Genomic DNA, 72,089 nt, shown 5'->3' with positions numbered 1-72,089 from the left:
TTTAGAGTATATGCAAAATGACATTTCTACCTTGTGTTCTGAATGTGGGATTCTTCATCAAACCAGCTGTTCCTACAGCCCCCAGCAAAACGGGGTGGCTGAACGAAAAAATAGGCATTTGTTGGAAGTCGCACGTTCTCTTATGATTCACATGCATGTGCCTAAGTATTTTTGGTGTGATGCAATTCTTACTGCTTGTTTTCTTATTAACCGAATGCCTTCTTCTATTCTGTCCAATAAAACTCTTTTTTCTATTTTATTTCCTACTAAATCCTTGTTTCCTCTCTTACCGCGTGTCTTTGGGAGTGTTTGTTTTATCCATATTTTGCACCAAAATATTGACAAACTATCTCCCCGTGCTATCAAGTGTGTTTTTCTTAGTTATTCCAGGACTCAGAAAGGTTATCAGTGTTATGACCCTATTTCTCGTAGGTACTTTGTTAGCGCTGATGTTACTTTCTTTGAGAGCACTCCTTATTACTCTCCTCCTTCCTCACCTAGTGAGGATATGTTTCCTAAACCCACTCCACCTATTCCATCTGTGGTTCCTCTTCCTGTTTAGGATCCTGAAGCCACACCTCCTTTACAGGTTTACAAACGGTGCAAGGCTACAGTTCCATCTGCTACAGTACAGGCTCCTGCTCTACCTTCCACCGATGTTGCACCTGCTGAAGTTTTGGCTGAAGTTCCTTCACCAGACTTACCCATTGCTAAAAGGAAAGGTACTCATTCTTGTACTACTCGTCCTGTCTATCCTATCGAGGACTATGTTGGAATTTCTCATCTTCCCTTGCCCTTTCATAATGTTGCTTTCTCCTTGTCCTCATCTTTTGTGCCCAAAACTCACAAGGAGGCACTTTCTCACCCTGGTTGGAAGGGTGCTATAGATGTGGAAATGGATGCTCTATTATCTCGCAGACATGGACATTAGTGGATTTGCCTCCCGGTAAGGATTTGGTTCGTTGTCGCTGGGTATAGACTATTAAATATAACCCAAATGGATCCGTTGAGCACCTCAAGGCTCATCTTGTTGCTAAAGGCTATACCTAGACCTATGGGGTTGACTACTTTGAGACCTTCTCTCCCGTGGTTCATCTCAATTCTGTTCGAGTTCGTATATCCATTGTTGTTAATCTGAATTGGCCCCTTTATCAAATGGATATCAAGAATGCATTCCTCCATGGTGATCTCCAGGAGGAAGTTTATATGGAGCAACCTCCGGGGTATGTTGCTCAGGGGGAGAATGTTGCACGTGTATGCAAGCTGGCAAAGGCTATCTATGGTTTGAAGCAGTCCCCAAGGGCAAGGTTTGACAAATTTAGCAGTGTTATGACACAATGTGGTTTTTCCCAATGTTATTCGGATCATTCAATTTTCATCCGTCGCCAAGGTTCCAAGCTGGTGGTACTTGTGGTGTATGTTGATGACATTATCATATCTGGTAATGATGAGTCTAGCATTGCAGATGTCAAATCCTATCTACACAAGCAATTTCATATGAAGGATCAGGGTCCAATTTTCTTGGCATTGAAGTCCTCCGGAGTAAGAAAGGTATCAGTCTATCACAGCGAAAGTATGTGTTAGACCTACTATCTGACATTGGCATGTTAGCTTCTAAACCAGCTGATACTCCCATAGATCCTCATCAGAAGTTTGGCAAAGATAATGGGGATAACTTTGATAACATACACCAATATAGAAGACTTGTTGGGAAGCTTGTTTATTTGACTATCACTCGCCTTGACATTTCCTTTGTTGTTGGAGTAGTTAGCCAGCTTATGCATGCTCCAAAGCAAATACATTCGGAGGCAGCCTGTCGCATCTTGAGGTATTTAAAGGGTGCTCCAGGGAAAGGCCTTATCTATTGGCCACGTAACAATGTTGATCTTGTTGGATTTTTCGATCCTGATTGGGCTGGTTCTGACAGTGACCGGCATTCTACTACTGGATATTGTACTTTTGTTGGAGGAAATCTAGTAACTTGGCTGAGTAAGAAGCAGGCTACTGTATCTAAGTCTAGTGCAGAAGCTGAATATAGAGCAATGGATCATACCACTGCCGAGTTAATGTGGCTTCGTAATCTCCTTCAGGAGATGGGTTTTTCAGTTCCTCCTATGAAGATGTTTTGTGACAATCAAGCTACTATCTATATAGCCAAGAATCCAGTGTTTCATAAGCGTACAAAGCACATTGAAGTGGATTGCCATTTTGTGAGAGATGCGGTTATGAAGAAGCTGATTACTACTCCATTTACTTCTTCTACAAATCAGTTGGGTGATATGTTTACAAAGCCCTTATTTGGGCCAACCTTTCGGAACAATCTCAACAAGCTGGGCTTGGGTAATTTGTATGCTCCAGCTTGAGGGGCAGTGTTAAATATATTAAATGTGTATGGGGGTCCATGACTTAATATATCGTGGGGGTACATAAGTCATGGATACAGCTATCTAGTCCATAGGCCAGCTGTAGTGAGCTGTAGTCTTCTTATTTTGTTCTTATTCTCTTTCCTTATTTCAGTTATTAGATGTAATTCTGTTTCCTTAAATTAGGAAACATATTTAGAAAGATTATTTAATATATTTCCTGCATGAGAGGAGCATCTCTCACAACCAAGACTGCTCCGTCTCTAGCAGGCTCTTCTCCCATCTTCCTTCTCCTTCATCCTCTTCTTCTTATCAGTCTTTTTCTTTTTATTTCTGTTACATATGTAATTTTTAGATTTGAGAAAAACCCCAGCATTAGAAAGTTGAAAATTGCATGTATCGTCAAAAATCCAATTTTTGTTCTTGAATTGGGGGGTTGACTTTTTTTCCTTTTAGAATTTGATTTTTTTTAACTATTTTTATTGGATTCAAATAGGGGGTATTTGCTTATTTATGAATAATATCTTAAGTAAAAGAAATAAAAATACAAAAACATGTATTGAAGGAGTTATGTACCAGTCAAACTTAATTTGGTGCGAGCAAATGCTGTCAAAATCGCTTTGAATGAAATTTTTTTTTGAGACATCAAAACAAATGAATATTGTTAAACCTGCCCCAGACTGACTGGGATTTTTGCCTGAAGGACAGGAGTCTATGACCAATCATCCAAAAACACTGTGGAGATATCACCCCAGTGGTTAAATTCAGTGGAGAACCCTCGAGGATGTCATCCAGTATACCTGTGAGAAGATGGGTTGTAGACCCATGCAACTGCTCTGTCCACAGCCTGATGTACAGCTCCACCTCCAGGTAATCTCTCTCCTACCCAAATATATGGGGGCCACACTTGTTCATATGTGTATTTGGTCTTAGAAGGGGTATTGATGGAGTGCCCAAGTGATAGGCCTAACCCCTGTGAAGGCCCAAGGAAAAAATAGCAAAATTATATTCTCTGCCCCCACTGGGAGATTGACCCAAACGCCCAGAGTGTCTGAAACTGACATTTTGGACTCCAAACACCTGGGAACCATGCATACGGCCTGTGAACACCCTCTAGAGGTAAATGGGAATTTTAGAAACTATTACCCACCTCTGGAATCAAGTAGACCCCACCTATGCAGCAGGAATGGCCCAGAATGCACCCAAAAATGCATTCTTGGGAGTAGGGACCCATGGCCAAACAAGCCTTAAATGGTCTAAAGCTATAAATAGGAGGGGACCAGCCCTCCCATTCATTTACTGCCTCTACTGAAATAGAAAGAAAGAAAGAAAGAGAAGGAGAAGGAAGAAGAAGAGAAAGAAAGAGAAGGAGAAGGGAGGAAGAAGAGACCAAGGCTGATTTGGACATTGTTCTTAGCCTCCATACAAGATCAGAGGTAAGATTATAGTCCCTGTACACTGTTGTTCACTATGTTAGATCCTAGTTCTCATGCTAGACTGGTGTGTCTCTGACCAGTAGTGCCCAGAGCACCACCTGAATGCCTAGGGAAGCTCTGGATCTTGCATGCATGTGCATTGCATGCAAGATCTAACCATCTAATGACCTGATCTGATGCTGCTATTGCAGTAGAGATCAAAGTCAGTCTCTAAGATGAGCTGCACTGCAAACTTATACCCAGATCATGCTATATAGGCATGGATCTCTGCATGCAGAGGGATTTCTTCACACCTTAGCATAAGTCTAGACTTGTTTTGAGTAAATACACGTACTGCATGCCTTGCATATAGCCTAAGCTCAGCCAGGACAGCCATTCTCTATACTATCAGAGCTTACCCCAGATTCCAAATGGGTAACCTGACCAGAATCCATTAGGACCATTCCATTTAGCCCTATTTTAAGTCCATGATCATCCTACTAGCTTCCTTGATCGAAATCATGGCCAAGCCTGCAGTAAAATCCAAGAAACTTAGCTGAAACTCATGTTAAAAGGTTCTGGGCGATGCATTGGGCGATTGACCCAAACGCCCAGTGAAACGTCTAGAGATGGTGTTTAGGCTCAGATGTAAATTCTACTTTTTGGACCTTCACCAATGGGCCCAGGACAACATGGGGAGGATGGAAATGATAAAGATACACTTCCCCATTGGTCCTTGTTGTCATCCATACCTCGGATGCTCAAGTGGGCCCCACAAGGCCAGGTAACTATGCACAGAACTAGTTTCTGTTAGATTGTAAACCCTTGCACTAGTTTATGAGGTTGATAGAGCCATGCATAGGCAGACCATGCAGTGGAAATACTGAGGCAGATGAATCTTACATCTCTGGATGATGCACCGGGAGATTGACCCGAAAGCCCAATGCAAGACCCAGAGAATTCTAAGTAATACCTGTATAAATACAAACTCAGTCTAATTAAGCCTAGACCAGCTGTAGGACACTAATGTAATCCTAAACTTTATTTGACACAATTTATGATCCGGTTAACTAGGTTTTGATCTCAAGCTCGAGGTGCAGTGTCAGATACTGGCCGGGACTGAGCTGACAGCTAAGCAAGTAGGACTAGAACAAGGTGAGTGAAATTACACTGTGTGTGTAAATGTAACATGACTAACGAGTTATGACAATTACAATAATGTTATTCACTCTGTTCACTTATTTCAATTGCTTTATATTCTGTTAAATACGGAATGCTTGACTGATGGATACTGAGAATGAACAATGAATGCCTGTACGTGAAATGTTAGATTAGATATCGTAGCCAACTTGGAAATGAGGCTTGTGGTAGCCCGTAGAATGGGATGCGGTTGATACTACCCAACTCATACTATGCCATATAGAATGCATTGGGCTAGAGTATCATTACCCATGCTACGCACGCTTGCCAACAGGGATTAAGGAGTTGGATGTCTGTAAGAGTACCCATATGAAAGAGAAAAAAAGGAAAAGAAAGAGAAAAAGAGAAAAAGGAAATTGAAATGTGTTGCACCAAAAAGGTGAATATGTGGCTATATGCCAGCAAAAGAAATATGTTATATTGAAATAAGGATGGGTGCCTCACAGGTTAATCCCAGAGGGCTGGTTGGGCTGACCTTGGTGACTGATGCAGGAGCTGATCGATCTTCTCCGACAATGCAATGGGTGTATCGCGAGAAGGGGTTAAAAGCCCTCACCAGGGATACATGTATTACGGATTGTAGTAGCACTTTTACATGCCTTATTTGTGATGTTAGGTGGCTAATAAATAAAATGAACTACATTTCACGTAGGACTCATATGGTTATGTTTGCATGTGTATGCATGGTTATGTTTCATTCACGGGCTTGGTGGAGCTCACACTCTTTTGTATATGCTTTTGTTAGATGATCCTGCAGGTGGATGTTTCACTGGCGGGAGGCTCATCTCGCGGAGATGGGCTATGGTTATTATGACTATGTTGGTGTGGACTCGGATGGAGGTCATACCTCTGGTGCGAGTCTTTTCTGTGATAGCTGATGAGGACCCGTTATGGGTGGGCAGTTGACTCTACTTCTGACCGTGGGATGCTTTTTGGTTGTATTAGGGATCCCTCTTTTGTATAGCTTTATTTTGGGGCTTGGGTTGCCTTGCCCTATTTATATTCTTTTGTAAATCTTGGTTGGAAAGAGTTGGGACTGCTGTTGATCTGAGAGAGAGAGAGAGAGAGAACTGAAACAATGATGGTTGTGTATATACTTTTTCTTTAGTTTTTGTAATGTTTAATGTAAATATTAGTTTCCGCAGTACTCTGCAATCTATATCTTTCATTATTGTGGATGTGTGTGCTTGTGAATGGATTAACAACTTCTAGATCCTTAGGGTTTGGCGGATTGCTACCGTGTAATTGGAGTCACCTACCTAATCCTCCCAGGGGGTGGTTTAGGGTGTGACAGAGCTTGGTATCAGAGCGAGAAGCTCTTCTTACATTCACAAACAGTGGAATAGGATTAACAACTTACAAAAAGCTAAACACATAATAATTAAATTCACATAAGATAAAATGTAAATAATAAACCATAAGGAGAGACAGGACATTAGTAAATAAGATTCAATAAAGTTTGAAAATATGGCAGAGGCCCTTACATTAATTTTCAAGTTTGGAAGTACTACTTCCGGTTAGAACCCACTAAAAAAAAAAAAAAAAAGATAGAGACTGAAAATAAAGAATTACACAAAACACGACAAAAAACAAAAGAGAAGAAATACATGAAATAAGGCTGAAATAAAAGACCAAGTCCTAAGTAAGACACCGAAGATGGAGAAAACTACTCCTGTGGAGGATCATCGCTCTGTGGAGGCCAAGCCTGTCGTGAGTCAACCTGGTAGTAGGAGTCCCAGAAATCAAGACGCTGCTTAACAGAACCTACTCTCCCCTCCAGGGAAGTGAAACCCTGGTCCATCCGTGAAGACATCTGGGCAAGCTGAGTGTGAAGACTTTGGAACTGAGCCATCATGTCTGCCCAACCATAAGACTCAGGCACCTGAGATGGCACCTATGAATTAGAAGCTCCTGTAGGCTCATAGGGAGGCAAATCTCCAAACTGTGTGCCCAAATCCACTGGGTCACCCTCCTGCTCACCCGCTCCAATTCACTCAACTACCTCGTGTCCCTCCTCCATCTCCTCCTCCTCGAACTCCGAATCTCTCTTTGGCTCCCCTAACATCTTCATCTTCTTGATGGAGGTTTTGCTAATAGGCTTTAACCTGTCTCCTCCCTCATACTCACCACCAAGAGAAACCCCGAAATGCAGGAATATCTGGGTCAGGAATCTCCCATATGGCAGGTTCCCATCAGTAGGGTTCTGGGCATGATAGAGCATAACCTGCATAAGAAGATAAGGAAGGTTGATCACTGGACCTCCCTTGCTTGCCCTCAGTAGACAATATGTGATATATGCTCGTAACATAGAAATGTTACTCTGGTTCCCACCCTTGGGGTAGATGTGGTAGGAGATGCACCTACTCAAGATCCTCATCGTTGGCTTGTAATCCCCCTCAGATTTTAGAGTCCTTTCAACCCCAGTCAGAGCCTTGAAGCCCATCCTCCTAGTCGCCAATGAAAACATGTCAAAGATGTCAACCCTATGCTAGTAATAACATTTGTCACATGTATCTGGTATCCCCAAAATTTTGGCCAAAGTGGTTGGAGTGAGATTCATGTCCACCCCTTTAACTCTACTCTCAAGACCAAATCCTTGTACCCCATAAGCTGGTACAAGATTACAATAAAAATATCGAACCAAGTTCGGGTAACACGGCAATGTAGGGGACAGCATCGGTGCGCAACTTAGGGCATTAAATTTCACAAAGAGCCCAACTTGGTGGAAATCATCTATGTCACGCCCCCATCTCGATGTAGATATTTTGCATTAAATAGGGGGTGATTGGGACAACACGTGTCATCCCAATACCTACCAGGATCACAGATACAGTGTCCTGAGCCATAGTCCACCCTGTCATCAATCGTGATAACAACAAGGAACGTACCCAAATGGAATAAATCGTTCCTATCACAGAGTTAGCGAAAGCGAAATTAAATTAAATCATGTGAAATTATAGAGCATCGATTCTCTAATGATAACACATAGTACAATATCAATGTTTATAACCATTCATTCTCTCCTTATAATTAAACATAAAGTTTAAACATGATTGTGGATGAATACAAAAATTAAATAATAAATAATTGCCACTACGGCACCATTCTTAGGTGTACATCTACATCCAAGTCACAGCCACCGGCTCCACTTGATTTACATCCAATGGTGCTCGTCAAGTGGTTACCTACATATCAACTAAAAAAGGGTTGCACAACGGGGTTAGCTACACCAGCTACTGAGGGAGCAAAGGGGAATGCACATACATACACACAAACAGTTTCAAGCAGAATAATGCATGCTAATGTTACATTCATTTTCCACCTCACACACAATTCTATCGGTCAAGTGTATGCAACTGTGATAACTCGGGAGACACTGAGGGTCACTTAACTTATCACCCCAGGGAAACCTTAATTATCACACGGGAGCCTACACCGGTAGAAACCATCAGGTCACCCAGTGGCAGACCCCGATAGCCATCACTACCCCTGACCTAGCCTCTCCCACCTCCACAAGCAACAGATGCTCAGACTATCCAACACATAAACCCCTGTTGGCAAGGGTGGTAGCATAAGGGAATAAGCATCCTAGCCACAGATATCTACATGCAAGTCCTATCATCCCGAGAGGTATTCCGGGTGCATCAACGTCCCATTCCATCTAGTACCCTGGTACCAGCATGGCCCAGCACATACAGAATAGGACGGCATATAATAGTTTTCATAATTAAATAAATTAGGGTTCCGGTACCGGCACACTCGGCACCGTAGATCGATACAATAGTGAGAATATTATCACATTCATAATAGTCACAATTGAGATAAATAATGCAATGCGCACAATGCTTATAATTATATAATAGGATGCTTAAGACTGCCAAATATGTATATATTCAAATCCAACAAAGTCACCCAAAATCCACTCATCGAAATCGGGTGTTACCCAGCGTGGTTGACATGAATCTCACCGATGCACTAGCTATCCATCAAGTTGGGTAGCCTAAACATACAAAAGCAATCATTAAAGCATGTATAGAAGGGTCCTATGCTAAGGCCCCAAGGTTAAAATCAAGTTTCAATCAAGACAGCACGAGCGAACTCATGGACGGAAGCAGCAGGGTGAATCCGTCCCTGTCTCCGTTCAAGCCAATAGGTCAAAACATAAGGAACGGATCCACGGACGAAACTGCTTACTTGGATCAGATCGTGTATCCGTTCGGTTTTTGAGACACACCTGAGAGCGAGCCGACCCACAGGCGGTTACGCCATCTTCATCCGCCCTTACATCCGTTCAATCCCTGAGACAGACCCGAGAGTGAACTGACCCACGGGTGGATGCAACAGATTGAATCCGTTCCTTCATCCGTTCAGGTCAAATCACAGAGGTTACACTGGGCGGACTGATGGACGGTACCACAACTGGTGGATTCGGTCGTGCGTTCGGCGGAAGTCTTTTCCAAGATTTCAAAGGGCTTCTTCTCTAGGTTGAAGCTTGGAGCTCACCCAATACTCAGGGTCATGGAAGGGGTGTCTAAGTCTCCCTAGGGTCACTAGAACCTAGGTTTACCTCATGGATTCAAGATCACACAAGGGTTTGGTCTCAATTTGGTCTAAGGGTAAGGTTTAATGGCTTAAAACCAAGGTCCAGCAACATTGGCTGCAAAGCAACTCATAGGAGCTTGAACCAGGGTCTAGGTCAGCTCTATTAGAGCTCCCACTAAGGGCCGAGCTCCACCTTGAGTCCCAATTGAAACCCTAGGCTAGCCCAAGCTCAAGGAATCTACCAAAAATGAAAATGGAGAGAGGGAGAGAGAGAGAGAGAGAGCTTACCTCTAGATGAGCTCCACCTCAGCCCTCCATTAATTCCTCCTTCCTCTTCCTTCCTCCCTTCCTTTCCATCTCTTCTTCTTCTTCTCTTCCTCCAGCCTTGTCTGGATAGCAAGAGGAGGAGATGTGGGGTGGCCAGCCATCTTGGCATGGCCTCCAACCTCTTCCCTTCCCCTCCTATTCCTCTCCTACTTCTACTTCTTCTTCTTCCTTCCTCCTTCTCCTCCATGGTTTGTTTGGGAGGGGGAGAGATAAGGGAATAAGGGGGTTTAGGTTTTTCTTTTAAGGGTTAGAAGGGTCTTAGGTCATGTTTGGTTAGGTACCCCCAAACAAGTTAGTCTTTTGGGTTTAATTAGGTCTTAGGGCATGTTTGGTCCATGTCATAACCCATTAGGTCCATTTAGTTAGTTAGGACATGTTTGGGTTAGGCCCAAGTCTTATAAGACCTATTAGCCCTTAGGCCTTGTTTGGTTTAAGTTAAATTAGTAAAACTCATTATTTACTTTCAAATTAAGTCTTGTGGGCCCACTTTCATAGCCCATTTAACCAATTAATGGTAAGGGTGGGGGGTCCATATGGTTCGTAGGATGTCCGGGACACGATGATGTGGGCCCCACAAAAAAATAATCTAAAAGGGCAGGTAATAGCACGGGCAAATCCTCGAGCGAATTCAGTTCAAGTGAGTCCGTTCGTGACTCTGGCGTTGCTGTTAGGGCTCAAACTTCAATGGAAGTTACGGGGCTTTGACCCATACTCTCAGGACTTCGAGGGGATGCTTATAATAAAATATTAGGTTCAAGGTCATTAATGTTGACCATTGCCACCATGGCATTACCCTTTGGTAAAGGTCTAAATTACCCCGTGGCATTAGGGTATATTTCGGGTGCGGGTGTAACATCCCCCAACCTTATTAAAAATTTCATCCCCAAAATTTGAGGCAACTAGGGGTCTTAAGGGGTGAGGGTTGTTAAATAACAACACCTATGGTCACCCACAACTTAGACTAAGTCAAGGGTTCAATCAAGGTGGGGCAATACCTACATGGTATGGCAAGTAGGATTTTACAATTCCTTTTCTATATAGGGTCACATTACCACAGGGGGTGTGGTTCACAATAACCCTAGGCTCCATTGGGTCAAGGGTCAGTGGTTAAAATATTCTAGGGGTAGCATAAGGCTTCACATACTAAACTAAGCCACAAGGATCAGAAGGTTCCCTAGGTATTCTAGATCAGGTGATACCACTCTGGCCTTCACTACTCTGGTCATTCTTGGGTTATAGGACTTAACCTATTCAGTCCCCAACATAGGGTTTACATTCTGAATGCTTTCACTTTGAGTCATCTTATTACCTAACCAAACTTTAGAATGATTTGGAATATTGATGGAATCTCCTATTATTCACTCCCAGTACTGAGGGAACGCATTTGGTGACCCATTACTCCATTCATGTCTGTTGTTGGAGAAGGTCTTGTTACATCCTTTAGTTTCAGCCTTAACAACCGTAGAAACCTACTACACAGTTATCCCACAGGGGAAAGTCCATAATGGTTCTCCTTTGAGAGCCAAACAACCTCTACTAGTCTAGGTTTAAGTCAATTTATTCAAGTAGGTTCCAATAATTAACCTACCCGGTCATTGTCAAATCATTGACCACTAGCCCGTGATCAACATGACCAAGGTTGGGGCTCAACTAACTAATCATAATAAGGTCGAGGTAAGGTCACATTTGTAGTGCTAGAGAAATTAGTCTAGCCACACATTAGGGTTTAAAGGATATATTTACCTAATTTTGTTTTCAATCCACACATATACATAGGTATAATTTAATAATTACATTCATATCCCTATGGACATATTTGTCATCAAGGTTAATCCACAAGAACAAGAAGTTCTTAGGTATGGTATACTAGGTCTCTTTGGAAGTCAAATCACGATTTAGGACTCCCTCTATGAGTCTAAACAAGGTTTGGATGAACCAAGTAAAGTTCAAATAGAGTTATCGCTAGTCCGTGAGGTGTTATGAATAACCTCCACACATACAAGTTCTCTATTGATCACTCAGACTAAGCTATTTAAAATCAGCCTATTAATTCTCTTTTCTTATTATCTACCCATGGGTTTAGATTCTATACACCCCATTGAGGGTTTCTACCTGCATAGGTTTAGGTTTCCCTATCCACAGGTTTTGGTTCATTAAATTCACAGGGTCTAAGGATTTTCATCCTCAAAAGCAACTCTCCTTTTCTCACATAAGAGGGGAGCCACAGCGTATACTAATGCCTGCCATTTCTCATTGGTTGGCCCAGTCGAGTGTAGGCTCTAACCTTTCAATTCTGAGGCACTAAACTAGATTTAGGTGATCCCCACAAATGGGTTACACAATAGGGGTGTCGGTCTAAGGTAAAGGCACACAATCATCACATATAGGTGTGGCTAAAGGTCTAAAAAATATGTGCTCAAAATCCTAAAAGAAATCGGGCGGACTCACGGGCGGTATCAGTACTCTGGATCCGTCTGTGGTTCCTTCGCAAAAATAAGCAAAGCGGACTAACGAACAGATATGAAATGTGAATCCATTCGTTTGTTCGTTCTCAGAAGTCTCAATTTTATAAAAATACCGAGGCCATCGGATCTTCGAACGGACTCATGAATGTGGATCCGTTCGTTGATCCGCGTAGTTTTAAGAACCAAATTTTATAATTTTGTGCGGAGCGGATTCACAAGCAGAGTCACGATAAGTGGATCCGTTCGTTCGTCAGTTCCCACAATTTTAATAAAACAGAGCAGCGAGTTTTAAAACTCACTTTTGGCTCCAAAGAGAGGGACATAACCGTATGGGAGAAAGGCTCTACAGGCATTTCCGTTCAAGCTTCCTTGCACTCCCTTGGGTGATTTTTGGTGATTCCAAGCCCTAAGATCAACTCTTACTTCCTCAAGGTATGGTGTTCTTCCCATTTCTCCTTTATCTTCTCTTCTTCTTCCCATTTATAGGGTTTTTACTTGTGTCTCTTCATCTTCCTTTTCCCTTTTTCTTGGATTTGGGATAAACATCTTAGGTTCATGATCATGTCTTGATTTTGGTTGCATTTTCATGGCCATGTACACCAAGACCATGCCAAAATCGATTGGAGGCTAGGTTTTTTTTTTTAGGGGCTGAATCATGCCCTAATCGATCAATGGCACTAAGTTAGGGGTCTTTCGTATGATTATTGCATCTTTTATTAATTTTCACAGTCTTTACAAGCATTTTTAAAGATTGTTTGTCATATTTGCCATGCCTAGTTGAAGTTCACAATTTGTTTCTAGGTTTTGGTTGGAACAAAATCCTCAAACCTTCAATACTTTGGAAAACTCTCCAAATTCAAGTTTAATTCATTATATGCATCAAAATTTCATAGACAATCATTTCCTTGATACATCCTCAAGTACATTTCTTATTCATATGATTGTTAATAAATCCTTGATATTCATTCCCCTTTTTCTTCAAATAAATAATTGTTGGCTCTTATTGGGGTAGTTCTCTCAATTTCTTATTTGTTTGGTATTGATTGGGATGCCAAGTAGCCAAAAGCACTGTTGCGTCATGAAATCGTCTGGTGGTCCCTTCGAGTGCCGTAACCTGCAAAAGGACCAGAGTGACAAAGGAGAACCGATGTGGTTCCGGCCTAGGACTCTTTGATGCCTAAGTAAGATCTCTCTAAGCAAACAGATGAATAGTTAGAATTCAAGATGATCTGAGGGGATGGAATACCTCTACTTTTATAGTGGAGTGTGGCGGTGTGGAGAGTCCCTGTCGATGATGAGTAATCCTATGTAGTTGACAGAGTCCCTGGGTAGCAGGGTTCTTCCTTGATTGGTCGTCCCCTACAGGTGGTCATGTTCTTGTAGGGCGGATGTACCTAGCGGATAGACGTTGATACACTGTCAGATAAGGTGCCTGGTGTTTGTGTCCGTCTGGGACTGTACAGCTGATAGGCAGTGTTCTCGAGTTCTGGAGATGGTGCATGTCTTGTTGATGGCGGCAGTGGGACCTTGATCTTAGATCAGGGTCTATGCCCGGGGTCTGATCTGTACCCCAGGTCGGTGTTCGCCTGTGCTTATCCGAGGTCACGCCTGTAGGCTGTCCGCACCCAAGGGTGGTCATGTGGATCGGCGCCCATGGAGGGTTGTCACTCAGATCGGCGCCCGTGGAGGGTGGTTACTCGGATCAGCGCCCGTGGAGGGTGGTCACTCGGATCGGCACCCGTGGAGGGTGGTCATTCGAATCGGCACCCAAGGAGGGTGGTCATGCGGTCCGCACCCTTGGTTGGTCCTGTCATGGTCCACCTCCTTAGGTTGGGACACATGGTGGCCTCCGATTGGCTAGTGTGAATCTGGGTTTATCATTTGCCCCCCACTCTCTTGGGTCAGAATGTCCAAGAGAGTAGATTTTGCATTTTTTCACTTAGAGGGGATTTATTACAAATTCCTTCTTGTTGGAGGGTGTACTTGTGAATCATTTGGTAAAGTGGAAGAGGTTGTGGGTTCAAACCTCTCCTCTCACACCTTTTTTATCTTTTTCCCCTTCTTTCTCTTTTTGTAGAAATAATTCTTTTTCCTCTCTCTTCCTTTTTCACTTTTTCATTTCTCACTTTTCCTCATCTCTCTCTTGCTTTTTTGCTTTTCACTTTTCCTTCTTGGAATCTTCTCCCTTCCTTGCAGTTGGCATTTGGTTTTTGGTGCCCCCTAAGTGTTTGCCTTTGGGTGGCAAAGAATAGTGTGGTCCATCATTGGCTTTGGCCTTTGGTTGGGTTGCCTTGTCCTCTAATTGCTTTGCTAGCTAGCTTAGTACTCCCTTGGTCACGTCCTTTGTGGTGCTCACTCGTGCTCGTGCTTTGATCTTCGGTTCTTTACTTGAGCCTCGATTTGGCGCCCAAGCCTGTGGTCATGGCCACACCCTGGGTCCACGCCTCTGGGCCTCGATCTACTTTGATCTGCGCCTGTGCCCTTGTCCGCGCCCCTGGGCCTTGATCCACTTCGGTCCACGCCCCTCGATCCGTGCCCGTCGATCCACACCTGTCGATCCATGACCATCGATCCACACCTGTTCGATCTACGCCTGTTCGATCCACGCCTGTTCAATCTGCGCCTTTCACCTGTTCGATCCGCGCCCATCTCGATTCGTGCCTGTTTGATCTGCGCCTTTCAATCTATGCTTGTTTGATCCCCGCCCATCTCAATCTGTGCCTGTTTGATCCACGCCCATACTCTTCGGTTCGCGCCTGGTATGTTTTTTTCTTTTTTTTCTTTTTTTTTTTTTAAATACTCTTCCTTACGGATTTACTTGTTGATGGTTGCAGGTTGACTGCCTCCTTGTATCGACTGCTTGACCTTGGGAGGACACTGTTTTGAGTAAGTAGTCTGCTTTATCAGTACTCATGTCATCGTCCAGTGATTCTGTCATCTTCCCTTGCAAACACTCTCCCCTCACTGCCCTCCCCTACTACTAGTGATAAGGGGGATGAGGCTTCTGGTGACTCTAGTCCTAGTGGAGGTCCTAGTACTTTCGGGGCAACGACATCTGTCGCTGATCCTACTAGTAGGTTATCTTAGATACCCAGTGTCATTATCACCTCGAATTTGGCGTCACTTCGCCAGGAGTTTCACATACCTTTCAAGGTCGTACTTCGCGTCCCTGGGCCCGATGATCATGCATTCTCTCACCAATCAGACGAGATCTATCTCTACCACATTTTCTTCCCCTATGGTCTTCGCTTTCCTGTTTCCCATTTTGTTGAGTTGGTGCTAGACCACTGGCACCATACCCCCGGGCAGGTATTGCCCAACTCCTGGAGGGTCATCTTGGGTTTTTATGTATTCTTTGCCCAGATGGGGCGTGCCGCCACCATTCCCCTATTCTCATACTTCCATGTGTTGAAGAAGGGGGATGGTGGATGTTACCATTTCGCTCGCCGCATCCCTATGGGGCCTCTCGCCGACTTCGACCTCCTTGAGGGGATCACTAGGTCGGGGAAATATTGGAGGGATCACTTTATCTTTGCTACGGTCCCCCAGTGTTCACTGCGGACTACTTGGGAGGTTATCGATATCAAAAGGGTGAACCACTGTCTCGAGTTGAGTGACTTTGAGCGCGAATCCCTTAATCGGTGTTAGGGACGTGATCGGTTCGATGTCCATAAGTTGGACTCCGAGGCCTTCCTTTATCTTTGGAAGCTGAGTCCTGGTAAGATCTTTGGTTCTCTGTGTTTGATATTTGTAGTTGTATTTTTCTTCTAGTGTATTCGCTACTAATTTATCTTGTGGTCTCGATTTGGTGTCGTGGTGCAGTGGACCTTCGACCGGACATTGGTGTCTTCCGTACCAACTTGCGAAGGAGGGCTGCTCAGAGGGATGCGTCTCAGGTCGACCTTCCTGTGGGTGTTCCTTCTACTGGGGTTGTGGATGCTGGCGCTTCTTCCGTTTCTGCCCCTTCTTCTTCTATGGCCATCGGCGCCAAGCGGAAGGGGGGTCCTGATCCTCCCTGTATTATGAGGAGTGGTCCACGGGTAAGGCTTCTGTGACTGAGTCCTTTTGCCGCTGCACCGAGGCCTTCCACTTCCCCCTCAGTTGGAGGTAAGGGAGTGGCTTCTTATTCTGTCAGTGTGACCGCTGATCTGCTGACTCCATCTCCTCTGGTTCTTCCCTGGGATCTTTAGGAGGGCGCGGTCCTAACCTGTCATGGTGTATCTCAGGAGTAGCTGGACTTGGGGAGGCTTCCAGCTGAGCGTTCGACCTTGCAGGGGATGAGTCATTTAGTTCTAGTGCAATCCCTTTATTAGGACATGGCTTGGATAGGTCGTACCTTTCCATCCATTACTTTCAATGCTATTGTATGTCGGAGGGCTTTTAATGATCATGTCATTTGCAGATCCATCATCGCACTACGGAGGCAATGCTCCATCTCGAGCGTTTAGCCTTCCAGGAGATTCAGTACACTCGTAGGCTGCGTAGCCTAGAGAGGGAGCTCCAGAAGCACAGGGTCGCCCGAGAGGAGGCTGTTGTTCGCGAGAGGAGGATGGCTGAGGAGCTCAGGGTCATGTCTTCCCGGAGTGCGGCTATGGAGGCTAAGAGTTCAGCCAGGATCCATGCCTTGGAGGAGGAGCTTTGTGGCATGAGGTAGAGTCGCGAGGCTAAGTTGATCGAGGCTGGTGAGCGAGCCATGGCCAAGTTTTGGAAGTCCTCGGCGCTCATGGATCTGTTCTACTAGCACAACCAGGGGATATATGACGCAGGGATCCAGGACTTGGCTGCCTATATTCTTAAAGAGACTCCTGGTTATGACTTCTCTCGATTTGCAGGTGTTGCGACGTTGACCCCAGTTACAGTTGTGGCCACCGATGTTCTTACAAGGGAGAGCATTGTGGTACCTGAGGAGGGTGTTACTCTACCTGATGAGGGCGTTGCTCCTGTAGATGAGGGTGTGGCAAGCCCGCCTGAGGCTGAGATGGCTTCCCCTCTAGAGGAGGATATGACTCCCCCAGCGGAGGCTTCTTGACTTTCCATACATTACATGTCGAACTTGTGGATTCTGAACTTTGAGTTGTAATTATTATGGCTTCCTTGTCTTGCTATTTGTAGTTAACTTCTTATCTTCTTCTCGTACTGTTCCTTATTGTTGATGTGTATGCTCTATTGACCTTGGTAGTCATTTGATCTCGGTGACCTAGTGCTTTAATGGTTCTCAGACCTTGTTGGTCTGCAGTCGTTGGTGGTCTACAGACCTTAGTGGTCTACGGACCTTGGTGGCATTGCGCCTTGGTGGTCTACGAACCTTGATGGCATTGCGCCTTGGTGGTCTACAGACCTTGGTGGCATTACGCCTTGGTGGTCTACGGACCTTGGTGGCATTGTGCCTTGGCGGTCTACGGACCTTGGTGGCATTGCGCCTTGGTGGTCTACGGACCTTGGTGGCATTATGCCTTGGTAGTCGATGGACCTTGGTGGCATTGTGCCTTAGTGGTCTACGGACCATGGTGACATTGCACCTTGGTGGTCTATGGACCATGGTGGTATTGTGCCTTGGTGGTCATTCGACCTTGGTGGTATTGTGCCTTGGTGGTCATTCGACCTTGGTGCTTGAAAGTGCTGAAGTAGACGGCAAAAGTAGACGGATGTAGTCCAGAACAAACTATTTACTTTAAACTCCCAAAAAAATTCAAATCATTCTTGAAACCGGAATACTGTGATGTAATACTGGCTGAAAGTCGACTACTGCTACTCTACTGGTAGTATTTCTTCAGATGCTCTAAGTTCTAAGCGCAGTCTACCTTCTTGCCCCCTGGAGTTTTCAAGTGGTAAGTCCCTGGGTGTATCTGCTTGGAAATTATGTGGGGTCCTTCCTAGTTGGTCGTCAGTTTGCCCTCCTTCCTTGGTTGTGATGCTCTAGCCCTCCTTAACTCCTTCTAGCAGTGTTCTGGTTGTCACCCCCACCTGACCAGTGGCCTATGGGTAGGCTACCGATACAGGCCGATAGTCAATGTTGTTGAGTTGGCAAAAGCCTTGAACTTTGGATGTCAATTTGGTGGCAGGTAGATGGGGTACTGGGGCGAACAATTGACATTGCTTGCAAGTCTTGGCATACTATATGGCTTCTTCTTGCATCCATGGCCAATAGAACCCCTGGCGGAGGACTTTGTAAGCTAGCACTCGCCCTCCCATGTGGCTTCCGCATATCCCCTCATGGACCTCTGCTAGGGCATACTTGGCTACTTTGGGTCCTAGGCACCGAAGTAAATCAAGAGGCTACGCCAGACTGTGGTCGGTGCAGAGCATCATTGCTCTGATACCACTCTGTCACGCCCCCATCCCGATGTAGATATTTTGCATTAAATAGGAGGTGACTGGGACAACATGTGTCATCCCAATACCTACCAGGATCATAGATACAGTGTCCCGAGCCACAGTCCACCCTATCATCAATCGTGATAACAGCAAGGAATGTACCCAAATGGAATAAATCGTTCCTATCACAGAGTTAGCGGAAGCGAAATTAAATTAAATCATGTGAAATTATAGAGCATCGGTTCTCTAATGATAACACATAGTACAATATCAATGTTTGTAACCATTCAATCTCTCCTTATAATTAAACATAAAGTTTATACAAGATTATGGATGAATACAGAAATTAAATAATAAATAATTGCCACTATGGCACCATTCTTGGGTGTACATCTATATCCAAGTCACAACCACTGGCACCACCTGATTTGCATAGAACGGTGCTCGTCAAGAGGTTACCTGCATATCAACTAAAAAGGGATTGTACAACGGGGTTAGCTACACCAGCTAGTAAGGGAGCAAAGGGGAGTGCACATACATACACACAAACAGTTTCAAGCAAAATGATGCATGCTAATGTTAGATTCATTTTCCACTTAACACATAATTCTATCGGTCAAGTGTATGCTACTGTGATAACTCGGGAGACACTTAGGGTCACTTAACTTATCGCCCCAAGGAAACCTCAATTATCACACGGGAGCCTACGCCAGTAGAAACCATCTGGTCACCCAGTGGCAGACCCCGAGAGCCATCACTATCCCTGACCTGGCCTCTTCCACCTCCACAGGCAACAGGTGCTCAGACTATACAACACAAAAACCCCTATTGGCAAGGGTCGTAGCATAAGGGAATAAGCATCCTAGCCACAGATATACTATATGCAAGTCATATCATCCCGAGAGGTATTTCGAGTGCATCAACGTCCCATTCCATCTAGTACCCGGGAACCAGCACGGCACGGCACATACAGATCAGGATGGCATATAATAGTTTTCATAATTAAATAAATTGGGGTTCTGGTACCGGCACACCCGGCACTGTAGCCCAATACAATGGTGAGCATATTATCACGTTCATAACATTCACAATTGAGATAAATAATACAATGCGCATAATGCTAATAATTATATAATAGCATGCTTAAGACTGCCAAATATGTATATATTCAAACCCAACAAAGCCACCCAAAACCCACTCACCAAAATCAGGTGTCACCCGGCATGGTTGACATGAATCTCACTGGTGCACCAACTATCCATCGAGTTGGGTAGCCTAAACATACAAAAGCAATCATTAAAGCATGTATAGAAGGGTCCTATGCTAGGCCCCCAAGGTTAAAATCAAGTTTCAACCAAGACAGCACGAGCGGACTCACGGACCAAAGTAGCTGGGTGAATCCGTCCCTGACTCCATTCAGGCCAATAGGTCAAAATACAAGGAGTGGATCCACAGACGGAACTACTTACTTAGATCCGGTCGTGCATCCGTTTGATTTCTGAGACACACCTGAGAGTGAGCGAACCCACGGGCGGTTGCACCATCTTCATCTGCCCCTGCACCAGTTCGATCCCTGAGACATACTCGAGAGTGAACTAACCCACGGGCGAATGTAATAGATTGAATCCGTTCCTTCATCCGTTCAAGTCAAATCACAGGGATTACACTGGGTGTACTGACAGACGGTACCACGACTGGTGGATCCGATCATGCGTCCGGCGGAAATCTTTTCTGAGATTTCAAAGGGCTTCTTCTCCAACTTGAAGCTTGGAGCTCACCCAACACTCAGGGTCATGGAAGGGGTGTCTAAGTCTCCCTAGGGTCACTAGAACCTAGGTTTACCTCATGGATTCAAAATCACACAAGGGTTTGGTCTCAATTTGGTCCAAGGGTAAGGTTTTATGGCTTAGAACCAAGGTCCAACAACATTGGTTGCAAAGCAGCTCATAGGAGCTTGAACCAGGGTCTAGGTCAGCTCCATTAGAGCTCCTACTAAGGGCCAAGCTCCACCTTGAGTCCCAATTGGAACCCTAGGCTAGCCAAAGCTCAAGGAATCTACCGAAAATGAAAATGGAGAGAGGGAGAGAGAGAGAGAGAGAGAGAGAGAGAGAGAGAGAGCTTACCTCTAGATGAGCTCCACTTCAACCCTCTATTAATCCCTCCTTCCTCTTCCTTCCTCCCTTCCTTTCCATCTCTTCTTCTTATTCTCTTCCTCCAGCCTTGTCCGGATAGCAAGAGGAGTAGATGTGGGGCAGCCAGCCATCTTGACATGGCCTCCATCCTCTTCCCTTCCCCTCCTATTCCTCTCCTACTTCTACTTCTTCTTCTTCCTTCCTCCTTCTCCTCCTTTCCTTGTCTCTTCTCCTCCACGGTTTGCTTGGGAGGGGGAGAGATAAGGGAATAAAGGGGTTTAGGTTTATCTTTTAAGGGTTAGAAGGGTCTTAGGTCATGTTTGGTTAGGTACCCCCAAACACTAGTTAGTCTTTTGGGTTTAATTAGGTCTTAGGGCATGTTTGGTCCATGTCACAACCCATTAGGTCTATTTAGTTAGTTAGGTCATGTTTGGGTTAGGCCCAAGTCTTATAAGACCTATTAGTCCTTAGGCCTTGTTTGGTTTAAGTTAAATTAGTAAAACTCATTATTTACTTTCAAATTAAGTCTTATGGGCCCACTTTCATGGCCCATTTAACCAATTAATGGTAAGGGTGGGGGCCCATATGGTCTGAGGGTCTAATTAGGATGTCTGGGACACGGGGATGTGGGTCCACAAGAAAATAATCTAAAAGGGCAGGTAACAGCACAGGCGGATCCTCGAGCGGATTCAGTTAGAGTGAGTCCATTCGTGATTCTAGCACTGCTGTCAGGGCCCAATTTCAAGGAAAGTTGCGGGGCTTTGACCCATACTCTCAGGACTTCGTGGGGACGCTTATAATAAAATATTAGGTTCAAGGTCATTAATATTGTCCATTGCCACCATGGCATTACCCTTTGGTAAAGGTCTAAATTACCCCGACGCATTAGGGTATATTTCGGGTGCAGGTGTAACAATCTACTTGCACCATCCTACCATTCACTATATTCTTAGAAGAGAAACTCTCCCAATCACGGGAATGCTCATATTGTGAAAACTAGTATCGATCAAACTCGGGCTCTTCGGAAGAAGAATCATCTCCAGGAGATGGAGGTGGCATAGCTAATGGTGATGGCACGATGGGTATGACCACAGGCGCTTGCGGGTCACTGCCTTCCTTGCCGTGTTGTGTTTGCCACTGGAAGACATGGCTGCAACATTGCAAGAGGAAGAAGAACAAGGAGTTAGGGCATATAAACCAAAACCAAATAAAAAGGAAGAGGAAACGAGGACAGAAATGCAAAGGAAAAGGAAATGCAATAAAACTTACCTAGGGCTCGCTTATGTGCGTAGGGAAACTCGATTGGATGCTTGGAAATGATGGTGGAGTAGCCTATGAACACTCTTGAGCATAGCCTTAGGGGTTTAGAGCTCTCAAAATGGAAAGAGAAAGTGAGCAAATGAGCTTTCTGACTGAATATAAACTGTGTCCCGATTCTCTGGGTGATGTACTGGGCGATTGAGCCAAACGCCCAGTGAAACGCCCAGAGAATGGAAAAACAACAGAATTTGATATTTTCTTGAATGGGCTTATGATTTCTTACATTAAAAAGGTATATTGGGTCCCTTGAAGCACTTAGTTTGTTAATGTGGATTAACTCCAAAAAAAAACATATGTATAATATATTTTAAAAAAAATTGTATACATATAATGTAATAACAAATAAATAGATAGACAATGACAAGTAATGTATGGGATAAATAAGCAAGTGCAATGCATGAATGGAAATTTTTTTTTTTTGTTTTTCCTTTTCTTCGGCAACCTATTATGGGTGTAAATATGCATACATAAATAATATACATATAGCCCTGGATGTATGAACTTTTGTGTGGGTGATATATGTGGAAACCCAAACATAGGTACATAAGAATGTATGGTAGTAAGCAGTTGTGATATTACAAGAATTTATGCACTACCAATGACACCTCCCCCACTTATAGGTCCTACCATACCTATAGTCTAACCGGATCGTGGTTAAAACACAATAGATCATAGGGAGAAATAGATAGTTGTTCACTGCACGTGTCTGTACCTAAGTGGTGTGCTAGATTTGATAGAACACTGTTATTTGTGTACAACCTCGAGCTGTTCCATTTAAGATTCCTAATTGTGTTGTTTTGGTTCCAGTAGTGTTGAGTATATTTATTGAGTTAAGGTAACCATAGGAACCTAATAGCCAAATATTCTCCATGACAGGGTCTGACTGTGTTGTTCGGGGACCCCAGCAACATGCTCTACATTAGGCGGCTAAGGAAGAGATTAGCTTGGATTTAGGGGATTCAGGCTCAGGCAGAGAAGCAATTGATTGTCTACCTGGTACTTGCGGATACTAGTAGTGCAGAGGATCATGCCATTTATCTTCCTTAGAGGACGAGGTTAGAAGTGATCTAGGATACTTACACATTCAAGCATTTTGACTAGGAAGAAACTGAAGCGACTCGCATGCTAGATGGAGGTATAGACCAAGTAGTTGCTTACTAACATGAGCCTTTGATCTGTCATCTTGCATAAAATACCATGACATAAAACTCATTTCACACATGAAACTATTAGCAACGACAACCTAGTTGGGAACATCCTTGGTAGTTATTACCCCTTGCTGAAAATGCTAGTATTATTACACTAGAATTGTAGAAATGATAACACACATGTGTTAGTTAGAACTATATTTTTTTTTCTCCCTCGCTAAGGGTGTGGGAATATTAAACACAATGCTTTTTTTTAAAATTAATCATGGTCAATACCCGATCTAACCAGGGTGGTCGTCGTGGAAGATGCCCTCGTTTTGTTCCAGAAGTTGAGCTACCGAATGGAGCCGAAGCTCAGAACTTTGAAGTATCGGTTACTTCGTCGAGGGTACCACGAGTGGTCCCAAATCTAATACCGATGGCTGCCCCAACTGCTGCAACTGCACCTTAGCCAGGTATGGCAGCCGGACAGGTGAACACCATCATAACCACCATGATGCAAACCATGCAGCAACAACAGGAGTTGTTAGGCCAAATGTCTATACGGTTCGCGGCCATGATGCAACAACGAGCAGTGCCACCACCACCACCCAACCAACCTATACAATTTCTACCACCTGTGCCTCAACACACGGTGAAAGGCTCCACAACTAAGGTGATGGAAAGATTTAAGAAGCTTCAGCCGTCTGCATTCTCCAAACTAAATTCTAAGGTAATGCAACCAGAAAGGTGGATTAGCGCCTTGGATAAAGCATTCGACATACTCGAATGTACCGATGCGCAGAAACTGATATGCATTGGGTATCAACTATAAAATGAGGCGGAAGCATGGTGGAAGGCAATGAAGCCTAACTTGGAAGCGGTTCATCCCAATCCAACCTGGGAGCAGTTTAAAGAGGTCTTCTTTAAGAATTATTTCCCTGAGAGTTTTATAGAAAAGAAGGAATCCGAGTTCCTTGCTCTCGTGCAAGGATCAAAGATCGTGGTGGATTACCAGCAATAGTTTGAAGATTATTTCATTTCTCTCCGGAGCATATGAAGGGGGAAGCTAGCAAAACAAAGAAGTTTGAAAAAGGACTCAAACCGGAGATCGGGTCCACTCTGTCGGTCCTAGACATTCAGGACTACGCTCAAATGGTCGACAAGCAAAGACTATGGAGGACAGAATGAAAGAGAAAGAGAAGGCTACAACGTCGCCTTTGTCGGGTAAAGGGCCAAGCAACTATCAAAACTTTGGCTAGCCAAACAAGGCTTTTCGAGGAGCTAGCTCGAGCCCCAACCCGACACAATATCGACAATAAAACGTGGTCCAAACCTCTTTCCGCCCCACTTACAGTCGGCCTGGCCAACCCACTACAAGCCAAGCTACAACTGCAGCTCCGCCATCCTGACTTGCAACGAGCCAAGCAAGTTAGGCCTCTTCCCTAGCTGCACTGTCCAACAAATGCTACATGTGCCAAAAAGCGGGACACATGGCCAGGGAATACATACACCGTGGATAGAATTTTTCCAACAAAGGGGTTACTACGTTTCAATAAGAAGGGTAAGCTGAGCCCAAGATATATTGGCCCATATGAAATCCTAAAGAGGGTGGGACCCATAGCGTATCGACTGGCACTACCGCCGTCCTTGTAAGGCGTCCATGATGTCTTCCATGTGTCGATGTTAAGGAAGTATATCAACAACCCGGCACATGTGCTCTCAGCTGAACCCGAGCAACTAGATGCTGATATGACCTATGAGGAGCAGCCAATGGAGGTACTAGACAAAAAGGAACATAATATTCGTAACCGCACGGTCGCATTCGTTAAAATTAGGTGGGGAAACTGCCCAATAGAGGAAGCCTCGGGGGAACGTGAAGAAGAAATGCGAGAAAAGTATCCTCAGCTCTTCGAGCTACTGGGTAAGCCAATTTCGAGGACAAAATTTTTGTAAGGTGGGGAAGAATGTTAAACCTGCCCCAAACTGACTAGGATTTTTGCCTGAAGGATAGGAGCCAGTGACCAATCATCCAAAAACACTGTGGAGTATCACCCTAGTAGTTAAATTCAGTGGAGAACCCTCGAGGATGTCATCCAGTATACCTGTGAGAAGATGGGTTGCAGACCCATACAGCTACTCTGTCCACAGCCTGATGTACAGCTCCAGCTCCAGGTAATCTCTCTCCTACCCAAATATGTGGGGGCCACACCTGTTCAGATGTGTATTTGGTCTCAGAAGGGGTTTTGGTGGAGTGCCCAAGTGATAGGCCTAACCCCTGTGCAGGCCCACGGCACAAACAACAAAATTACTTTCTCTGGGCAATGCACTGGGCGGTTGACCCAAATGCCCAGTGAAATGCCTAGAGTGTCTAAAACTGACATTTTGGACTCCAGATACCTGGGAACCATGCATACATCCTGTGAACACCCTCTAGAGGTAAATGGGAATTTTATAAACTATTACCCACCTCTGGAATCAAGTGGACCCCACCTGTGCAACTGGAATGACCCAGAAATGTACCCAAAAATGCATTCTTGGGAATAGGGAACCATGGCCAAACAGGCCTTAAATGGTCTAAAGCTATAAATAGGAGGGGACAAGCCCTCCTATTCGTTTTACTGCCTCTACTGAAATAGAAAGAAAGAAAGAGAAGGAGAAGGAAAAAGAAGAGAAAAAAAGAGAAGGAGAAGGGAGGAAGAAGAGACCAAGGCTGATTTAGACATTGTTCTTAGCCTCCATACAAGATTAGAGGTAAGATTACAGTCCCTGTACACTATTGTTCACTATGTTAGATCCCAGTTCTCATGCCAGACTGGTGTGTCTCTGACCAGTAGTGCCTAGAGCACCACCTGAATGCCTAGGGAAGCTCTGGATCTTGCATGCAAGTTCTGACCATCTAATGAGCTGATCTGATGCTGCTACTGCAGTAGAGATCGAAGTCAGTCTTTGAGATGAACTGCACTGCAGTTGCACCCAAATTATGCTATATGGGCATTTATCTCTGCATGCAGAGGGATTTCTTCACACCTTAGCATTAGACCAGACTTGTTTTGAGTAAATACATGTAATTCATCCTTTGCATGTAGCCTAAGCTGGATCCAAAGCCTGAGCTCAACCAGGACAGCCATTCTCTGTGCTGTCAGAGCTTACCCCAGCTTCCAAATGGGTAACCTGACCTTGAATCCATTAGGATCAATCCATTTAGCCCTATTTTAAGTCCATGATCATCCAACTAGCTTCCCTGATCGAAATCATGGCCAGGCCTGCAGTAAAATCCAAGAAACTCAGCTGAAACTCGTGTTTAACAGGCTTTGGGCGATGCACTGGGCGATTGACCCAAACGCCCAGAGATGGTATTTGGGCTCAGATGTAAATTCTGCTTTTTTGACCTTCACTAATGGGCCTAGGACAACATGGGGAGGATGGAAATGATAAAGATACCCTTCCCCATTGGTCCTTGCTGTAATCCATACCTCGGATGCTCAAGTAGGCCCCATAAGGCCAGGTAACTATGCACAGAACTAGTTTTTGTTGGACTATAAACCCTTGCACTGGTTTATGAGGTTGATAGAGCCATGCATAGGCAGACCATGCAGTGGAAATACTGAGACAGATGAATCTTACATCTCTGGATGATGCACCGAGAGATTGATCTGAAAGCCCAGTGCAAGACCCAAAGAATTCTAAGTAATACTTGTATGAATACAGAGCCAGTCTAATTAAGCCTAGACCAACTCTATGACACTAATGTAATCTTAAACTTTATTTGATACACTTTATGATCCAGTTAACTAGGTTTTGATCCCGAGCTCGAGCCAAGCTGACAGCTGAGTAAGTAGGACTAGAACAAGGTGAGTGATTACACTATGTCTGTAAATGCAACATGACTAATGAGTCATGACAATTACAATAATGCTATTTACTTTGTTCACTTATTTCAATTGCTTTATATTCTGTTAAATACAGAATGCTTAACTAATGGATACTAAGAATGTACAATGAATGCTTGTATGTGAACTGCTAGATTAGATGTCGTAGCCGGCTTGGAAATGAGGCCTGTGGTAGCCCATAGAATGGGATGCGGTTGACACCACCTGACTCATACTATCCCATATAGAATGCATTGGGCTAGAGTATCATCACCCGTGCTATGCACCCTTGCCAACAGGGGTTAAGGTGTTGGATGTCTGTGAGACTACCCATATGAAAGAGAAAAAGAAAAAGAGAAAAAGGAAATTGAAATGTGTTGCACTGAAAAAGTGAATATGTGGCTATATGCCAGCAAAAGAAATATGTTATATTGAAATAAGGGTGGGTGCCTCATAGGTTAATCCCAAAGTGCTGGTCGGGCTGACCTTGGTGGCTGATGCAGGAGCTGATTGGTCCTCTCTAACATCTCAATGGGTGTATCGCGGGAAGGGGTTAAAAGCCCGCACCAGGGATACATGTATTGAGGATTGTAGTAGCACTTTTACCTGCCTTAGTTGTGATGTTAGGTGGATGATAAATAAAATGAACTGCATTTCATGTAGGACTCATATGGTTGTTTTTGCATGTACATGCATGGTTATGTTTCATTCATGGGCTCGGTGGAGCTCACACTCTTTTGTATATGCTTTTGTTAGATGATCTAGTAGGTGGATGTTTCAGTGGTGGGGAGGCTCATCTCGCAGAGATGGGCCATGGTTATTATGACTGTGTTGGTGTGGACCCAGACGAAGGTCATACCTCTGGTGCGAGTCGTTTCTGTGATAGCTGATGAGGACCCGTGATAGGTGGGTAGCTAACTCTACTTCTGACCATGGGATTCTTTTTTGTTGTATTAGGGATCCCTCTTTTGTATAGCTTTATTTTGGGGCTCGGGTTGCCTTGCCCTATTTACATTCTTTTGTATATGCTTTTGTTAGATGATCTAGTAGGTGGATGTTTCAGTGGTGGGGAGGCTCATCTCGCGGAGATGGGCCATGGTTATTATGACTGTGTTGGTGTGGACCCAGACGAAGGTCATACCTCTGGTGCGAGTCATTTCTGTGATAGCTGATGAGGACCCGTGATAGGTGGGCAGCTGACTCTACTTCTGACCGTGGGATTCTTTTTTGTTGTATTAGGGATCCCTCTTTTGTATAGCTTTATTTTGGGGCTCGGGTTGCCTTGCCCTATTTACATTCTTTTGTAATGCTTGGTTGGAAAGAGTTGGGACTGCTGTTGATCTGAGAGAGAGAGAGAGAGAGAGAGAGATAACCAAAACAATGATGGTTGTGTATATACTTTTTCTTTAGTTTCTCTAATGTTTAATGTAAATATTAGTTTCCACAGCACTCTGTGATATATATCTTTCATTATTGTGGATGTGTGTGTTTGTGAATGGATTAACAGCTTCTAGATCCTTGGGGTTTGGCGGATTGCTACCATGCAATTTGGGTCACCTACCTAATCCTCCCAGGGGTGGTTTGGGGTGTGACAAATATTTTACCGCACTTTTGATTTTTAGCAATGTTTACCATATTAAGATTTATGAAATTTTTAGCTTTGAGAAAAACCCCAGCATTAGAAAGTTAAAAATCGCACGTACTGCCAAAAATCCAATTTTTGTTCTTGAATTTGGGGGTTGACTTTATTTTCTTTTAGAATTTGATTTTTTAACTATTTTTATTAGATTCAAATAGGGGGTATTTGCTTATTTATGAATAATATATTGAGTAATTGTAAAAACTTTTACTTAAATGATATTAGGCATAAATAAGTGTCTGTCCTGATTTCTGACCTGGTTACTGGCATACTTAAGTATCTGTACTAGTTTCGAGCCAGGTTTCCCCAAGTTTCAATGGACATAAGTGTCGAAACTTATGAAATTACCAACATCTTAGTCGAAACCATCGAATTTCGATCGAAACCCTAGATTTTTTAAAATCACCCTTCAACTCATCTTAGAAACATGCGAAACCGAGTTAACTCGGTGGTTTTGACAGGTTTCGGTCGAGTTCTTCTTCCATGGTTTGAACCGATCGAGTGGTTTGGTTTTAGATTTAAGGTGCTTCAAAGACATTCGAGTTGGTTTTCACTTTAATTTGAACTTTTTCAATATCAACCGTTGGATGGTTGTCAGGCTAGGTGACGCACTGAGAGTGCACGGAAGTAGGATGGAAGTACCATCTTTGGAAGTAGAGGATCTAAATCCCCCAAGGTAACGGGATGGGTGCATTTGTTAACTTTTTACAAAAGTAATGGGGCACACGTAATTTTCCAAAACTGATGGGTGTTTTTGTAATTATGTGATACCTCAGGGGAGGTATGTAAAAAATTCCCAAACTAGATTTAGGGAAAAATAGCTTACCTTGGATTCCTCAAATCTTCTTCAAATCACTGCAGTCTTGTTGTAGATCAATGTTTCCACAAGTTTCTTGGCGTAATCTAATGATTTTCTATCGCAAAATGGATGAAATATCAGTTTTTGGAACCCTTTGTTAAAACCACCAAGATTACCGAGTTCAACTGGTCTCAGTCGAGATAAAGCATTTTTATACCTTGAGTTTGGTCTGGTTACGATTGAATCGAGATCTTGGTCTGGATCGAATCGATGTTGTTTTCTTAATTCGCCCTTTGTATTGTTTATGACTTGCAAAAAAAAAACAAGATATTTCTGACTTTAACTATTATTAAGCAACCTAGATCTCTAATCATGCCTACTCATAATTTGGCAAATCATGCCAGATTATACAACTCTTCAGAACATTGTATGTTAGACTTTTTTAATTAATTTAGTTTTATGTTCATACAAAAAAAGAGATATTTCTGAAATCTCGCCGAGACCTCGTTTCATGACTTAGGCATCAACCTTTGGCACACCACAGAAGCACAATGTGCAACTGCATTGGTAAGGACCTCTTAGGTACAGGAACAACAACTATGAGATTCTTATTGCTCAAGCGATCATGGTATTCCATACAAAACATGAATAATATAGAACTAATAACAAGTATGACTTTGAATAAAGTTCAAGTTTTTTTTTGGGAGAGGGGTGTGTCTTGTCCTACCATGGGCCCATAGGCCAACTATATAGGGTGTGTAGAGGGGAGGAGGGGATGGGGAAGGGAGTCATACATTATTAGACCGCTGGCAGCCAGTAGCCAGCACTTGCACTACGAGCACATTATTGTCTTGAGTTGAGTTGTAAAAAATGGACAGGCGCCATCAGGATAAAGATCCTCTCCAATTCTTTAATCTGGCAATTCCCGGCAATACCACCTTCCCTGTGTAACACCTGGCATGAAGAGATCCTGTGGTGGAGATTATTTTGCCCCATTTCATGAACCATAATCCGATTTGGCAACCGGGTTATGCTAACCTAAGTGGATTGTAAACCCAAAAACGTGGCTTCCTGAAAAAAAAAAAAATGGAAAGGGGATTTACTATCAATGACTTTCCCTCTCCCTCTCTCTCGCTTCATCTCCTTCCCTCCTTCCCACCATTGGAGAGCTTCAAGGTCTGAAACCAGATCCCAAAACTTACTCGAAAACGCTTCAACCCCTAGAGACTCTAACCTAATAACCTACAATTTTTAACTCCCCTTACTTCATTACTACCGTGACGATCCGTGAGTCCGTGCAAAACCCGCACGTTGGAGCTAGAGATCTCTGTGTGCGTATCTGAAGTCTGAACTGTGAAGATTGAAGAGCATTTTGGATTTCGGAAATGAGTGGCTAGGATGACCGAAGCTAAGAAGGGTTTGGTCATCTACTTCTTTTCCTGGATTACAGAGCAGATAGAGAGGGATTGATTGAGAAACGAATATGAGTTGGGCGACTGCACTAGGGCCGAAGGGAAAGAATTTTTTTTATCAAGCACTTATTGGTGTTGACAATTCATCAATTCTTCAAGTTGTTTATTTTAATGGCAAATTGCAGTCCATATTCGTACCACGATCCCTTTAGATACCCTCATCCCCCTCCAAATTCGGATTCATACCCATGTTCTACATTGCCTTCTCCTCCTCATCCCTATCCGGCACCATCCTTCATCTTATTCCTTTTCATACCAACAACCTCTACAGTAGCCATCGCCGGTGTATCACAGTCAGGACCCTTTGACGACCATTACCCCATCCCTCTCACACTGCGCCGTTTCCCAATCCAAACTCATCTCCCAAGGCGCTCTTGGTGACACGGTTACTGTGTTAAGTATTCAAACAGAGAAAATAGGGAAAGTGAAGAAATTCTGAATTCGAGTTTCAGAGGACTCCAAAAAGAAAAAGAATTTCATTGATTATCTTCGTTGCCTTCTCTACAACTGTAAACCTTTTTATAACTCTCCAATCAACCTCTAACTAACTCTAAACAGCTTCCCTTCCACTTGTCACTTATTCCTAACAACCACAACCAACAACTAACACATATGGTAATCTTTAGTCCACGTGGGTATCTTCTTGATTCTAGCTATCCTCCTCTCCTGTGGCTTCTCCTCCCTTGTTGACTCATCAGTATCTCTTGTTGACTCATCAGCATCAATCTCAATAGCAGATATGGCTTTCTTGGTGTTGTGTAAAATTGTCTCTTGATCCAGCAGTATAGGGGCTGCATAATTCGTATCATTACCATCCGCTTCAAAATGAACCTTGTCCTCAAGGTTCAAGGTCGGAAATTGAGAGTGAAACTCCTCCAAATTTTCCCAAGAGGCTTCCTCAGGTGGAAGCTGGTCCCATTGTACCAAAATCTGATTTTGCAAGGTGCCTTTACGCAAGATTGATCGAGTAGCTAACACTGCCAAAGGAGAATGAACAGGGTGATTCAAATATCTTAATGGAGGAAGAGGATGTTGTGCACTCTCTGAAGTATCTCCCTTGAAAGGCTTGAGCAAGGATACATGAAAGATAGGATGAATCTGACTTGCTGGAGGTAGCTTAAGTTTATAAGCAACATGGCCAATTTTTTGTAAAATTTTATAAGGGCCATAGAATCTGCTACTTAGCTTGTGATGTAATCGCTTGGAGACTGATAATTGGCGATAAGGTTGAAGCTTGAGCCATACCCAATCCCCTTCAGCAAAATGGACTTCCTTGCGATGAGTATCAGCTTGTTCTTTCATCCGACGCTGAGCTTGTAGAAGATTAACCTTTAATTGATGTAGCAGCTGATTTCTATTTTGCAATTCATGATCCACGGCTTCCAGATTGGAAAAACCAGAAATATAAGCTGGAATTGCAGGAGGTGCTCTGCCATATAAAGCATGAAATGGAGTCATATTAATAACACTATGATGGGAAGTATTATACCAAAATTCTGCCCATGGAAGGAAATGAGTCCATTGTGTAGGCTTGGTGTGGACAAAACTCCAAAGATACTATTCTAAACATCTGTTAAGTACCTCTGTCTGGCCATCGACCGGGATGATAAGCTAAAGACATATTTAGAGTGGTTCCACTTAACTTGAAGAGCTGTTGCCAAATCGGCTAATGAATATAGGATCTCTATCTCGAGACGATGGACTTAGGAAAACCATGTAACTTAACCACTATGGACACAAACAGTCAGCAGTGTCGAGAGCAAGAAATGTGTAGATAACACACCAAAATGTGCAAATTTAGTAAGGCGATCCACCACTACCAAAATAACAGAGTAGCCTCATGATGTAGGTAACCCTGTAATGAAATCCATCGCTATATCATCCCAGACCTGATGTGGAATAGGTAATGGTTGTAATAAACCTGCTGGTTTTGAAGTACTATATTTAGTTTGTTGGCAAACAAGACAATTTGTAATATGGGCAGTGATATCTCTCTTCAAAGTGGGCCAATAGAAAGAAGTTGAGATACGTTTATGAGTTTTGAGTATCCCAGCATGTCCGCCAATAGGACTATCATGAAACTCTTTCAGTATAGCTTGTCGAAGATCTGATGTAGAGCTGAGACAAATTCGATTTTTGAAATACAATAAACCTTGTTTAACTTCATAACCAGTACCAAGCAACTTACCTTCTTGCAATTGTTTGTGAAGAGAAACTATTGTTGGATCAACCAAATTTTCCCTCATAAGAAGGTCTAGGAAATCAGATTGTATAGTGGAGACAGACATAAGAACACTCTCTTTCAAACCAGGAGCTCTGGATAAGGCATCAGCCGCCTGATTTTGTTTTCCCGGTCTATATACAATTTTATAAGTGAAGCCTTAAAGCTTGCTTAAGTAATGATGTTGCTCCGGTGTTTGAATCACTCGATTCATGAGCTCCTTCAAGCTTCTATGATCTGTAATGATAAGAAACTATTGTCCAAGAAGGTAATGTCGCCATTTGAGGACTGATTGTGAAATCGCATACAGGTGTCTTACATATGCAGAAGCACTTCTCATTCGATTAGACAACTTTTTGCTGAAAAAGGCCAAAGGGTGGCCCTCTTGACTGAGAACAGCACCAACACCCACACCAGATGCATCAGTCTCTACTTCAAAATGTTTCAAAAAATCTGGCAAAGTAAGTACAGGAGCAGTAGTCATTGCAGTCTTCAAAGTATCAAATGCAAGTTGTGAGTCCTCAGTCCAATCAAAGGCGTCTTTCTTAAGAAGATTTGTGAGAGGAGCGGCAATCGAAGCATAATGGCGAATAAATCTTCTATAATAACCAGTCAGCCCCAAAAAACCCCTTAGCTGTTTAAGAGTTTGAGGTACTGCCCAGTCCACCATGGCCTGTATCTTGCTTGAATCTATTTGAACACCGAATTGAGAAACCACATGTCCCAAATATTCAATACTAGTTTGGCAAAAAGAACACTTGGACACTTGGCAAACAATTGATTAGTAGCCAAACAATGTAAGATAGTATGTAAGTGGTTGAGATGATCGAACGAGGTGCTATAGATCGAATATCATCAAAAACACTATGACAAATTTTCCGAGATATGGTTTAAAAACATGATTCATGGTAGACCGAAAGGTAGACGGGGCATTTGTTAACCAAAAGGCATAACCACAAATTCATAGTGGCCTTCATGAGTGCGAAAGCAGCTTACAAATATCCTCCTCCCGCATCCGAATCGATGGTAACCGGATCCGAGGTCCAGCTTTGGAAAATACACAAGCTCCATGTAGTTCATCTAGAAGTTCTTCAATAGTAGGGATTGGAAACTTGTCATGGACTGTGATGCTATTAAGTGCTCAGTAATCAATACGAAACGCCAACTGCCTTTTTTTTTTTAACTAACAACATAGGAGAGGAAAAAGGACATGTACTGTTTGAATGATTCCTTCTTGGAGCATTTCGGAGACCAATTTCTCAATCTCACCCTTTTGAAAGTGAGGATATTTATAGGGTCTAACAGTAACAGGTTTGGAACCCGGAAGTAGATGTATTTGATGATCAAATTCTCTGTGTGGAGGTAATTCAGTTGGAGAACTAAAGACTGAATCAAATTTCTGTAACAAGGATTGTACCTCAATGGGAATATGAGCACTGGATGGTGGTGAATCTGCAGAAATTTTCAAATGATAGAGAGATGCGATGCCTTCAGTACAATATAATTGGTGTAGCTGCTTTCTTGGCAAAGGATCTCCATTAATACATGGTTCTCCCTTCAATTGAACCTTAACACCCTCCCACTCAAATTCCATTGTAAGCATTTTATAATTGGTAAGAATGGGACCAAGAAGTTCAAGCCATTGGATACCCAATACGATATCAGCACCTTCTAAAGGTAAAATAAAGAGATCCAGAGTGAAAAAATGACCCTGTAGCAATAGAGGAACTGATTTACAACGTTGAGTACACAGTAAGAACTCGCCATTGCCTACATAGACCCTGAACTGCTTGCAAGGATAAATGAGCAGTCCCAATCGTAAAGCTACTTTCTCTTGAATAAAATTGTGAGTGCTTCCACTATCTATCAGAATCTAAACCTGATGTTCGTGAAAATTCCCTTTTAATCGAATATTCTTAGGACTTAATTGCCAAAAAAGCATGCGACTAATTTCATATAAAGCAAGATCGGCGATGATTTCATCCTCTTGTCTCGAATAATTCATTTGTTTCGCAAGATTCATCATCTTCCACAACTAAAAGCATGAATTTATTTTTACATATATGTCCTGGCATGAACTTATCATCACAATAATAGCAGAGACCTTTGTCTCTTCTAGCTTTGATCTCAGCTAGAGACAATTTTCGAACTGGTAAGGTCTTAGAAGCAGTAGAAGATGGAAGTGGTTTTGTGACTGTAGGGGAAATTTCAGAACTACCAGTTGTAATGGAAGGAGATAAAGATCTCCAAGAACTCTTGTAATCATGGAATTTTTGCTCATGTAATCGTGCCAAGGCCATAGCATGTAATAATGACACAGGTTGAGCAATTAACAGCTCACATTTCAACTCAGGCTTCAATCCAGATATAAAAAAACTAATGAGAAAAGTCTCGAAAGGCGGTTACCTTATAAGAGAGCCTTTCGAATCGTTTCTTGATAAACGAAGAATCGTAGACATTTGTTGCAATTTAGCAAGTGCTCCTCTATGATCTTCAAATAGGGAAGGACCAAATCGTAGTGTAAGCCTGTAAAAACCCCTTCCATCCATTGATTAAGCCACTTGATTGCATCCATTGGAACCAACTCGGAGCGGGGCCATCTACATGGAACGAAGCCGAGAAGCAACCATTGATCGTGCGGAGTGGAATGGAAATCAAAAAATTTTTCAATCTTGAATACCCATCCGGTAGGATCTGTACCATCAAACCTAGGTACATCCAATCGCATAAATCGTGGAGAATGAAATTGAGAAGATCGCGTAGATTATCATCTAGGTGATTTGCGCAGCAACTGGAGAGGGATTTGCGCGAGTGGTTGGAGAGTGATTTATTAACGCCTCAATCTTGGCATCCGTAGCAAGCATGAACGAATGCGAGCTTGAGTGAGTTTATCTAACTTGTCATCTGTGTCTTTTCTCCACTTATCATCAAGCCTGTTGGATCTTGTACCGTCAGCCATGAGTGGAAGATGAAGAAATGAAAGCACCAATGTTAAGTATTCAAACAGAGAAAACAGGGAAAGTGAAGAAATTCTGAATTCGAGTTTCAGAGGACTCCAAAAAGAAAAAGAATTTCATTGATTATCTTCATTGCCTTCTCTACAACTGTAAACCTTTTTACAACTCTCCAATCAACCTCTAACTAACTCCAAACAGCTTCCCTTCCACTTGTCACTTATTCCTAACAACCACAACTAACAACTAACACATATGGTAATCTTTAGTCCACTTGGGTATCTTCTTGATTCTAGCTGTCCTCCTCTCCTGTGGCTTCTCCTCCCTTGTTGACTCATCGGCATCAATCTCAATAGCAGATATGGCTTTCTTGGTGTTGTGTAAAATTGTCTCTTGATCCAACAGTATAGGGGCTGCATAATTCATATCATACTGTCTCCTGAGAGGAGACCTAGATCACCGTTATCTCCGACAACAATTTCTCTAAGAATAGCCTGCCATTCTTCAGCAAGGCGCAGCCATGGCCACTACCTCGCCTCTAAAGCTCCTCCTGCTCCGATAAAAGCACGCAGGAAATCTAGAATCTCCCCCTTTCTATTTTTTTTTTGTTTTTTTTTCTTATTTCCCCTATTTTGGGTTTGGGTGTCATTCGGGATAGCATAACTCGGTTGTCAAATCGGATTGTGGTTCATGAAATGGGGTAAACTAATCTCCACCATAGGATCTCTTTATACCACATGTCACGCATGGAAGATGGTATTGCCAGGAATTGTCAGATTAAAGAATTGAAGAGGATCGTAGTATCATCCGACCAAACCTAAGCCGTGCCCCAATGTTAGTGTCAATGGTTCAAAGTTCAAACGGTCTGGTTTCTGTGAGTGGAGAAAAGAGGTTGATATAAGAGACCATGAGAGAAGAATAGAAGAAGACACTTGGAAGGGTTTCAAGGCGTTGGTTTTGCAGTGCTTCTCCTCGACCATGGCTCTTTATCGGCCTAGGGAACCCTGGTGAGAAATACCAAGGAACAAGGCACAATGTATGTCTTTGTCTGTTTGGATTGCTAAGAAACCCAATTTCACTATTCGAGAACTCATAATTCTCTAAACCTCTTCCTTTGCCTCTCTGTGTGTGTTTCTGAAAGCAGGTAGGGTTTGAGATGATCGATGCGTTCGCAGAATCACAAGGTATTTCGATGGATAAGGTTCAGTGCAAAGCCCTCTGTGGACAAGGTATGTTTGATTTATTTATACATTCATTATGTTTTTCATTTTTTGTGGGGTTAATTTCCATTCTCTAGTTTGAAAACTGATTCCCCATTTGCTTTGAATGGTTATGTTGTTTCTTTCTTCAGGTTACGTTGGCAATGTGCCGGTTCTCCTTGCAAAGCCACAGACATACATGAATTTGAGTGGTGAATCCGTATGTACTATAAATAATTTTTTGGGTTTACTTCGCAATATTTATATTTTCAATCATTTTTATCTAAAGACACCTTGCTTGGTTGCTCACCATAAAAATTAAAAAAAGAAAAGAACCATCGTTGCCATTGTGTCTGTTATACAAGGGACCTGTTTCTTCCAAAATAGATAGTCTCCCCCCCCCCCCCCACACACACACACACACACGAAAAAAAAAAGGGGGGGGGGGGTGGCATTAAGAAGAAAAAGATGAGAGATGGCAATGGTTGAAACTCTGGTTATGCACGAGGTAATGGGTTCGCATAATGTCTTCTTGATTTCAAGAGATTTTTGGACTGTAACTGAACCCACCTTTGTTTGTCTCCTCGTGAACATTAAGGAACCTTCGGTTGTGCTCCTCGTGGTCTTTGTTCCAGGTTTAGGGGCTGCTCGTACATATTTTGTGCATTCTCCAGCTGTTTCAACCCATTCATATTCTTTGAATGTCACCTTGGTCAACCTTTTAAAGATAATCTTGCTTTCTCTAAAAAAATTAACAAATGAAAGAAAAACCAATATATAATTTTTTCAAACTAGCTGTTATTTTTCTTCCAGATTTTACTTCTGTCAAGGTTGAGTTATTTCCTTATTAACTCAGCTCTAGAAAGGTCAAATAGCCATGTCATATACCTTTCTTTTTCCTGACCAAGTTGAATCACCTGATCTAATCATTAGTTCAGTTGGTACTGGAATTTAATGCCTTTGACGTGGAACCATGCCAGCAGGGAATTTAGTTTCTTTTTGGATAATTTTTTGGTTTTTTATTTTTCACTTGTCAGCTGTTGAGACATGGGGACATGGGAATGACTATTTTTCTTAAGGTCAGGATTATAACTTTGTTCTTTATTATTTTGTAAATTTTGGTCAGGCTCTGGTTTCCTGCACATCTACATAGGAAGCCTTTTCTGAATAGCTCTATTATCTGCCATGTGGGAAATAAGGTGATTGCCCAAATCTTGTTGGCAGGTAGGGTGCAGGGTCCCTGCTCACATGTCAAGTTTCAGTTGACAAAGAATTAGCCATGTGGAAAAATAAAGCCCTAAAAATCTAATACGCAAAATAATCTCTTGAAAAATATTTAGAAACAAATGGATGCCTGAAAATATAGGGGAGAATGCAAATGCATGGAAGGATAAGTGATTGAATTTGGCTCGAAAATTTGTCACATGGACTATCCAGACAATGCCTTATCTATTTAAGCATCTTAGGGTCTGTTTAGTAAAGTTCTTATGGAATATTTTTGTGTTCTTTTTGTTCTTTAGGAACAATATTAGAACAGAAACATGTTTGGTAATGCTGTTTTGTTTTTCTGTTCTCTTGTAATGAACCAGGAATTTGGAATACACTTTTTGAGAAACACAAAAACAAAATTAAATTTGTTTGTGTTTTCTAGAACACATAATTGAAATGAAAAAAAACCTTCTCATCTCTCCCTCTCCCCTGCCCCTCCCCACCCTGCGCTCTGCAACACCCCCGAGCTCTACAACTGTCTTTACCCCCACCCCGATCTCTTTTTCCAATCCCACTTTCTATTGTTTAATGATCAATGCCTCTCCACAGTTGTTTTAAACTCAAACTTTTTTGATGTGCTCCATTTGCTGCAGAGAAATTACACCAATCAATTATTTTATGAACACAGGATTCAATGGTAGGTTAAGCGCTTTGATGTGGGGTGAAAAGGTCCATTGAATCAGAAAGCGCAAGCCTTACCATTTCTCTCAATGATAAGAAAATGGGGGAGCACATAGATTAGCCCATGTCAAAATGATGTAAAAAAATTTCGATTTTCATCTAGAGGGAGGAATGCATAACCTTGGTTTTCTGACACCTTTGGGTTTTGTTTCTGGAGGTTTCTCTTGCTTAAGAGAGCTTACAGTACGGCCGCCTCCAACATCATCTAACCTCCTCTCTCTCTCTCTCTCTCACGACATCTCTGCCACTCTTCTCCATCATCTAGGACTTCCGCCTCCCATCTCTTCCACTGACAACATCACCGCCTCCATCTAGACTCTCCATCTTACCTATCTTCCACCGCCACAAGTCCTCTCTTCCACCACCACAACTTCCGCCTCCTTGCGACTTCCTTTCCCTTTCTCGAGTTCGCAGCTTCTCTTCTTCTTCTCTTAAAGACTTTTATCCCTTCCGAGGGTTCTCCACATGAACTAACCCTCGGTGGTTTTCTTTTCTCACCGAGGGTTCTCTTTTCTATGCTTAGTTTGCCTTGAATGATTTGAACCAGCATTTACTTCGCTGGTGTTGCTCTCGAGGCTCCTCCTTTGCTTCCAGTGATACTTTTTTGCTCCAGCCACTTTGTTACTCTTACCGTGCTGTAGCTAGCATCGGCTTTGCCTTTTTTTGAGCAGCAATCATGTCAGATGGCGTTAGTACTCTTTCTACACCCACTGAAGGGCCAAGTCGCAGCCCTCATAGTGAGTTTACCATATTTCCTGCTAGTGCTGTTAAGTTGGATGGTAGCAACTATTTGATGTGGTCTCGCTCTTGCTTTCTTTCCGTGGGCTTACGGGATATCTTTTGGGTACGGTGCTCCTTTGGAGAAGTGGATCTCGGATGATGCTTTTGTGATGTCATTCCTGATCAACTCTATGCAGCCAACCATTACTCGTGGCTATCTCCTTTTGGACTGCGCTGCAAAGATCTGGAAGGCTGCAAAAGAGTTTTATTCCCAGGTTGGAAATGCTGCTCAGATCTATGAACTAAGGAAGAGGATCCATGGCACTACTCAGAAAGAGATGTCTCTCTCTCTTTGTACTATTCGGAGTTACGCAGCTTGTGGCAGGGGCTTGACTTCTATGAGACATTTCAGCCTATTTGTTCTACTGATCCATTAATTTCAAGAAGCGTGAAGATGAGATTCGGGTTTATGACTTCCTTGCTGGCCTGAATATGGAGTATAATCACATTCAATCTCAGGTACTTAGTCGAGATCCTTTTCCTACTCTGGAACAATCCCATGTCCTTGTTCAGCTTGGATCTCAGTCTAGGGATGCTTCTGTTCGCTCCATTAGTCGCCCTCCTCCTGATCGAGATGGTTCCAGTTGTGACCCCATGAAATGTGAGTATTGTGGGAAGGAATGCCATACGAAGGAGTTCTGTTGGAAGTTACATGGACGTCACACCTCAACTACTTCACGTGGACATGGCCGTGGCCGTGGACGAGGTAGTTCTGAGTCGGCCCATGCTCATCACATTGAGGTGACCCCTCATGCAGTCACTAAGGGCTAGTTATCATAGGATGAGATGCTTATGCTTCTCCGCATGATGTCTAGGATGGATACCCCCTCCTCATCAGTAACTCCATCTCCTGCCACCTATGTCGCCTTTGGTTCGCATTCTTCTGCTTCCAACTTTGTGCAGTCAGGTATTCCTTTTGTTGGCCAGTGTAGCTCTATCATTACCTCTCCTTGGATTATTGACTCTGGGGCCACAAACCATGTTATTGGTTCTGTTAGCCTCTTTTCCATCTTTTCTCCAGGTTTAGGTAAAGAACGTGTTCGAGTTGTTGATGGTTTTGTTTCTTCTGTTTCTGGAAAAGGATCTATCTCCCATTTTACTTCTTTATCATTGTTATCCGTCCTTCATTTGCCTAATATTTCTACTAATCTGCTTTCTATTAGTTATATTACTTGGGACTTAAACTATAAACAATAAGACAATCAAAGAATAGATTTCATTGCTTTCTCCACAGTGTCTTCATAAATAATTCATTTTAGCTTGATAATTACTTTATCTTGAAACTTCTCAGTGGAAAGGATCTTGTCTAGAACAAGCACCTATACAAATGCTTTTATTGATGCAAACCCGAGAGGGTAAGCAAGCTAAGATCGAATCTGGAAGAGAATAGGGGTAGGTGCTGGACAGCTTGGGTCAGATTTGGTTTAGTTTTGATCCTGCTATGTTGGTGTTCGAATGATGAAGGTGGTAATGGTGCAAATGGTGATTAATGATGAATGCTGAATGATGAAGATAGTAAGATAACTTTGGCAAGCTAGAGTCCCACTAGTTTCCTAGCCATAGGAGTCTTACCCATAGTTCGAGAACTCGCAGATTGAGATCTCGTTTTTTTGTGAGGTTGAGTCGAGTTGTCATACGAGTTAAAAAAGTGCAAAATCTCGGTCGAGATCTCGAAATCTCGACCCAAAGTCCTTTATATGAGTGCCAGATCTCGAGCTCTGGATGAGATCTCGGTGGGAAATCTTGGTATACTGAGAAATCTTGGTATACAGACACTTATCTCTTGGTATACAAACACTGTTTTTGTATTTGTATTTCAAAACAAAGCTTTCCAACAAGTCCAAGATTGCTTAAATATGATTTATATTGATGAAGTTATGTACCGGTCAAACTTAATTTGGTGTACGCGAATGCTGTCAAAATCGCTCTGAATGAAAATATTTTTTTGGACATCAAAACAAATGAATATTTTATCGCACTTTTGGTTTTTAGCAATGTCAAACCCTGCCCCTGACTGACTGGAATCTTGACTGAAGGACAGGAATCCCAGACATGGCATCCAAGCACACTGTGGAGTATTATTCCAGTGATTGAGATTGATGAAGAAACCCTGTATGGATCATCCTATACACCTGTCAATAGATGGATCACGGACCCTTGCAGCTGCACAGCTCATAACATTATGTATTGCTTGGACTCCAGGTATTCTCTCTCCTCTTCGCAACTATGGGACCCACCCCTGGAAATGTGTGTAAAAGACCCTAAATGACATGTGGGGATAAGGCCCTGACCTTGGGTCAAACCCCTGTGCCAACCCACTGAGATTCAACCTTGCTGAAATCTCTGGGCGATGCAGACATCACCCAGAGACATCGCCCAGAGTGCAAAGCAGCATTATTTAATGATTTTAAATTGTGGGGACCACCCATATTGGACATGGGTACCCTCCATAAGTTGAGGGGAGTCTGAGGGACTACCTCATACCCTTGGTTCACTATGGACCCCACCAGTGTGCCCAGAATGGCTGAGAATGTAGTAAAAAATACATTCTGGAAAAGGGCCTTAACAGCCAAACAGGCCTTAGTATGGGCTGGGCCTATAAATATCAGTGCCATGGGTTCATTTAAACCCTTGGCTACTGTTCAAATTGTGGGAAGAGAGAAAGAAAGAAAAGAGAGGAAAAGAGAGAAAGGAGAGGAAGAAAAGAGAAGAAGGAAGGAAGGAGGAGCAGCACACACATCTGAGCTCTGATTTCGTGGCACCTGACTCGCTGGGTATACAAATCTTTACTTATACCGCTTGCTCCCTTTGATGCTTGTATTTTGATGAGTTTCGCTCTCTGGCAGCCTGAAACATTGGGAACGCGAGGATCGACGGACCGCCATGCAAGTATGATGCATGGAAGATCTCGGATACTTGCATGGCAGATCTGGGAATTTTATAAAATTTTTACAGGTCAGTTTTGCTAATCTTGGGACCGAAACCTAGCTGTGCATGGCTGCACTGCCCAGTTACACAGAGAACAGGTTGTTTGGAGCCTTGAATGCAAGCCCTGGCTGCATGGGACCTAGCCCTAGGTGGTAGCAGCCTTGGATGTTCATTTTACACCGGAATCTAGCTTTGCATGTAGCTAAAATTAAGTTTTATAACTGAGGAATACCCTGTGTTACTATTTCCTGGGCTGTCTGGGCAGCCTCTGGCAGCCAAGTGGTGGGCCCAGTTGAAAATCCACAAGGACCAGTGCAAAGTGTGCCCCTGGGGGTCCAAGGTGACCTAACATGCATTGGGAGAAGATCCATGCATAGCCCATGGTTCAAAACCTGGAATCTCAGCGTGATTCCGGTTTTGCAATCTCTGGGCGATGCAGACATCGCCCAGTGAAGGAAACTTTGCTGTTTTGATGCTCTGATCTAGGGATCCTCACCCTAGGGCCATGATTCAGTGTAGGGAGGTGGGAAATGTCCAGAATGCCCCTCCCCACATCTGTCCATGTGTGTAAGTGCTTGGGAACCCAAGTGGGCCCCGTAGGACTTGGAAACCCTGCCTGTGATTGGTCCTGCAACATTGTCAAGTTGAGGACAGCACTGTAAGCCTAATGTAACCTAGGGTTAGGAACTAATACTGTAAATGACCATTTTACCCCTAGGCCACCAACTCTGGATGATGCACTGGGACATAGGCCTAAGGCCCAATGCAAGACCCAGAGAATTCCAAGTGAAGACCTATTGTACACCGGGTCAACCCAGTGAGCTTAGATCAACCCTAGGATCTCCAAAAACAGATTGGAATATTAAAATGACAATTTCTGATTTATATCTAGGATTTGATCCCGCGCTCGAGGCCTACAGCTAGACTGCAGCTGGAATTGAATTTGCAACTGAGTTCTTAGAACCAGACCCTGGTGAGTGAAGTATTATCATAAATGTATGTGTAACTGTATTACTATGCCGGCAATTGAAATTCTAAATTTATAAATGCTGTGTTATTTGAATTCTGTTCAATTACTCAAATGATTACACATTGATTGTCTGTTGATCAACACTGTGATTCTTATTTGATGATTGTGAATGTTAGACTAGATGCCGTAGTCGGCTTGGAAATGAGGCTGGTGGTAGCCCGTAGTATGGGATACGGTTGATACCACCCGACTCATACGATGCCATATAGACATGGGGCTAGAGTTTCATAACCTGTGCTACGCACCCTTGCTAACAGGGGTTCAGGTGTTGGATAACTGTGAGGACTACTGTAAAACCCTAGAGGCGTTTACGCCGGGAAGCCTCAGCAGAGCTGGGATGCCCCAGGCAGATTTGCCGGGAAGCCTCGGGCTAAAAGCTTGGGAAGCACCGAAAGGTGAATTTTTGGCGGAATGCCACATATGATGATTATGCACCGGTTCGGGTGATTTGATATTGAGTTGGTTACCTCACAGGAGTTAATCCAGAGGATCGGTCGGGCTGACCAGGGTAGGGAGATGCTGGAGCCGGCTGATCTTCTCCGACAACTCAATGGGTGTATCGCGGGAAGGGGTAACTAAGCCCGCACCAGGGATACATGTATTGGGGATTGTAGTAGCACTAACCTGACTTAGTTGTAATGTTAGGTGGCTAATAAATAAACTGGACTTGCATATCATGTAGGATCATGTGGTTTGTGGTTACATGTGCATTCATGATGATATGTTTCGCTCACGAGCTCAGTAGGGTTCACACTCTGTTATACATGTTTTTCTTTAGATGATTCTGCAAGTGGATGCCGCTATGGAATGGAGGCTCATTTCGAGGAGGAGAGCCCTGGTTATTATGATGATATTGGTGTGGACCCCGACGGAGGTCGTGCCGATGATGTGTGCATTCTCGGTGGTCATTGATGAAGACCGTTGAGGAGTGCACTTGATGCTTTTTGTCTTGGGGACTCCTTTTTGTTTTTGTTAGGAGTTTATCCCCGTCGTGCTTGTGGTGCAGTTTAGGTTCCTTTTCTTTTTGGGGTTGAGTTATCTCACCCTATGTATATATATATGTATGTATATCTTCTTTTAGCTTTTGTCAGCTTTGTTTCTCTTTGTGGGTTGTATCTGGGTGGGAATGTTTCAGAATACTTTATATATGTATATATCACCTTCATTCCCGTATTGCTACGCGTCCTCTTTGATTATTATAATTGTAGTTTATCTGCAACACTCTGATCTTGCTTATGGTAAAGTGATGAATGTGGGACCGTGAATGTAATAACTGCTTCTAGATCCGTGGGATTTGGCGGATTGCCGTCACGCAATTCGGGTCACCTACCTAATCCTCCCACGGGGTGGTTTGGGGTGTGACAAACAATGTTTTACCATATTAAGATTTATGGAATTTTTAGATATGAGCCCTACCTTTAGAAAGTTGAAAATTGCATCTACTGTCGAAAATCTAGTATTTATTCTTGAACAGGGGGGTTGACTTTTTTTTCTTTTGGAATTTGATTTTCTAACTATTTTTAGTGGATTTAAATAGGGGGTATTTGCTTATATATGAATAATATCATAAGTAAATGAAATACAAAATCATTTACTTAAATGATATTCTGTCCTGGTTTCTGTCCTGATTTCTGGTATAATTTTACACCAACTAAAACTCCTATTTGGACTTTGTTTTTGCAAAATCTGATAGTGCCATTGTGTTTAAATGACCTATAATAAGATGAGTACCAAGTTTCTGACCCAAACTAGGTTTCGAGTACAAAAAAAAAAAAAAAAAAATGCACCAACTCGATCGAGATCTCGGTTTTTCACAGGGTCGAGCCGGGGTCGAGTTCCGAGTTTTAGTAACTTGGTCCCACCTAGGCCCACTGTAGGAATCTCACCTAAGCCCTCTTGAGTCACACAAGAAAATATTCAGATAGTTTTTTGTAAAAAATCGTTGGGTGCCTTTGAGAGCAGCCCATGGTTTGCATTATATAGGGGTGGGGGGGGGGGGAAGGCTTTAAAAGCCTTGAGTACATCAAGTAACATTAAAGTAGACTCATACATAGATAACAAATCTTTAGACCTAGGAAACAAAAACAAGACAGAAAATTACAACCAATCAAGAATAACTACTTATCTAGGAAAACTAAAAGACTAATTAATCAATATTACCTAGGAAAGTCAACCGACTACATTAATTAACCTAGGGACATGAAAAGACAAACTACGAATACAAAAAGTCTTCTCCAAGGTACTAAAACTTGGGTCTCGGTACCAACTCGGCTCTTGGAAAAACCGAGTCGAGTCGAGATCTCGCCGAGTTGGTGCATTTTTTTTCGCCGAGTTAGGTAAATACATAGTAGATGGGTCATTTCCATGGGTCAACCCGAGATCTCGCCGACATATGTCGAGTTCTGTCGAGTTAGGTGAGGTATTTAAGTGGTAGGTGGGTTAAAAAATGGGTCGAAACCGAGATCCGAACCGAGATCCGAGATCTCGCTGAGATCTTGGCGAGATATTTGCACTTTTGAGACTCGCAGGCAGTATCGTCTCGGTTTTTTCAAAAACCGAGAAACTCGGCGAGATCTCGCGAGTTCTCGAACTATGGTCTTCTCCAGCAGCTGTTCCAAAATAATGGACCCGTGTGGACCCAAGTAAAACTATATAAAATAAACTCAGCAGGGCCAGGTTTAGACAGCAAGGACCTGCCTACGGCTTGGGCTGGTGCTGGCCTTTGGACCAGCGTTTGGCCCAGGTTCTGGAAAAGAACCTTGTGAGCCAGTTTCTCCCTGCATCATTTATCCTTGGGGAAATTGGTTTAAATCAAATTTTCTGAACAGGGGATGTTGTTTCTCCTCTTGAAACGATGGATTGGTGTAAGGAGTTCACTGAGAAAATCCTCTTCGAGCCTTCTGTGTTCTGTCCACACTCTTTTGTCAGAAAATGTATAGAAGCATTGCACATTCCTTCACTTCCCAATCATTCAAATGTTAGGAAGCAAGCAACCTTGAAGGCTTCTCTTGCATTATAAATGCATAGGGGAGCAGCTTTCGTGAGAATTTCAAATTTTAATGTCTAGAGTCACCAGCCATGCTATCACTTGGTTTGAATGGTATAAACTAGATGGGTAATCTTGTTTAAAGTTTAGATATTCTCAAGATGCATGCAAATGGAGATAGAGATGGGTACTTTCTTCCACAACTCTAGGTGCATTTCTGTACTCTTCAAGAGAGCAGTTTATATCTGTAATAAATGTCTCCTGATAATCTGATTATGTTTTTAAGATAATAGAATTCAGAAGGGAGTGAATATCATGTTAATATTCTACCTTCTTGGGATTGACTGCAGACTGGACCACTTGCAGCATATTTTAAGCTACCACTGAATCGTGTGCTGGTGGTACTACCCTCATTGAATCCGTGTAACACTTAAATATTTGTTTATAAATTTGCCAAAAAAATGTTTCCATTTACACTTTGGATGTTCTACTTTTTAGTGTTTTGATGACATGGATTTGCCCTGTGGAGTGCTTCGTCTACAACCCAATGGAGGACATGGAAGTCATAATGGGTATTGTTCAAATCGTTTCTTGTGCTCTAAAGTTATCTTTCTCATTATTTAATTCTAGTCTTATTGTTTTCTTAGCATAACAAAATGACTAAGATTATTATGGTTAGTTGGCATGGATGTTGACTTGAAATCATATTAATGATGTTAGGGCTGCAACTGGGCTGAGCTGGATCCAGCTTTGCAGGTCTGTTTGGGTTCATTACCTTGGAGTAGAGGCTTAGATTATGTTAATGACAAGGACAAGCCTGAGGTGCAGAGCGCAGGCCGACCTTGGCTTATAACCTTTTAAGTCTACATCTTAATATCCCAAAAGTATGGGCATATTATTTAAGAACTCTGAATTTTGTGGTTTAAGTCTGTTCAATGTGATATTAATTTTAATTTGGAAAGAAGCTAGAAGGTAAATGATGCGATCCCGGGTTTCGAACCCTTACATTTGGATTGCTATGGGCCCACAAGGATAAGTAAAGCCAATCATAAGAAAGTGGCAGTTTCATAATTTCAGGAACAGTTTAAGTCCTTAAGCGTGACCCCAAGAATGGATTGGATCGGAACAACTTTCCTGTCGAACCCCTATGTGTCTGTATGAATCTCTGATCGCATGGAATCTCCATAGCCAATTTTCCAATTTTTTCTGAAATCAAAGGGTGCCTTTGGTACTACTCTTATTTCACACGATCCAGGGCAGTAGATTCTGTTGATTCAGCAGAAGTAGATCTAGAAGCAGCTTCCCACCACTACCTCCACTAGAAGCAGCATAATGCCTAGTTCCAGATCTTCCAGCAGCAAAGGTGGTGGAACCTACAGCAGCACTACCTGGAGTGGGCATGGACAGGGCATTTAGTTCATGTCGCTATTCCCGGCTTCAGTAGATTTCGTTTCGTTTATCATTTAGTTCAGTCTAAATTTAAAGTTATTCTCTGTAAAATAGAATTTCATACAAACATAAATTCTGCCTGGAGATGAGTAAATAAGTCAATATTAAGTCTGATAAGGAGTTCATAATTGTTGGGGGGCATATCTCATTTCTTTTTGTCTTTTTCGCCACATCGGGGCTGTGGGAGTCTAATGCAATTCTGCACTTAATGCAATGGGAAGCAGTTTTCTGGTCAACTATTTTTTTTGGGTTGGGATGCAAAATTCCATTACCTTAACCAAGCCTTGCTTGTCAAATGGGCTTGGAGATTTGTGACGCAACTAGAGCCGGCGAAGGTAACAATATAGGGGGCAAAACAGGAATTAACCCAAACGAAAAGGATACGTCTGGAAAGTAATGTGGAGATGGAATTAAATTGAAACAAAGTTCCAGAATTAGGGACTTCATTGTACTATCAAGGAATAGGGGCTTAAATGTGAATAGAAGAATTTATCTTCTTCAACCTTCGACAAAACAACAATGCAGTGGTAAACCGACTTCGTTTCAGGTGTGATAGTTTACTCAATATGAAACTTGTTAGAGGAATGAGAGAAGAATGGGAGAATGGCTTGAGTGAGTTGTCTCTCCTCAGCCCTCTATATATAGATTTCATTAATAGGAATAGAATTACAAGTATACCCTCCATAGCCGACTATGATAGCTAAGGAGAGAAATAAGAAACAAAATAACAAAGAGAATGTCCAAAGTACCCTTATTGGGTTACATAACTTAACACTCCCCCTCAAGTTGGTGCATATATATCATGCATGCCCAACTTGACTAAACTAGGATGAAATAGCTTTCCATTTAGCCCTTTGGTGAAGGCATCTGCAAGTTGATCTCTTGACTTCACAAAGGGTATACAGATCTGCTCAATTTCTAACTTTCCCTTGATGAAGTGTCTGTCGATCTCCACATGCTTAGTACAATCATGTTGCACTGGGTTGTGAGCAATGCTGATTGTCGCTTTGTTGTCATAGTACAACATCATTAGATGATGAACGGAACCACCAATATCCTGAAGCAAACGCTGAAGCCATAATAGTTCACATATGCCCTGGCATGGCATGAAATTTTGCTTCAGCACTAGACCTAGCCACCACATTTGCTTTTTACTTCGCCACATCACAAGTTTACCTCCGACAAAGGTACAATAACCTGAAGTGGATTTTCTGTCAGGGTTACCACCTCAGTCAGCATCTGTGTAAGCCTCAATGCGGAGATGATCATGTGGAGATAAGAGAATCCCTTTCCCTGGAGCTGACTTCAAGTAGTGGAGAATACGAAGAATAGCAGCCATATGAGTGGAGCAGGGATCATACATGAACTAACTGACCAAACTAACAGCAAATGCAATGTCTGGTCTCGTGTGGGAGAGATAGATCAGTTTTCCCACCAACCTTTTATAGCGCCCCTTGTCAATTGGATCACCATCCTTCTCTAGTAGACGAGTAGTAGCCTCCAGAGGAGTGTCACATGGTGACACCCTAACAAACCAGTCTCTGAAAGTAAGTCTAGAACTTTTTCCCTTTGGGAGAGGAAGATGCCTTTGGGAGAACGGGCAACTTCAATCCCAAGAAAGTTCTTGAGCTGTCCTAGGTCTTTGATCTCAAATTCTTGGCCCAAGAATGTCTTTAGGTGAGAGACTTCCTCTGCATCATTGCCAGTCACCACTATGTCATTGACATAGACTATGAGAAGAGTAATCTTATCTCCATTCCGCTTGATGAGCAAGGTGTGATCAGCATTGCTCTGTTTGTGTCCTACAGAGATCATTGCTTTATGGAACCTGCCAAACCAAGCCCGAGGAGATTGTTTCAGCCCATATAATGCCCTCTTCAGTCTGCAAACCTTCCCATGAGTCTTGTCACAAGCAAAACCTGGAGGAACCTCCATATAGACTTCCTCCTCCAGTTCTCCATGAAGGAATGCATTTTTCACATCCAATTGCTGCAAATCCCAACCAAGATTGACAACATATGATAGTAGAACTTGAACTGTGTTCAACTTTGCCACTGGGGCAAATGTCTTCTGATAATCAATGCCATAGGTCTAGGTAAAGCCCTTGGGCACCAGCCTGGCCTTATATCTATCCACTGTTCCATCAGGCTTCTACTTGACAACAAACACCCATTTGCAACCCACCGTTTTCTTGCCCGAAGGAAGAACTACCAGTTCCCATGTTTCATTTTTAGATAAGGCCGTCATCTCTCCATCATTGCTGTCTTCCACTTTGGACCTGATATTGCCTCCTGCCATTTTTTAGGAATAGAAACAGAGGAAAGAGAGGACACAAATGCATAATAGGAAGGGGACAAAGCATCATATGAAACAAAATTGGTGATGGGATGTTGGGTGCAAGATTTAATACCTTTACGGGTAGCAATAGGTGAATCAAGAGAGGGATCCTTACCAGGTAATGCAGCGGAATCTAGATCTGGATCAGGTTCTGACGGTTAGAGAAGTGGTACAGTAGTGGTGATCTCAACTTGCTCTTTGTGTTTTCGGTTGAAGATTTGATCCACAGGAATTTGACTCACAGGAGTCACAGGTCTTTGTTTCCCTTGAACAGGAGGCACCCTAGAGACTGAAGAAGGAGGTTCCCCCTGAATAGGAGCCGAAAGGGTAGAAGAAGACTCCCTCTGGATAGGAGCTGGTAGAAGAAGAAAATCAGGCACATCTTCAAATATTGGATCATGCTCCCCCTGAAGAGATGGTTGAGAATAGTATGCAAGGATTCATGGAAGACAATGTCCATGGTCACAAACATAGTTATCAAGGCTGGAAGACGTCCATGGCGTTTTAGAGGGTCAAAAAGAAAGGCGACACCGCCATGGCGGCAAGGCGCCCAAGGCATCCAAGGCGACCAAGGAGTCTGGACGCCATGGCGTTGCCCTTGATAACTATTTAATGTACGCCGAGAAGGGGGATGATAACATTTGTATCCCTTCTGGGTGGCGGAGTAGCCCAAAAAAATACAACGGATGCTCAGAGGATCAAGCTTACCATGAAGATGATGATTGCGAGCATAGCAAACACAACCAAAGATTTTTGGGGGACCACAAAGAAGGAAGAACCTTGAAGGAGGTCAATAGGAGTACGCCCATCAAAGACAAGGGTAGGCAGCAGTACGCATGGCATCATTCCAATATTTAGGAGGAACCTGTCGTGCAAACATAATAGCCCGAGCCACTTCCAAAAGGTGGCGATTTTTCCTTTCGGCAACTCCATTCTGGGCAGACAACTAGTCTGATGGATGATGCCATTCTTAGCCAAATAGGCTTGGAATTGACCTTCCATGTATTCTCTTCCATTGTTACTCCGCAGAACTTTTAATTTGGCATTGAATTGGGTCTGAATCATACAATGGAATAGCTGGAAACATTGAAACACCTCACTTTTGTGTTGCATCATATACACCCAAGTGATCCGAGTAAAGCAGTTAATGAAGGAAACAAACCATCTATAGTCAGAAATGGAAACACAACGGGCAGGGCCCCACACATCAGTATGAACTAAAGTAAAAGGAGAAGTACTTCTTTTATTGATTGGAGAGTAAGTAGAATGAGTCTGCTTAGCCAAGACACAGGCTTCACATAAAAACTCATCCTTGTTACACTCTTTAACTAACTGAGGAAACACAAAAGCTAAAGTTCTCAGAGGAGGGTGACCAAGCCGACAATGCCATAGATGGAGATCCGAAGAAGTTGCTCAATGTAATTGATGAGCTGAAGAGGAAACTGTTGGTGGACAAGTCTGGCCCGTGTCGAGTAGGTAGAGACCATCATGTACCTTACCACCCCCAGTCGCGTGGCCTTTCTCTAGATCCTGTATGATGCAATGAGAAGGAAAGAAGGTTATTTTGCAGTTCAAATCTTTGGTTAGACTACTAATGAAAAGAAGATTAGTAGGAAATGAAGGAATTAGGGTAATGGTAGGGGAGCAGTGAATGGAACCCTTTCCATGAATGGGAGAAAGGGAACCATTCGCTACCCGAACAGTATCTCTGCCTGAACAAGGAGAATAATGATGAAATACATGAGAGGAGCCAGTCATGTGGTCAGTGGCATCGGAGTCTATGATCCAAGGACTAGAGATGGCCGATGCACTTTGACTACTGATTGGAATACCTGAGGCAAAGTAAGAACCAGATGAGGCAGCAGATGCCGTGGAAGATGCAGCAGAAGATGGCTGGAGCATGCGATGGAGGGCTAGCATCTCATCTTGAGAAAAAACCAGTGTCAGCAGAGGGAACTGTAGCAGTAGGAGCAGCAGCCTCAGTCAGATTTGCCCTCGGTTTGGGCTTCCCCTTGCCCCGTTTCACCTCAAAATCAGCAGGTTTCCCATGTAATTTTCACATTAGGCCTTGGTGTGATAGGGCCTGTGACAGTGCTAACACTTGACAGGTTCTCTGGAGGCAACATTTCCACTGTCAGTAGTGGTAATAGGATTAGGGGTCGAAGTAGTTTGTAGGGTAGACCTAGTAACTGTAGGAGCATGTAACATCGCTGCCTGACGAGTCTCCTCCGTATGAACCATGGCAAGGACTGCTTAAGTGTAGGAAAGGGAGAGTGGTTCAGCACTTGCATTCTAATGGGGTCATACTCCACATTCAGACCCGCCAAGAAGTTAAATACACGGATACTATCAATGTGTTTGCCATAGGCAGCGATATCAGCTGGTGTAGAGGGCTGATAGGTGGAGAAGTGATCCACTTGCTGCCACAAGCTTTTGAGGGCAGCATTGTATGCAGAGACAGACAACTCCTTCTGAGTGAGGTCATGGGCTTTCTTGCGAATCTCATACACCTGAGCAACATTCCCAACACGCCCATAAGTCTCCTTGGTGGCACTCCAGATTTGATGAGCTGTCTCCAGAAGCAAGAAATTGTCGGACAGATCTGGTTGCATAGAGTTGAGCAAATAAGACATCACCATAGAATCATGTGACATCCACTTCTCTAGCGGAGAACCGGTTTCAGCCGGCTTAGTGGTAGTGCCAAGGAAATGGCCAGTGAGGCCACAACCAACAATGGTCAAGTAAGGGGAAGGAGCTGTAAGGGGAAGGAAGTCTGTCCGGGGCTGTCCATAGAGCCCAGAAGTTGCAGAAGAGGAGTCTGAACCTGTCATGATGATTCAAGTAACTCTCCAACAAGAGGCAGCAACAATATTTCCAAGAAATCTCCAATAACAGAGGCTGAAAACTCGACCGAGTACTCTTCAATGATGATGGAAGAAGTCCTCAAAGTTTCACACCAAACTGAGAAAGAGTACTATAAGAGACATTTCAGCAAACACTTGGTGGGCATCCTTGTATGCTGAAATCGATATCTGAAAAGAGGCAGCAGTAACTCCCAAAATACCCAATGGATGATGCCCGAATTTGGATCGAGTACTCCTCTATGATGAGGGGAACTTCCCTAAAAAAATCAGCAGCAACAGAGTAGGGCAAACCAAAATCGATTTGAGTGTCAGGGTTTAAAAAAAAAACTGACAATGGAGATCGACTTTTGCTTTGGAGGACTGAGGCTGTCGATTGAATGGGGAAAGATGATCGAAGCTGTCCAAGGTGTGCTGATGTGGATCTCTAAGAAGGGAAGACTCGATCTCCAATATTTGGTAAGACTCGATCTTCAAGAGAGGAAGACTCCAAAATCCCAGAAGAGAGGACAGCAGCTATCGATCGAAGAAACAACTTCTAAATCATAATCTGATTGAGGTAGGAGAAGGACAGCACAAGATCAATCGATCACCTCATAAGTGCTGCCCTTTGTGCAGATTTAGGACCAAGAAGAAGGGAAGAAGAAGAAGAGGAAAGGGAGAAGAAAAAAGATCGAAGGTGAAGAGGGGCTGTTAGAGAAAGAGAGAAACGATGGAGATGATGGATGTTCTAACCCTAGATCAGTTTCTGCTCTGATACCATGTTAGAGGAATGAGAGAAAAATGGGAGAATGACTTGAGTGAGTTGTGTCTCTCCTCAGCCCTCTATATTTGAATTTCATTAATAAGAACAGAATTACAAGCATACCATCCATAGCCGACTATGATAGCTAAGGAGAGAAATAAGAAGCAATATAACAAAGAGAACTGCCCAAAGTACCCTTATCGAGTTACATAACTTAACAAAACTATTTTAACTTAAAACTTAGGATTAAGTTCCTAACCCTTGGCCCTCATTAATCCAACCAACCAACACAAGAATCAACAATTAAAAACATCAATAAATAGTCCGGAAACAAAGCTGGCACAGGTTAGGGGTCAAACTCTGATTTCCAGTATCTCTCAATAGAACTGATTTTTGGGGACAAAGACCTGGGTTAGGGTTGCTTAGGGTAAAGGGACTAACTCCCAAAATCCTATGAAGAAAAGGGAAGAAACAAGGGAGATCTGTCCAAACTTGTTGCACTGCTATTACCGTTTTGCAGGAGTAGAAAAAGTAAAACAAGTCATAGGAAGTAACTCAGAATTTAAGTGGCCTAAACTGTAGATTAACTTGTCTAATTGCATCGGCTTCTTCTCTAGCATTAGGCCAAAAACCTTGCGCCTAACTTTCTTGAAAAGGTGTTTCTGCGGGAGGTTAAGTGCTCGAACTGGATCTGTGGAGATGAAGTATGAGGGCGTGGTGACTAGTGTGAGATCTGTAAGAGGCCAGGGTAAGGAATTCCCAATTACAATTGGGTTACATCAGGGATCAGCCCTAAGCCCTTATTTGATTGCGCTTATCATGGATGAATTAACCTAGAACATTCAAGACGAAGTCCCGTGGTGTATGTATGCTCTTCGCCGATGATATCGTTTTGGTGGACGAGACAAAAACAGGGATTAACGCTAAGTTAGAGATGTGGAGATCAACCTTGGAAACAAGAGGCTTTATGATTACTAGGTCAAAGACGGAATATATGATGTGTAACTTTAGTCACATTGTGATGGATAATGACATGATAAAAATTGAGGAGAGAAAGATACCGTAAAGTTACTATTTTAGATATCTGGGGTCAACCATAAATAAAGAAGGTGACTTAGATGACGTTGTTTCACAGGGAATTAAAGTGCGATGGATGAAGTGGAGAGGTACGACCGGAGTACTGTGTGGCCGATGTATTACTTTAAAGCTTAAAGGAAAGTTCTATAGGACTGTTGTGACCGGCTATGATGTATGGGGCGGAATGTTGTGTAGTTAAGAAGTGTCATATAGAGAAGCTATGTGTAATAGAGATGAGGATGTTAAGAAGGATGTGCGGCTAAACTAGGAATGATCGTATGAGAGCTGATTTGGGAGTTGCCCCGATCAATGACAAGCTCTAAGAATATCGTTTGAGGTGGTGTGGCCATGTTCAATAGAGGCCTCGTAAAACACCCCAATAAGGAGTGATTTGATCCCGATTGAAGAAGCTAAAAGAGCGAGGGGCAGCCCATGGAACTAAATTTCGGTTTCGCAAGAAACCGAGACGAGATGGTCATCAACTTTAAAAAATCCCATGTTTCGACCCAACTTGACCAGTTTCGACATGTTTTGACCAAATTTCGACCATATTTCACTAGTTTCGACCTGAACAACTATATAAGTGTCACTTATCCCCATTGAAACTTGAGGAAACCTTGCTAAAAAACCAAGACAGACGCTTATTTATGCCAAATATCATTTAAGTAAATGATCATTTACTTAAGATATTATTCATATATAAGCAAATACCTCCTATTTGAATCCAGTAAAAATAGTTAAAAAATAAAATTCCAAAAGGATAAAAAGTCAACCCCCCAGTTCAAGAACAAAAATTGGATTTTAGACGGTAGGTGCAATTTTCAATTTTCTAATGCTGGGGTTTTTCTCAAATCTAAAAATTCCATAAATCTTAATATGGTAAAACATTGCTAAAAACCAAAAGTGCAGTAAATGGTTTATAAAATATTTTCATTCAGAGCAATTTTAAACAGCATTTGTGCATATCAAATTAAGTTTGACTAGAACATAACTCCAATATATAAATGAATCATTTACTTAAATGATATTTGGCATAAATAAGTGAGTCCTGGTTTCCAGCCAATGTCCAAGAACAATAACCATAAGTACAATTTTGAGTGTTTTTTTTTTTGTTTTGTTCATGCATCGTGTTTAAAATGTCAAAAATAAGCTGTAAAGTAAAAATCAGATCAAAAAAACCATTTCTAGGCCTCGAAACCACTCCATCGAATTGGTTGGGGAGAAATCCCTGGTTTCGACCAGTTTCGACCATATCTCGGTTTCTGGCTGGTTGAAACCGAGTTCTTGAACCTTGGGCAGGCCTACAATAACCAAAGGAGAGGTGAGGAACATGCGTAGTCTGGGTCTTGTACCAAGTATGACCGCGGATGGAGCCTATTGGAGGGCAAGGATCCATGTTGCCGACCCCATTTAGTTGAGATTTTCCTGACTTCTTGAGCTGTGCTTCGTTCCTCTCACTTTCATTTCTCATTTCTCACTTCTCCATCTATCATTTCTTCATTTCTTCATTCCTCTTACTTCCAGATCTCTACTTTTGTGTGGACTTTCAGTTTTTACTACTTTGTTTTGCAAGGATCCATGTAGCCGACCCCATTTAGTTGGGATAAGGTTGAGTTTGTTGTTTTTTTTTTGGTAAAGATTATATAGCAGTAGTCAGTTGATAGAGAAATAAATAGCAACTTACTTGAAAACAGAGCAAGAACAATGGAGATAAAACTTGATTTCTGACCAAGGAATCCCTCCAATAGAACCAGAGTCTCTCACTGTGTCCTACACTACCTGATTCTCAGCAGCTTCACAAAGAAGACAATAACTTTTGTATTCATAAATCATGAATGACAATAGCCTACAAATTGGATATAAAAAGAGGAAGAATTTCTAGCCAACAAGAAATAGGAATCCTAATAGTAAATCAAACAAAACAACTTCAAAAATTAAAAGAAAAGAACTCTAAATATAGCCCATGATTTGAGCGACCAAGCAGAGGCCCACTAATGGGCTTTAAACCTGTTTATGTGCTTTAGCTTTCAACTGGTAGTCTGGTAATTATAGTTACTGCAGTGACTACATTTCCATTTTCTGAGAAAACTATTGACTTTTGTAATGAGCGTTACCTTAAATCCATGATGTAAAACTACTTGGTGTTTGTTCAACATAGATGCTGCTGCCTCTATTATCATCTCTGGAGATGTAATTTTCCCATGACTTCTTGACATCATTATTGACTTTATTAACTTCTAACGATATGCTTATGTCACTTGCTTGCTTGCTTTTGATTACACTTCCTTGGAGAATTAAATTTTCTTGTCATGTTAATACCTTACTGCTACCATAACACCATAATCCTTTTTGGGGATGTCGTAAAGTGTATTTTCTTCCATTTACACAGATCTATATGTTGACACTTGTAAGATACACCCATATTTTATAGTAACTTCACTTTTTTATTTTGCACCACCTTTGCTCTCCCTCTCCCTCCCCCCCCCCCCCGCCGGTCAAACTGGCAATGTTACCATTCTAAGTTATCTTACCACATATTCAAGGCTGTGGACAGCATCGGTAACCGTCATCTATGAATTACAGCACTAAAAAATCTGTTTTCTAGGCACCATGTTACCATTGCATCATGTCTTGATCTAACCTTAAACTCAATGAGATTAAGGGATATTAGATATTCTTAATTTGATTTTGCTTAGGTATGATTGGAATGGATATCGGCTCAACCCGATTCGATCATGTAAAGGTCTAATCCAATCGTTGGTGTAATTATACACCTTTCTGTATTATATCTTTTCCTGTATGCATCTTATATAAATTTCATGCAAAGTAATTCATAAGTTTCCATTAGCTTAGGTAGATTTAAGTGGGCTGTAGTTTCAAACCCTAATGAATTCAATTTGTTGATTTAGGATGGATATATCTGATATAATTTGAAGCGGGCGGACCTCGGTGCAACAGTAAGGTTGCTCCATTGTGACCTAGCAGTCGCGGGTTCGAGTTGGGAAACAGCCTCTCTCCGAAACGGGGGTAAGGCTGCATACATTATGATCCTCTCCAGACCCCGCAGTGGTGGGTGCCTCGTGTACTGGGTGCGCCCTTTTTTTATATCTGATATAATTTGAGCATGATCCCAATTCAATATTGAATCAGGTTACATGAAATCCAATGGATATTGTTCTGTAGTAGGATCTTAAATGTTTGTACCTGGATCAGATTTTACTCGGATAATTTACTGCTGAAAGTGGATAGATAATAGTTTGTAACTTCGGAAATATATGATTAATTTCAGTGTGAAATTCCCCTTAACCAGGCTGAAGAGTGTAATCTATCATTTTCGAGGGAATAGGGAGTTTGGTTGGCTAAGAATTGGTTAGTTTGAAGCTCCATGTTCTTTTTTTCTTTGTTGCATCGTTTTTCACCATTCTTGCTGAACTTTATTTGTAAATCTCTTTAGGTATCGGAAGACCTCCAGGGCAAATGGATCCCAAGGCTTTTTTGCTCCAAAAATCAAATGCAGGGGCCTGTTCACGAGTAAGTTTGCAATCACACTTAATTATACCAAAACAGACCTGCAATTTTAGGTGCATAAATTCTCCGACATATTCTTGTGACTGGAGAATGAGAACTATGGAACAAGAAGAAAAGATGCCAACTTGCAAAGTTTGTTTTCTTTGAGCCTTGATGCTACAAACCTGGGTTTAGAGTTAGTCTTCTGTAAACCAACTTGCGTAGCCCCGTACCTTGAAAAAAAATTTAAGCTGTTTGAGCACTTTTAATGTTTTCAAGACAGAATAATTTATGGGTAAACGTTATGCACAACACCAGCTCAAAAATGAAATTTGGCACCCCCCCTCGCCTATCACTGTTCATGTGAGGGGGTGATATGTCATAAATGCCCTTCATCTGATTGTCAGATTCCAAAATGGGTTCTCTCATTTACCTGAAATTGTGCTTGGACAGTGTAGGGAACCCTCTCCCATAATTTATTCACTTGAAACCATAAAACCATTTGGTATGGTACATTGGTTAGTGCATTTCTTTCTGAGCTATTAGAGCATGATTATATCTTTTCAACTAATATAAGAAGTCCTAAATGTTTGTTCTGTTTTGACAAGATTGACACTGCTTTGCAAGAAGGGGTTGATGCATTGAAGCTCCTCTTATCCAAAGGTTTTACGGAGAGTGCTAGATGCTTCAACAGAGAGCAGAAATACAAGCATATAAGGCTGCAGACATTGCCAGCTTGAAATGCAAGTTTTTAAGAATCATTTATTTGAAAGTGGTTGGCTTGAATGATGTTGAAAGCTGCAATCATCTTCACACAGGTTCTGGAGAGCACACACCTCATGCGACGAAAATAAAAGAAAAAGCCAAAGGTTTCCACTCCAGCCTCTTGGGATTATGTGGAAAAGAAACTTCAGCTAGGTTACAATCCTCTTCTCCAACCCCACCCCACCCCACCCCCCCCCCCCCCCGACCCCAAAAAAAAAAAAAAAAAAAAAAAAAAACTCCTTCCCCTTGGTTTTTTTTTGTGGTTTTTTTGGGTTCAGTCTGCTTAAGATGTTATATGGATTGTTATATGGACACCGTGAAGAATGCCATACTAGTCAAAAGAATAATCAGAATGTTACATCCTCTCTCTCTCTCTCTCTCTCTCTCACACACACACACACACACACACACACACATGCACTCTCACACTCACACAGGTATTTTACTAAAAAGAACACAAGAAGGCTATGTTCGTACCTCCAAATTGCCAAGCTCGCTTTATGTCAAAATTGTAATGGGTTAAATACGCATACCTCCTAAATTGCACCCAATATTCCTCGTACCCTCCTAAGGTTTTGATGAGTCCACGTACCATCCCTGAAAATTTCACGTATCGCCCCTACTTTACCCCCCTAAAGCCATTTAAGTCCACACAAGGTGTTAAATGCTAAAAAATGATCAAACTATCCTTTCTTCCATCTCTTCTAAAATTTGAAAAGGCCTAATTACCCTGACCTATTTGCTAATATTTGAACAGACCAAAATGCCCTCCTCTTCCCCAAATCATCATTTCTTTTACATACCCAATACTACCACTACCATCACCACCAGTCACCATTAACACCATCACCACCGTGAAGCCCCACATCCAGCATCACGTCCAACTCCTCCAATAAGGAACATCAAGACCAACTATAGCGAGCACCCCTGCCCCTATTTTAAAAGAGGTGTTTATAGCGAGCGCCCCTGCCCTTATTTTCGTGACAACAACGGTGAGTTGTCATTGCAAGCAGTAGCTTTTAGAATAGATCCAGTTTCTCAATTGCAGCAATGGGAAGGAAGCACTGACAAAGGTACTCTCTCACCCCCAAGCAATTGTTTGATTGAGATCCGCAAAGCATGCACCTAACTTTCTTGGTCTTGGTCCAATTCAGAAACCCCAACAATTCATTTGCCGGCGAGGAAGCACTTGGAGAGATCGGCATGTGCCGGGAAACCAAATTTGTCAAAATCGATTTCGTCGACGAATTTAAGTGTGTCAAATCCGTCATCGTATTGTGACGGAAATCTGATGCTCTGGTGTGAGACAGTAATTGACAGAGACAATGAAGGCTTGGAATTTAATGGCGAATTGACGGCAAACTTCGTCGTAGCCTTTGGAATCAGTTGTGAGGAGAGAGAATCCTCCGTCGTGGAAGAAGATGACGACGGGGAGAGGAATAACGTCACCTTTGCTGGTCTCGGTTGGGGTGAAGAGGCAAAACCAGAGATTTCGGTTTGCGTTGACAGTGACGTCGGAGGTTTTGACACCTCTTACGGGTTTGTTGTTGGCAGGGGCTTTGACTTCTAAGAACTTGAGCAAACGGTGGTTGATGGTGCCGTTAGGCCGACGCACGGTGCCTGTAACTGCGGAGAGGATGGTGAGGATGATCTTTGTCTTCCATGGTAGCACTGGTGACGCCATTGAAGTGTTTATCGATGTTCTCTCTCTCTGTCTCTCAGTTGCAAAAAAACACGGAGTGTGTGTGATGGTGAGTGGTTCATTATATTGTATTGTGGTGGTGTTGGAGGTGGGGCTTCACGGTGGTGATGGTGTTAATGGTGGGTGGCAGTAGTGGTGGTGGTGGTGGTGGTGGTGATGCTATTAGGTATGTAAAAGAAATGATGATTTGGAGAAGATGAGGGCATTTTGGTCTTTTAGTAAATAGGTCAGGGTAATTTACTTTTTTCAAATTTCAGAAAAGATAGGGTAGTTTGATCATTTTTTATCATTTAACAGCTAGTTTGGACTTAAATGGCTTTAGGGGGTAAAGTAAGGATGGTACGTGGAATTTTCAGGGGTGGTAAGTAGACTTGTCAGAATCTTAGGAGGGTACGAGAAATATTGGGCGCATTTTAGGGGGTACGCGTATTTAACCCAATTGTAGTTGGGTTTTTTTTTTTTTAAGGGTTCCCTCATAGCCTTCCATCTAGTTATGCATGTTGATCATTGCTTACTCCTCACTGATGGGAGTTTTCACCCATATCTAAAGGAGGCGGTTGGGTGTCCATTTTATAATTCATAAAGAATTGTTTCATTATTCCTTTGTTTATGGTAATCTAGATTCTGCAGATGAAGCATAAGGAAAAGCAATTGAAAAGAATCTTCGGGCAGCAAAAGAACAAGGCAACAAGCATCTAGCAGTGTGAACAGACTAAGCAAATCTCATCATGTGGTTAAAAAATGAGAATTTTTGTAAATGGCCATGGATTTTTTATCACTTGCTTTATACTATCAATAACCTTTTTGACTATTTTGAATAGGTCATTGTAAATAAATTGAACAGGGATATGTTGTCACACCCCAAACCACCCCCTGGGAGGATTAGGTAGGTGACCCGAATTGTATGCCAGCAATCCGTCAAATTCCACAGATCTTGAAGCAGTTAATCCATTCACAGACACATATCCACCGTAATACAACATATAAAACTCAGAGTACTGCAGAAAACTATATTTACATTAAAATATAAAAGAAGCATAGCAGTACAGGAAATGATAATATATACATTAATGTGTCTGATCATTCCCTCGCTCACTCCCACAGACAGAACAGTAGAAACTACCATATACAACTTCTAAAACAAAAGAAAATATACACAGAAAAGGTAACTCAAGCCTCAAAAAGAAAGAAGAACTAAAAGTAGAAACGGGGATAAACTCCTATAAAAAACAAAAAGGAATCCCCAAGACAAAAAGCATCATCAGCACCCTTCACGATTCAGTCTTCAGTAACCATTGAGAATACTTGCATCAACAGTATGACCTCCGTCGGGGTCCACACTAATATGGTCATAACCACGATGGCTCTCCTCCGCATAATAAGTCTCCCCGCCACAGTGACATCTACCTCCAGAATCATCTAACAGAAAATATGTATAACAGACCCGCATTCGTTCACCAAGGTCAGCCCGACCAGCCCTCTGTGATTAACCTGTGAGGCATCCATCCCTTTTTCTTTTTTTTTCTTGTCTTTTCTGGCTTATAGCCCGGCATATTGCCCATATTCACCTTGCCGGTGCAATCATATTTCTTTTCTTTTCATTTCTATTTTTTTTCTTTTCTTTTCTCATATATATGGTTACTCCCACAAGCATCCAACACCTTAACCCCTGTTGGCAAGGGTGCGTAGCACGGGTGATGAAACTCTAACCCCATGTCTATATGGCATCGTATGAGTAAGGCGATGTCAACCATATCCCATTCCACGGGCTACCACATGCCTCATTTCCAAGCCGGCTATGGCATCTAATCTAGCATTCACATTCAGCATACGGTATTCATCCATAATTTCCAGTAGTCAACACAATGTTGTTTTGAGTTTTCAAGATTCATGAATTAAATATATAACACAGTATTACTATGATAAGATTCAATTCAGCATATTAATTATGTTACATCTACACACACGATGACATTCCACTCACCTTGGTCTGGTTCTACAAGTTCAATTACTGGTTCAGTTTCGGCCGGTGTCTGGCAGTGCTCCCCGAGCGCGGGATCAAACCCTAAAGTAATAAATCAGAAATGTATTATTTAGTTGGTCAAAACTGTTTTGGGTGTCCTAGTGCTGATCTAGGTTCACTGGTCTGACTCGATGTTTAGTCTAGTATCACTTGGAATTCTTCGGGTCTTGCACTGGGCCTTTGGGTCCATGTCTCGGTGCATCATCCAGAGATGTGGATCAGGGTCAAATTTGATATTTATCAATGTAACAAGTTGTACATGGTCCAGACAGTCTCACAAGTCAGTCCTCAGGTCAGCAGTTCAGCTGAACCATCACTGGCAGGGTTGCCAGGCCCTGTGGGGCCCACTTGGGTACCCAAGGTATAAATATTAATGAAAAGATATGAAGAGGGGTATTTTGGTCATTTACCACCTCCTTACACTATACATGGCCCATTGGTGAAGGCCCACAGAGTCAGGGCATCAATTCAGCCCATTTCTGTTCTTTGGGCGATAGAGCAATCGCCCAGTGCATTGCCCAGAGCTTGTTTGAAGAGTGAATAGGCTCCAAAACAGGGATTTTTCTGCATAGGCAGTGCCTAGGTCGATCCACAATGCATGTAGGGTTGTTCTGGACCCCTAGAGAGTGGATTCCAATGGTCCATATGGATCATGGCCTGGGCCCACCATTTGGCAGCCAGGAGCTGTCCACCCAACTCAAAGAACAGCTGCCTAGCTATGTCTCAGCTCAAGGCCACATTTTGGGCTGCATGCAAGGATGATTCCACGTGAAATATGGTGGTGGGAAGCTGTTACAACACAGGGCTAAGCAAAGAGCAGCATGTGTGCGCAGATCCAAGCCCAGACTGTCTATTCTAGGTGCAATAAGGCAGTGCAGTTTGGCACAGAGACTGATCCTCAGTCTCAGGTATGAAACAGTAGATTAAAACATATTAATCTGCTCCGATCTAACATGCAACCAATTTGCATGTCTGATTTGAGGCAGCACAAGGCAACCCCCAGGTGTTCTGGGTTGCCTTGGCCAGAATCACCTCCAAAAAGGTAGAGATCCATAGGGGAGAATAGAGAACAATAGCAGCAGCATATAGGGGTAGGTGTATATACCTGGGAATGGTCTGGCTGCAGGAAGAGAGCTGGATGCAAGGCTGCCTAGCTGATCCTCCTTGCTTCCTCTTCTTCTCCCTTCCTTCTCCTTCCTTTCTCTCTTTTCCTTATCTTTTCTCTCTTCTCTCCCCCTCCACGACTTAAACAATGTAAGGGTCTTATGTTGGGCTGGGTTTGCCTATTTATAGACCAGCCCAACTTAAGGTCTGTTTGGCAGCCAAGACCCTCCTCAGAATGCATTCTCCAAACTGATTCTGGGCCATTCTGGCCACTTTGGTGGGGTCCACAGGGGTCCAAGGGTAGGTAATAATTTCCAAGACTCCCATTTACCCCCTAGAGGGTGCCCATGGTCTGTATGGGTGGTCCCCACTTGTCTGGAGTTCAAAACAATCAATTCAGCCACTCTAGGCAATTCACTGGGTGATAGGTGGATCGCCCAATGCATCACCCAGAGAATACAACAAGGCTGTAATCTCACTGTGCTTGCACAGGGGCTTGGGCCTTGCACCTACATCTTACCCGGGGTCCAATACACATCTTTCCAGGTGTGGGCCCCACATTTATGGAGAGGAGAGAGAATACCTGGGATCCAAGCTGTACATTATGCAGTGTGCAGTACAACAGCATGGAGCTGCAATCCACCTTCTGGTAGGTATGTAGGAGGTCATCCTCAATGGTTCAGCTACTGGAGTGATGCTCCACAGGGTGTTAGGATGATTGACCAGAGGTCCCTGTCCTTCATTCAAAATTCCCAGCCAGTTAGGGGCAGGTTTGACATTTCTCCCCACCATACAAACATTTCGTCCTCGAAATTGGCTTACCTTGTAGCTCAAAGAGTTGGGGATACTTTTCTTGCATTTCCTCTTTGCGTTCCCACGATGCCTCTTCTATGGGACTATTTCCCCATCGAACCTTAACGAATCCGACCGTGCGATTATGGAGGTTATGTTCTTTTCTATCCAATATCTCCGTAGGCTGTTCTTCATAGGTCATATCCGTATCTAATTGTTCTGGTTCAGTAGAGAGCACATGTGTCGGGTTGTTGATGTACTTCCTTAGTATCAACACATGGAAAACATCATGGATGCCTTGTAAGGATGGCGGTAGTGCCAGTCGATATGCTACGGGTCCCACTCTGTTGAGGATTTCATAGGGACTAATAAATCTTGGGCTCAATTTGCCCTTCTTGTTGAAGCGTAGCAATCCCTTCGTTGGAGACACTCGGAGGAATACCTTCTCTCCGACTCTAAATTCAATATTCATCCTCCAATGGTCAGCATAACTCTTTTGTCTTGATTGGGCAGCTTGAATATTCTCTCTAATGGTATCCACCTTCTCACAGGTTGTTTGTATCATCTCGGGCCCAAGATACTTCCGTTCTCCAACTTCGTCCCAATACAACAGAGTCCGGCACTTCCGACCATAAAGAGCTTGATACGATGCCATGTAGGGGTGTCAATGGGTCGGGTTGGGCCTGGCCTGCCTAAACCCTGACCCTGACCCTAGAGGCCTTAACCTAAACCCTGACCCTGACCCAACCCTGGCAAGGCCAAGAAACCCTCAACCCTGACCCGACCCTGCCAGGGTTTTTCCTAACCCAGCCCGGCCCGACCCGACCCTGATAGGGTTGGGCAGGGTCGGGTTGGCCCTGATTGACCCTGTCTTGACCCTGATTGATATATATCAAAAAATTTATCTAAAAAAAACCTGAAAAATTCTTTAAAGAAGAAGAATAAGAGGGGAAGGAGAGAGGGAGAGAGGGACTTGTAAATTTAAATATACAAACATCTATAAATCTTGACTGCAAGCTTATCTCAAGTACCTCAATTACATTTTCCTCAAGAACTCAAATTATTGAACACATGAGATAAAAAGAACAAAGCTGGCAAAAGAATAAACATTAAAAATTCATAAATCCTAAGAGTTTAATTTATATATTGCAAGAGGCTTTAATGTTTTATCAATAGCCACTACAACAAATGCAACATTTTGACTTGAATTTAAGGGAGAGAACTATCTACCCACCATAAACAGAAGAACATATATTGTTGGTTCTGTCTATGATATTCATTTACAGAATAAAGTTCCAACTTTCAATGGCTTGAAGATTTATAAGAACAGTAGCAGGATTGTAAATGAATAGAAACTAATAGTGTATTTGGGTAGGCAAGAGTGAAAAGATAAAGAAGGGATTGTAACTAACGTGAAGGGTCACACTTGGAACAAAGCAAAATAATAGACTAAGTGGAGAATAAGGAATAAAGGGTAGGGGTATTAAGGGAAATAAAATAAATAGGGGTTTGAATTAGACTCACGATTGAAGTCTTCTTCAACCTTCGCCAATGAACCAGGCGGAACAGGGCTTCAATCTTCTTGAGAGATAAATCTCTCTCATCCGGAGGTCTTTTGTTCAAATTTTAAGAGTAGCAACCACACCCCCAAGGCCTCTCAATCCTCAATAGCATAAGCAACCAATAGGAATAAACGCAAACAACAGCTGGGTAAAAGAAGAAAGAAGAAGGAAATCAGTGGAGGGAGGAGTGCACGCAAGGCTCATGGCAACCATCGGTTAATCGAAAAAAAATTTCATTCCAAAACTCTCAAATCTGAGTATCGGTGGATTACAATGGTATTTAAAAAAAATAATTGAATACTCTTACTCTAAAACTGAAACAAGAAACCCTAATTAAAACATAAATAGAATTAGACTCTACTATGGACTCAACTAAACAAACTTCGGCTCAAACTCTGCTTCTTATCCAACGCCTATCTCGCATCATTGTACCTTCATGTTGTACTCCCTAGTATTCTACCGACTACGAGTACTCACGAATCTCCTCTCTCTCTCTCTCCTGAAATCCATGAACAAACATTGTTGGAAGCAAGTTAGCAGAGAAGACGAACGTAAGAACTCGACGCAGGTAAGCAGCTTCCTTGATCTTCACTGAAGCTTGATAGCAGGGAAGGAGGAAGATGGAGGCACGATCGTCGAGCGGCAGCTTTTTGGATCTGGATAAGTGAAAAAATGAAAAGGGATTTAGATTTTAGGGTTTACTATTGGCTTTTTATCTTTTCCTTTATAATATATACATTAATATATAATATTATATATCTATAACTAATACAGGGTCGGGTCCGGGCGGGCCGGGCTAAGCCCGAGGTCTTATCCCGGACCCGACCTGACCCTGCCAGGGTCAGCCAAAAACTTAACCCTAACCCGCCCTTCGGGTTGGTAGATCAGGGTCGGGTCGGGTCTGGGCTCAGGGCGGGTTCGGGCGGGTTTGGGCAGGCCGGGTATTATTGACACCCCTAATGCCATGCCAATGGTGGAGTGGTAGCTATTGTTGTATGCAAATTCCACCAAGGGTATATGGGCATCCCAACTGTCATTCATTTCCAATATACAGGCTCTGAGCATATCTTCCAGAGTCTGGATTTTTCTTTTGGACTGTCCATCCATCTGAGGATGGAAAGCTGTACTGAGATTTAGTTGAGATCCCAGTGCCTTCTGTAGACTTCTCCAAAACCTTGAGGTAAATCGGGGATCCCTATCAGATACAATGCTGACAGGCACGCCGTGTAAGCGGACTATATTCTCAATGTATAGTTGGGCGAGCTTTTCCATCGAATAATTTATTCTGATGGGAATGAATTGAGTCGCTTTCGTCAGTCCGTCTACAATCACCAAAATTGCATTCATCCCTTTCTTGGTGTTGGGTAGATTGGTTACAAAATCCATGGTAATTCTTTCCCACTTCCATTTAGGTATAGGGAGTGGCTGCAACAATCCATATGGTCGGTGTCTCTCCGCCTTTATTTGTTGGCAGGTGAGGCATTCGGACACGTATATGGCTATAGTTTCCTTCATCCCAATCCACCAATAGAACTTCTTCAAATCCTTGTACATCTTTTTGCTTCCAGGGTGGATTGAATAGGGTGAGTTGTTTGCCTCTTTAAGGATTCAGTCTTGTACCTCGTAATTGTCAGGCACGCACAATCTATCTCTGAACCTCAATGTCCCGTCATGGGCCAATGAAAAGTCTGGGTCCTTGTGGACACCATGCTGCACTTCCCAGATTATCTTGGCCAGTTTGGGGTCAAAAGGCTGCTTTACAATTATCTCCTCCCGGATCGATGGCTGTATATCCATAGCTGCTAGCTGTATAGCTATCCCTTCGATTATAAGCTCCAGATCAAACTTCCGAGCTTCTTCTATCAGTTGTCCGCTTACAACCAAGGAAGCGAGAGATGTGGTTTGTGATTTCCTGTTTAGTGCATCTGCCACTACGTTGGCCTTGCCAGGGTGGTACTGGATCTCACAGCCATAGTCCTTCACCAATTCTAACCACCATGTCTCATATTCAGCTCCTTCTAGGTGAAGAAATACTTCAGACTTTTGTGATCGCTGAAGATCTCATTCTTTTCACCATAGAGATTATGTCGTCATATTTTCAACGCGAAGACTACCGCAGCCAACTCTAAGTCATGAGTGGGGTAGTTCTTTTTGTGTTCCTTCAACTACCTTGAGGCATAGGCGACCACTTTACCTTTCTGCATTAAGACGCCACCCAATCCTGTTCTAGATGCGTCGGTGTATACCACCATTCCTCCAGTGCCATCTGGAATGGTCAAAACTGGTGCCGTCACCGATCGGTTTCTCAACTCTTGGAAGCTTTTCTCACAAGCATCGTTCCATTCAAACTTTGTGCCTTTCTTCATCAACTTTGTCATGGGCGCCGAGATGCGCGAATAATTCTCAATAAATCTACAGTAATATCCGGCCAAACCTAAGAAACTTCGGATCTCAATGGCATTCTTCGGAGTCTCCCATCCGAGAACTGCCTTCACCTTATCTGGGTCTACCTTGATGCTGTCCTTGGTGACGATGTGTCCCAAGAATCCAATTTGGTGAAGCCATTCACACTTACTGAATTTGGCATACAGCTAGTGTTCCCGCAAACACTGCAACACGAAGGTAAGGTGTCGAGCATGCTCCTCTTCACTCTTGGAGTATACCAGAATATCGTCGATAAACATGATGACGAACTTGTCCAACACGTCATAGAACACTCTATGCATCATATCCATGAACGTTGCCAGGGCGTCGGTTAACCCGAACGATAATACTTAAAATTCATAATGTTCGTATCGAGTTCTAAACGTCGTTTTATGAATATTGCCACTCTTGATCTTAACTGGTGGTATCCTAACCTAAGATCGATCTTGGAGAAAACTCTTGCTCCCTGTAGTTGATCAAATAGGTCATCAATGCGCAGTAGCGGGTATTGATTCTTGATCGTCAATTTATTTAATTCATGATAGTCGATACACAAACACATACTACCATCCTTCTTCTTCACGAATAGCACGGGTACTCTCGGGAGACATGCTAGGTCGTATGAAACCCTTCTTCAACAAGTCTTGTAGTTGGACCTGCAATTCTTTCAGCTCAATAGGTGCCATTCGATATGGTGCCTTGGATATCGGTGCTGTACCAGGAGTCAGATCAATTGCGAACTCTGCCTCACGATCAGGCGGTAGCTGGGTCAGATCTTCTGAAAACACATTAGGAAATTCTCTGACGATGTCAAGTTCCTCCAAAGGCTTTATCTTTGCCTCGGTATCCATCATGGCGGCCAAAAAGCCTTGACATCCATCATCTAGCAACTTCCGCGCCTGGAGGGCGGATAAGGTTATTCTTTTGGGCTTCCTCATCGGTTCACTTTGGTAGGTGAAAACCGAGCCATCATCTAACTTGAATATAATCTTCTTCTCTGCACACATGACGTTTGCTCCATAGGCGGATAGCCAATCCAAGCCTAGTATTACGTCAAAGTCTTTCATATCAAACTTTATCAAACGTGCAGTCAGGTTCTTCCCATAAATTTCTACCTGGCAAGGGTCGTAGACTTCCTTCAGGCTCACGACACTACCTATCGTCGTACTGACTACTAATCGTGCCCAATGTCCCTCGGTTGATCAGTCATCCTACTCGCAAAGGTAGTAGAAACGAAAGAGTGGGATGCGCCCGAGTCGAATAGTACTCGTGCGGGAATGGTTGAGACATTCAGGGTATCTAGGGTTTGTATAAAAATTTAGGTTTCACGTATTCACAGGTTATTCCCTAAAATTTAGTAGTGTTCAGTGGACTTACCTGTCATTACATCAGGGTTCGCCTCCACTTCTTCATTAGTCAGCGCGAATACCTTTCCTCGTGTTCGATTGTCCCGTGGCTGAAAAGGACTAGCATAGGACTGGTTTGGCTAGTAAGTGTTGTATCTGTGGTGCATGCATTCCCTAGCCATATATCCTGCTTTATGGCACACATAGCATTTGTTGGACAACACGGCCGGTGATGAGGCTTGGCTCACTTGGCTTATAGCTGGTCGGGCTGGCAAAGTTGCCATTGTCTTGACTCGCAGTTGATTGGGCAGGTCGATTATAAGTGGGGCAAAAAGGGTTCTGACCCACATCTCTATGATACGGAGTCGGATTGGGGCTCGAACTACATCCTTAGAAAACCTTGTTCGGCCAACCGAAGTTCTGGTAGTTGCTTGGCCTCTTGCTCAATCCGCGCGACATTGTAGCTTTCTCTTTTTCTTTCTCCTTCAATCTATCTTCTATAGTCTTCGCCTTGTCGACCATCTGAGCTCGAATATCCATAATTGACAGGATGGACCTAATCTCGGGTTTAAGTCCCTTCTCAAATTTCTTCATCATACTAACTTCCCCTTTCAGGTATTCCAGAGTGAAATGGAATAGATCTTCGAACCGTTAGTGGTAATCCAGCACCGACTTGGTTCCTTGCACAAGTGCAGAGAACTTAGCTTCCTTCCTGTCCCTAAAGCTCTCTGGGAAGTAGTTGTTGAAGAAAACATCTTTGAATTGTTCTCAGGTAGGATTTGGATGAGCGGCTTCAAGATTTGGTTTGGTGGCCTTCCACCAGGCTTCAGCCTTATTCTGTAGTTGATAACCTGCACATATCAACTTTTGCGCATCCGTACATTCAAGCACATCAAATGCCTTCTCTAAGGCGCTAATCCACCGTTCTGGCTGCATTGCCTCCGAATTCATAGGTGGCTGGAACTTCTTGAACCTCTCCATCACCTTGGCTGTAGAGTTTTCCGCTAGGTGTTGAGGCACAGGTGGTGGAAAAAGTATTGGCCGGTTGGGTGGTGGAGGTGGCACTGCACGCTCTTGCATCATGGCCACAAACTGTGTAGACATTTGGCCCAGCAGTTCCTATTGTTGCTGCATGGTCCGCATCATGGTGATCATGAAGGCATTCACCTCTCCAGCTGCTATACCTGACTAAGGTGCAACGGCAGTGGCTTAAATAGCCATTGGTATACTTGGCGAGGTAGCCGACACTTCAAAATTTTGAGCTTCGGTTCCGTCCGATAGCTCAACTTCTAGGACATTTCAAGGGCCTCTTCCTCGACGACCACTTCGGTTGGTTCTAGTGTTGACCATGACTGCTTT

General features: G+C 42.9%; 2 protein-coding genes across 4 annotated transcripts; one reads left to right on the top strand and one right to left on the bottom strand.

Moving 5' to 3' along the window:
• Positions 1-37,010: 37,010 nt before the first annotated feature.
• Positions 37,011-59,855, top strand: LOC122657617 (peptidyl-tRNA hydrolase, mitochondrial-like). Of its 3 annotated transcripts, none has more exons than XM_043852376.1 (8): positions 37,011-37,199; positions 37,308-37,392; positions 37,515-37,582; positions 47,387-47,437; positions 47,535-47,608; positions 58,816-58,874; positions 58,960-59,036; positions 59,621-59,855. In XM_043852376.1, the coding sequence occupies exons 2-8, from the start codon at positions 37,320-37,322 to the stop codon at positions 59,750-59,752; spliced, it is 534 nt and encodes a 177-aa protein (XP_043708311.1). In that variant the 5' UTR covers positions 37,011-37,199; positions 37,308-37,319; the 3' UTR covers positions 59,753-59,855. The 3 variants fall into 3 exon arrangements, with proteins under 3 accessions (XP_043708311.1, XP_043708310.1, XP_043708312.1); XM_043852375.1 differs by having other exon boundaries at positions 58,795-58,874; XM_043852377.1 differs by having other exon boundaries at positions 47,387-47,440; positions 47,538-47,608.
• Positions 59,856-61,044: 1,189 nt separating this feature from the next.
• Positions 61,045-61,461, bottom strand: LOC122659305 (probable carboxylesterase 18). The gene has a single exon (XM_043854435.1). The coding sequence runs from the start codon at positions 61,459-61,461 to the stop codon at positions 61,045-61,047; it is 417 nt and encodes a 138-aa protein (XP_043710370.1).
• Between the last annotated feature and the right edge of the window lie 10,628 nt (positions 61,462-72,089).

This window comes from Telopea speciosissima, chromosome 4, assembly GCF_018873765.1.
Source record: "Telopea speciosissima isolate NSW1024214 ecotype Mountain lineage chromosome 4, Tspe_v1, whole genome shotgun sequence".
Classification (NCBI taxonomy): Eukaryota; Viridiplantae; Streptophyta; class Magnoliopsida; order Proteales; family Proteaceae; genus Telopea; species Telopea speciosissima.
This window is presented reverse-complemented; position numbering and strand designations above follow the sequence as displayed.

Excerpts from the sequence above, each read along its gene's own strand:
- LOC122657617 (XM_043852375.1), top strand. The coding sequence starts at position 37,320 with ATGATCGATGCGTTCGCAGAATCACAAGGTATTTCGATGGATAAGGTT. Across the intron at positions 58,875-58,959 it reads GTTTGGTTGGCTAAGAATTG|GTATCGGAAGACCTCCAGGG; the intron begins GTTAGTTTGAAG and ends AAATCTCTTTAG. Across the intron at positions 59,037-59,620 it reads ATGCAGGGGCCTGTTCACGA|ATTGACACTGCTTTGCAAGA; the intron begins GTAAGTTTGCAA and ends TGTTTTGACAAG.
- LOC122659305 (XM_043854435.1), bottom strand. The coding sequence starts at position 61,461 with ATGGCGTCACCAGTGCTACCATGGAAGACAAAGATCATCCTCACCATC.